At 41.9% G+C, this 72089-nt stretch overlaps 1 protein-coding gene and 1 long non-coding RNA gene across 2 annotated transcripts; one reads left to right on the forward strand and one right to left on the reverse strand.

The window, feature by feature from the left end:
- Nucleotides 1–4371: 4371 nt before the first annotated feature.
- Nucleotides 4372–40591, reverse strand: tshz3b (teashirt zinc finger homeobox 3b). The gene is made up of 2 exons (XM_070856456.1): nt 40335–40591; nt 4372–9685 (listed from the first exon to the last, which is right to left on the reverse strand). Exons 1-2 carry the CDS (start codon nt 40372–40374, stop codon nt 6027–6029), a joined length of 3699 nt encoding a protein of 1232 aa, XP_070712557.1. The 5' UTR covers nt 40375–40591; the 3' UTR covers nt 4372–6026.
- Nucleotides 40592–42295: 1704 nt separating this feature from the next.
- Nucleotides 42296–59997, forward strand: LOC139205692 (uncharacterized). Its single transcript, XR_011584466.1, has 3 exons — nt 42296–42379; nt 58692–58768; nt 59418–59997. It is a non-coding gene; the product is annotated as an uncharacterized lncRNA (long non-coding RNA).
- Nucleotides 59998–72089: the final 12092 nt, after the last annotated feature.

Genomic DNA, 72089 nt, shown 5'->3' on the forward strand with positions numbered 1-72089 from the left:
AATCTGAATCGTTTCAGGTCAGTAAGTAGACTGGTTGAATCTGATGACGCTGAAGCAAGGCAGACTACCCTTTTACAGGCTCTTGGCAGATATTTGTTAGGAGGCCCTCTTTGAGTAGAAACCCCAGTCAATCAATATCAACTGAGTAAACAGGGTAGTTGAAGCTTTGCATTTTCTGTACTCCTATACAGCATAAAGGCTCAATAAAGTAAGTGGGGCTGTCAGAATAGTATGTTTTTGCCCTACAAGTATTGGGACAAGGCATTAGGTTAGTGACTGCAGCATTGACTTGTGAGGTTAGTAGTGTTTACTTCTTAACATCACTGTATTTTCTTGATGTGTATGCATGTATGTGTCTCTTGTTTAGGTCCCGTCCTGCCTGTGCATGTGTATATGTAACTGTTGTGATCTGGGCCTTAACATATGTAATGTGCACACAGAATTTGTATGTTTCTTCTAAGATACACAGCAATCGCACTTATATTCAATACCTGGTTTGTGAGAAGTACTGCGAAAACTATATAAAAACAAGACTGAGACTGATGGTCCCAAAGCAAAGGACAAAGGAACATTTAAAATTTAAGATGGTTATAGTGGAAAAGTCAGGATATATCAGGTGGACTGACCTGCCAATGGACCGTCAGTGCCATCCCTAGAGGCAAGCGGCCAGCTGTTTCAACTTAATTAAGGATACTGGTGTCTTTGAGAAGAGGATGAGGACTGCTCTGAAAAAGCTAAGTGGCATAAAGTTTTAGCAATAAAAACAATATTATTGTTAATAGAAAAACAAATAATACGATATATGAGGCAGCTGCCATGTCAGTCTATAGATAGCAATGTATCTGTGTGACTGTCTGTGTGCAAGGGAAAGAAAGAACAGGAGATAGAAGAAATGGGAACAGAAAAAGAAATCAAGAGAAAGTAAGACAGACAGGGCGCTTTCCCCGTGTGTCTTTGTGTAAGGAGTGTGCTTGCTCGTACCCTGGCTTTATTTGTGTTATGCCGTGTGATTCCATTGTGTGGAGTAGATCCAGTGAGCTTGTATCCCCACCCTCCTACCAGCCCCCTGCTTTAGATAAAGCTATCTGGATCTGCAGCACACCTTCCTCAAATGCATGTGAGCAGCTTACTGTTGTGGAGGCTCACTCTATGTTCCTGGGGGATTCTGACGGTTGCATTGTCTGGGCTACAATGAGGATGTGATATGTTGGCACGTAGCACCATCTCCAAAACAACTATTAAGATGTTAATGTTCACTGACGTAGCTGGTTCAGGCAGCAAAGTCCTTTAATGTCTCAGAAAGTCAACTCCACATTGAAAACTTTACATAGTTCAAAGAATAGGCCAATCATGATTAATTGCAGACAGTTAAGAAAGCAGCATGTGCATAGTATGCCTTGTGATGGAAGTAGTGCTGCAAGTAATAATTATCTTGATTATCCATCGAGTTACAGGTTATTTTTGCTTTATCCTTTATCCTCTAAACATAGTGAAACTCTACAGCCGTGCTAGTAGTTATGTGGCTGCAGTCGGGCGCTGCAGTTCTTTGAGCAAAATGCTAATCTCAGCATGTTAAAATGCTGACAGTGACAATGCTAACATCATGATGTTTAGAAGTTTTAATGTTCAGCATGCAAACAATTGTAGTTTAGAATGATAGCCTGCTGACACTTGCTAATTAGCACTAAACACAAAGTACAGCTGATGGCAAAGTCATTAGTTTCGCAGTTACTTGCTATTTGGTGACCTGATGATGGTGTTAGAGGAAAAGTTAGGAGATAACTTAAGTGAATGCATTTCTTGTTATGGGTGACATAAGTAACTGTACTATGATAGCAATCCATCCAACAGTTGTCAAGGCATTTGTCTCAATGCCAGAAATGTTGACCTCTTGGGTCAAGTCAGTAGGATTCATCCTCTGGGAACTGTGGATATCAATACAAACCTTTCATGGCAATCTTTCCAAAAGTTCTTGAGACATTTCAGTCTGGATAAAAGTGGTGGACCAACAGACCCTACAGCCATGACATTAGCATGGCTAAAAAATCTTTCGACAAAGGTATAAAAAAGATATACAAATGCAGCAGATCATTGCATTTGAAAAGCTAAAAACAGCCAACATTTGCATTTTTAGCTACCATGGCTGTATACTTTTCTTCTTGTTGCATGAGACATCACTTTGCTGATTGAAAGGTTAACAGAACTGTTGTTTATTAATTGATTTATCGACTAATTGTTTCCGCATGAGACAAAAGCTTGTAGCTGTGGGTGATGTGTATCGGTCAACAGTTGAGTTTAAGTTGTAATAATCATGATTTTCATTACATCAGACCTAATTTTTTGACCAACAAATTTTGCCAACAAAATTGAAGATTGTCCTTCTAAGGTTTATTAAAACAATGCAACTGTATTGAAAGTCCTAGCCCACTGTTTGTGCTGTAAACAGGTATACAGTTTGATTATCAAGGTGTGTCAATCATTTCAAATGGAACTCTCAGACCTGCATTGTTAAAGTGCCCTTACATTACCATCCATTACCACAAGTGTTGTCAAATCACCTTTTCCCCTTTGGAAGAAATTAGGTGCAAATCATTATGAGCTACAGTACATACATGGTGCATAAAATGAACAAACTGACGAGTGCTTTTCAAGAGAAAGAAAAAAACATAAATGTTGGTGTCTTCCTCTGGATTGTAAGTGTTTGCAGGTCAACATATATTCATCATTTTACTTAACAATTAGGGTTTAATGCATGTTCTGATTACACTGAGATACATAATAAGTGTGTGAATGTGAAAATGCTTCAATGTATGTGTGCCTGCATACATATATGTGTGTGTGTGTGTGTGTATATATACACATCCCAGTGCTGGTACCCATTGTCTCCTGCATGCTAGTTTTGAACCTTAATAAGCCCTTGCCTCTGCTCTCCGGATGTGAAGGCAGGGAGAGAGAAAATGGCTTTCTTACACTTCAATTTCACGCATATTTTCTTTGAGGCTAATGAGAGCCTTAAATACGGTGCCAGACTTAAGGCTGTTCCATTGAAGGCTGACATTTTCACACACAGTGGCACCTTGTCACTGCGGATGAAGTCCTTATACCTGGCTGTTGAGAGGTGTGTGTGTGTGTATTGGCCTTTTGTGCGTCTATGTGTGTATGTGTGAAGAAAAGAAGATAATTTGGTATACTGGTCTGTACAATTCAGAGTTGTTGTGTGTTTGTGTTGCATGCAGGTGTGTGTACTTGCCCATGCATGCAGTTATGTATTTATTTTTCTTTCTGCACGGTATAATAAGTGGCAGAATGGAACAAAAAAAGTAATGTATTTTAGGAACAGACAGCACTCTCACTTTATTATGTGTCCAACATGTATGTTTATGTAGTGCACTTGTGCTTGTGTGAGCAGATTCGCCTGTTGATATACATGTGCTATATCTTCAACATTTTTCTGTCCAGTTAATACCTACCTCTGTATTTTCATTCCCATATCTGTACCGAACATATACTGATTCTCATGTAGATCTTTGAACAGAAAGCAGCGCCCATAGATCTCTTCCTCCAGTCAGCTAAAACTCTTCCTTCCATCTGCTTTGTCTATATCGCACTGTTGTGCAGCACATATCATCAAATTGATAGTGATACAATTCCTATTTAATCACAGCTCAAGATAGAGAAAATTATGAATAAATAAACACTTGAAAGGATCTGCTCATCTTGTCAGCATTGTTGTCATCTCCCATGAAGCTTAAACAAATATGTCTGCCAGGTTTCTTACCTCACAGAAAGTAGTCACAAAATGGACGTCAGAAGTAATTATCGAACTTGGGTTATGGAAGGGAAGTGTATGTGTGTGTCTTTATACTGTACTTTAGTATTACATGTGGAAAGAGAAAGAGGGTGTGTATGTGTATGCTCATTGGGTGTTATATTGCTCCAGTGACCACTTACAATGATTAAACAACTTTTGTCATTTGATTCTTTAATATTTCTAAGGCCTTTGTTGCAGGTACATTCTTATATATGCAGTATATGCCTTAGTCTAAGCCACCAGGACAGCAGAAGAGGCTACTTGGAAAGCCCAACAATAATGGTGTCTGTTTGCATGTCTGTGTTTGTGTGTATGTATGTGTGTGTGTGTGTGTGAGTGTGTGTTTGTCTCCCACACGGCCCCGCTGCTGCCACTCACTGTAAACTAGTCTGCAGCTCGTCACAGACAGACGTTGACACACTCCCAGTCTAATGTGCTCATTAGGGACTGCACAGCACACACATAATTGATAGCCATGACACAAGATGCACACACACATTATTGCAAAAAACAGTTTCCTTTTTTAATGCTGCAGTAGAAAACAAGGTTATATGAAGTCATATAATGGGGGTTCATTGTCAAGAACAACAACAACAGAAAACGAAAGAACGAAATGAAAAAGACTAACGGCACAGAATGCATTACAGTATCTGTGCTGTTTACATGCCGATATTTTACACATAAGGATTTTTTTTTTATTTCTCTACACTGGCAGCTGTCAGTTACTTCAGCAAATTAACTGCCAAAAATGTAGCAGAACTTGTCACTCAAGAGGTTAGTGTAACCATGGTTACCTTTCATATCCCAAAAAGATAAAGCTGCAGTGTGGAATCATGGCAGAGTAATTAGACAGAACAAAAAAATAGGACCAATCGAAAAAGGCATTCAACGATATGAAACAACCAAGAGTGCTTATAAATAACAGTTTACATGTGAAATATTTTCATAAAGTAACATCTTTTTTGTACAACCTTTATATCTTTTAAGTGTTCATACAGCGGCACATGTAGTGTCTGGTAAAAAGAGTCATTAACCCTTTGAGCACGAGTTGGGAATAAAAAGATTCACCTGTTGTCATCCTTTTGCTACCTATCTTTTTTCGTATCCTTTGATTAAATAACACATTTATAAAACTATTGTGCAAAACAATTTTATTTATGTCTTCATATAATGTGCACCAGCAGATAGTCATAATCCATTTAAATTAAAAATATAGAAATGATGCATAATTTAGACAGGAATTAGTTAATATGTTTTTATATACATATTTTACACAGACCTGAATTAATATAGGTCCCTGATCGACCAAAGTAAAAGACTTAAAATACTTTTTTTTTCCTTTTTTGCCACATAGCTACAATGCATGTGTCAAGTCCTGCAAGCATCTTTCACGCAATTATTAAGCCCAAGATGGAAACCTTGCAGTGAATAGAGAATCTGCGTTTAAAAAAATGCTTTCATGTCTAGGATTGGACTCAACATACTCTATGTCAGGGAAACACGCATTGCAGACACAATGCACGCATTGTCTACCTAATTCTCAGAATAGCTTCAGAAATTCCCAATCTCAAATCTTGAGTCATTCATGTTTGGATCTTAGGTGTAGAAGTGCTTAGACGTACTCAGAGGGTTAAATTTAAAATGCTGACTCCAGCACAAAACGGAAAAAAAACAGATAGAATGAGTGGCAGAGTAAAACAAAAATAATGGAAAGTGCACCAGATTTAGTTATAAAATGTTTAACTAAACTTTCATTTATGCATGCAGCTTATCACAACCCAGTGATGCCAAAATATAAAGGACCTTAATTCCATTTACACACGTTTCAAAATACACACCACTTCATTTTAGAATCTCTTTTTCTAAACCTTCATATCTCTTCATATCTCATACCATCTTCTCCATGAAAACAGCCCCATCTGCACATTATGAAAAAAGTCACTTTTCCTGTCAAAGGAGATCACTAAAATCAAGTGTCTTGGGCCAGCGTGAGTCTACCTCACACAGAAACAAAAGATAAAAACAACTGCTACAACGCAAAATTTAAAACCATGTGCCAAAACTCAAAGCAGTAGTTGTATGGCATCTTTGTGCAGTTCCATCACGTTAATAATCCTTTCTTTTCTTTGAAAGAAATGTCAGAGAAACATTTGAGAGAGACGACCAAGAAAGAGTGAACCATTACAAAAGAATACAGCATTGTCCCTAGCCAGTGCTACTGTTTCTCCAGCTCACACACATACATGAGGTGGTCCTCAGGGGACTTCCCATGAGTCTTGCTCAGGTGAAGCTTGACTGCATGCTTGCTTGCAAAAGTCCGGTTGCAGAGCTTGCACTGGTACATGGCAACACTGTCGTCTTCATTATCGGGGGAGGGTGATGGTGATTGTGTTGAGGGCAGGGAGGTGGTTAAGGATGAGGACAGGGAGATGGGTAAGGATGAGGATAGGGATGTGGGTATAGAAGAGGCTAAAGGGTGGCTGGATGGATGAAGATTAGAGAGCAGTTTTTCAGATAGTCCTTTGGTGTGGCGTTGTTGATGATGTTGCTGTGATATCTGGCTGAGCAGCTGCTCCCCAGAAAGCTTGGCCAGATCTCGTAGACGGAAGCCCAAGTGGGATTCCAAGTGGCTGACGTAGGTGGATGGTGAGCGGATCTGAGAGGCGCAGTCGCTGCAGAAGAACACTGGGTGACCTGAATCCAAGTTTTTCAAGAACTTGGTGCCACCAGTTCTTCTCAGTTGGTACTTGACATTAGCCAACCAGTGGGATATTGTAGTCATTGAGAGGCCAGTGAAACGGGAGATGTGCATTCTCTCCTGTGGGCTCAGGTCTGACATCATGTACTTGCCATCACTTGTTTGTCTCAGACTGGAAGCAAACTGAGCTTGTAGGATGAGGAGGTGTTGAGGGTTCCAGTTGGACTGGCGGCCTTTACGTTTTTGGGCTGGTGAAAAATCTTCTGTCTCCTCCTGTGTGACGCCTTCAATGTCAGAACGCTCAGACAAGCTGGTAGGTGTGGAGGACTTGGAGACAGTCTGACTCTCTGTCAGGTTCCTTAACATGTCAGAGATGTCTGACAGTGCATTTTCTCTCAAAGGGGAGGTTGACATAAAGGAAGCTACTGCAGCTGAGGCTTTGGTCATGGTGACAGTGCAGGAAGGAGAAATTGAAGATGGGGTGGAGGTGGTAGAAGAGAGAGCTGCTGAGCCCAAAGAACCACTACTGCTGATTTTGTCAGCATTTTTGCCCTTGGTGAGATCCATGGGTTGGTCGTTGTTTAGATGTTGCTGGTAGAAGTAGCGGTCTAAGTGGTCATTACTTGGCTTTTTGGTCTGTGCTGGTGGGGTGGAAGCAGCCACTGCTGCTTTTTCTGCCAGGCTGTTGCTCATCTTGAACAGCATGCTCATGGGGTCAAGGGAGGGCAGGGCAGGCTTAGCAGCCTTCCCCAGATGGACGTTCATTACTGACTGCAGTGCGCTGAGAGGGTTGACGAATGGCTGTTCTGGGGGTGGATGGTCTGTTATGATAGCTGTACTGCCACACAGGGAGGCAGGCAAGGGGGATGTCACAGCATTGGACTCCACTCCATTCTCCACAGTCTCCTTTTTGGAAATATCTCCATTTGAATCTCTGTGATTGGCTCCACTTCCATCACCTGCTGCCTTTTCCACTCCACTTGTATTCTCAGGGGTTTTACAGCCTCCTGCTCTATTTTCTTTGGGGGACTCTCCTCGGGCTGAGTCACCTGCCTCGCTGTTGCAGGGTGAAGGCGTGGTACGTCTCAAAGGAGATCCCCTCACAACACCACTGGGCTCTCTCATTTTCTCCTCTACCTTGGCCACTTTCTCTGTCACTTTCTTGACCAGTTCCTCCATAGCATGGAAGTTGTTTTTGGGCAGCGGGGAGGTCTGGCGGCTTGAAGGGGAGATCAGAGGCTGGTTTTTTCCAGTGGGAGAGAGGAGTTCCCCTCCAGGGAACATGTATTTAAGGGGAGAACTCTTCCCGGAGTTGCCTAGAGAGAGCTTCATTATGTTTGGGAGCTGATAGGCAGCATGGATACTGGGATATCCACCCCAGCTTGGAGCTCCATTCTGGGCTTTGTTGATAGCTGTGGTCACTGTGTTCTCCAAGGACTTAAGGATATCAAGACCCCCTTTTGGACTTTCATCAAGATCCTCCTCAGTCAGATAAGAGTATTTTGAAGAAATATCAAACTTCTCCTCTGCCTCCTCCTCACCTCCTGTCTTCTTCTCTTTGTTGATATTGTTAACATTGTTGATAAGGGACTCTTTAGTGCATTCCTCCTCTTTCTCCTCCTTTTTAATCTCCACAGCAATGGCAGTGGGGGAGATGCTGGTTGGAGGTGGCACTGGGGCAGGTGGAGGAGAGAAGGTCGTGGCAGCCAGGGGAACAGACTGCACCTTTTCTTCAGCTGTTGAATTGGATATTTGGACTGGGGCTGGTGACTCTATAATGGGTTTACCTTTCTTAATAGCAGAGTTGGTGACTTTAATAAAGTGTCCTGTCACCATCATGTGAGCTGTAAGTTCTTGCAATGTGTCATGAGAGCTGCCACACTCCATGCATTTGAGGATTTGTGACTTCCTGGATTCAAACTGCCAGGCGTAGCTGGCACCATTCTGATGTCCATAACGATTGTTGGGTGTGATGTAAGGATTGGTGACCTTCTGAAGTATATCATTAGAGTCATTGAGGGAGGTGGGCTTAGGTGTGGTGCCTCCGTTAGAGTCGGGTGAGCTAGGGATATCTAGGTCAATAGGGGCCCTCTTTCGAGCTGAGGAGATAATCTTAGCTGCCACCGGTGTAACAGGCTCTTTCAGAGGCACTTTCTGGTAGTGTTTCGTCTTAATCATATGGACACTTAAATCTTGAAGGGATTCAAAGGAGTGCCCACAGTACATGCACTTCAGAACTTTCTGTGCATCCTCCTTCCCCTCCATCTCTAGCAAGGAACGCTTTCTTGGTTTTGACCACCGTTTAGCACCCTCACCATCTGTCTCGTGGTTATCATCACGGTAGTGGCCTGTCTCGTTCATGTGCACTGTGAGCCCCACCAGTGTGTCATAGGCCGCACTGCAGTCCTTACAGCGGAACTTGCTGGCACCAGTAAATATAGAGCCATACAGCTTGGAGCTCTGACGGTACAGCTGGACGGTGCTAAAGAGGTTGGGTTCTGTACATGCTGTGGACACAGCCACTGTGGGGTGTTGAACCAGGCCGAGTCTGTGTTGGTGATTCTGTGAGGCCTGCTGGAGGGTTTTTGCCATAGCTGTCTGGTGCCAGTCATAGCCTCCACTCCCACAGCTACTGCTACTGCTGCTGCTACTGTTGCTGCTGTGACTGCGAGGGGGTTTTTCTGCAGGGGGCTGGCTCAGATTCAGATTCAGTGTAGACCAATAGGAGTTGGTCAGGAAAGAGGTGTAAATGGCCTTCATCTTCTCCAGGCTGTCAGCCACAGATCCTGTTGTGGTTATTATGGCCTCATCTCCGCTTACTGGGGCAATGGCATTGGCAGCAACCATCATGGCCGAAGAGGAAGACAGGGACAGAGCATTTGAAGGGTCTTTAGAGAGGAGAACATCATCCTCATTTTTAACTGAGGAGCTCTCAAAATCAGACATTCTGTCACTGGATTCACTCAGGTGAGATTCACTGTCCAGCTCCTGACCAGAAAAGTCAGCAGCATTAGGGGAGTCATGGAAACCAGTAGATCCTGGTCTGTCCTTGAGAAGGAAGTCCTTGTCCTGACATAGGAACTTGGTGGCAGGCTCTTCCCCTTCCTGAGCTGAGTCGTCTCCATCCAGGTCCTCATCCAACAGGGCTGCTTCTTTCTCATCCTCAGGGACGTATGCTGCTCAAGTAGAGAGAAGAAAAAACAAAGAGAGAGAGATTTGTTAGAGCCACACTGACAGCATATCTAATGATGGACATTCTCAAACTCTGCATTCCTGTTTCTTCACCAAGTAGAGAACTGATAGAAACAAAAGATAATGGCCTTCACACTTTCTCCACAGGAAATAGAGCAATCATCCAATGACATTCAGAGACAAAGCATTTCCAATCATAAACTGTTGCAGTAAACCTGTTCAAACTTCCACCTTCTACATTGATATTATTTTCAAATTTGAATCAAGTCACCACCCCCTCCCATTTTCTCTCCACCCCCAGGTCTTTGTTCTGTACTGCAGAAAATCAGCGACAGCCAGAGAGAGAGAGAGAGATGGAGGATGGTAAGAGAAAGATGGAGGGAGGGAGAGGGAAAATATGTCTCTTCAAACAGAACTTGCCACCTTATTCTTCTCAAGGGGCAACAGCTTGAAATTAAAACTAAATTTGAAATTAATGAAGCACATTCTGGCGGTGGCATTCGTTTCTGAAGTAATAAATTACTTGTATCAACCTCGGAGACAGCGGTTCCTGTCTGTCAATTAATATGTCTTACGCTTCTTCTGCAGACTCTAATGCATTCCCTAACAGACACACTCACCATTTAAATTAAGCATGCATTTTCACTCATTACACTGCTCAGCCCTCGCCTCCTCGTAAATAAAAATGAATGTATGTACGTTTGCCTGCAACAAATCTCTCCCCGCAAAACCCATTTGCTTCAATTACCAAAGATTAGAAAAAGTTTAGAGTTATTATTTACAGTTTAGCTTCGGGGAGTGGGCTTGAGGCTTTCAATTTATATTCAAATCCCTCTAGTTTAAGTATAATACAATGGAAATCATACAGAGAAAATATGTATCAAGACAAATCACAGTTTTGCCTCTCTGTACATCTATGAATGTTTTCTTTAGTTAATAAGTCTATCAAAAGGATAAAACAACATAAGATGAGAAACGCTGCATGCTCACACTTTGTGATTAAGGCTGGATTTCTGAATAACAACTGAAACACACACACACACACATACACACAGGCACATGGATACACAAACCTCTTGTTTTAGCAACTACACTGGCAGAGAAGATGAGCGTGTGTGAACGTCAATGGCCTTGTGCCTAGCATTCCTTTCTGTAACAGGCCATCACTCATCTAAGCTGGTATGTAAACACAGACTAAGCCGGTCAGTGGAATGGGTGCGGCACGGAAGCACATAATCATAATCCAAAGATGCAAATAGGTTAAATGAATGTAAAATTGTGTCACATTTATGATGGACATGCGCAGCTAAATTACTTGTAAACAACAGAAAGAAAAAAAATGATGTGCAAGGATACTAATTTAAAAACACAACTCCAAATCATGCCTGCAGTTTTGTGAAAATAAGGGCATAAAAACATAAGGACGTATGGACTACCACAAGTAATACCTAAATAACCTGCCAGACATATCATACAATGCACTTCAGTTGTTGCCAACTCTTATCTCTACTACTGCAAGATGTGTGTGTATTTGTGCATGTGCTAGAACTGCATCAGCAGCAACACAGAGAGGAATCTCTGTCATTGTCAGGCCACTGGTTGCCATCGGCAATGATACAACACTGCCGTGGGACAAACATATGCACAGAGACACAGATATCCCAGAGCCCATCACATATCACACACACACACACACACACTCACTCACACACACAGACACACATGCACACACCAGTTGTACTGTAACTGCTGTAGTCTAACAACTCTTTGCCTTCAGGCAATCTCAGGAGCTTCTCTGTTGAACATGCAGTCTGCTCCAGCGTTCACTCTAACAAAAAGGATCCATTTGAAACACTTCAAACATGTTATCTTATATTATGTGCTGTTGTGTGCAATTCAAAAACTGCATGGCCTCCTGACCCCCACCCACAGTTGCTGTGGTTTGTTTGTCTTTTATTTCATTGAAGTACAAGAATTTTAAAACCTTGATGGCCCATTTTAGCTGCACATTTTAACATTTAGGGATATCAAACATACACACAAACACATACCTACACTCCTGTCTCTCTCTCTCCCCCACTCTGTCTCGGAGACACATCTACCAGCCCGCACATACGTGCAGCCGAGCAAACCCACATGTACATGCCATCTGTTCTGAATCAGCCAAAACGACAGCTGTTTAAGAGAACAATGCTCTGGCTGAGGAAACAGCAGAGCACAGCAGCCCGGCGCTCTCATCAAGGCCAAACATCAATGTGAAATCTCCTTTAAAACACAACATATAAACTCCGCTTCAAATTAGCTGCCTTTGTGTGATACGAACACGGTGTTTCTATGTGTGTGTGTGTGTGTGTGCTCATCTGTGATAGTGTGTAATATGTATAGAGGCACATGCAGAAGATCAAGGAGAAAATTGTTTGCCAGCAAGACCGGCATATGCTGAAAGAAACCTTGGTGTGTAGGCTACATCCACCTACATGGATCACGAAGTGCATGACTTCTGGATTTCTGGACTACTTTAAGACGGAGAATGTTGAAATATGGAAGCATTTTGATATGTAATGGGTGGTATGTTACAATAAAATGATACAATGGCTTGCATTGGATTGGCTGAAATGACTGTTTGAGTTCATCTACAACTGCCTGCATTGTTTTGGGCATCATAAAATAACAGTATCAACCATGCTAACCAATGTTTTTTTTTGTGAACATGTTCCAAATGAACATTTTCATGAATCCTTTTCATACAAGACAGTGATACTGCATTTGCTGATGTCTTTTTTAGTAGGTTCAATCAAGTTTACATGCAAGAAGGGGGATGATGGGGAAAAGGTCACAATATACCTGATGCATTATTATTTATTGTTGAAGCTAACGCAGTCAAGTAAAGCTGTGACAGAGTTTATAGCGCAAACCAAAAAAGAAGAAGAAAGGAGACATGAATAAATGTGGTAGAAGGAGAAGAGACTGAGGGGAGAAAAGGAGGAAGAGGAAGCAGGGAGGGCTTGGAAGTATGTCAAGACTGGGTCCACACACACACACACACACACACACACACACACACACACAAACACAAACATGAGCATGCAGAGATGATCCCCAAGGCCACTGGCTTAGGTCCAGACTGCAAGGTTCACAACACTATGACCCAGGATACTGAGATAAATATGGAGAAACACATCCACACTCACACACATGTGCACACACACAAAACTGCTGGAATAGAGGAAGCTTGGGCCAAACACTCCAGGTATACTGGTGCTCTATTAATTAGTAGGGAGAGAGAGAGAGAGAGAGAGATGAATTGTGAGCAAGGTGGAAGAGGTGGTTTGATCTCATTTTCAGAGGAACAGCCTGGGAGAGATTGGCAACACCACAGTAGTTTCTGGGAGAGCTAGACTGGCCTTTAACTTATTCTTGACATTTGAAAAAAAAAAATCCCAGTCATTATACAAGCTAATTCTAATAAATAGTCAAATGAAAGTAAAAGGAACATTTTACAGTCATGTTAAATTATTGAAAGATTATGATGCTGTCATTGTGAACTATGAATTCCTGTCTGTGTGTGAAGTGAGGAAATGCTGATGCTCTCTGCAGATGTTATGATGTTAGGAAACAGTTTATCATGCTTATATAACCACTTAACAGCCCTATCAGGCACATAGGCACGTCAGCGCTGTCTGTTTACACTTCTGCTTGGACCTGTGTGTGTGTGCCTGTGTGTGTGTGTGTGTGTGTGTGTGTGAAACAGCGAGGGACAGACTGTCCACATCAGTCTCATGTGCGGCAACATTTTGGTTGCGACAAAGCTGAAGATTTTCCCTCTCATGTACTCTATGCATGAGTGTGTCCTGACATATTTGTGTTACATGCAGCCTCCCCCAGCCATTTCCCACTTGATGAGATCCTATAATCTCCATCCTCACCTCCCTCCTCAATCACCAGTGCAACCCACGTTAATGAAGTTAATTGAATCTGAGATCGATAATGCTTAATTATTGTGATTTGACATACACATACAAATTGCTAGAATGGCTTATCTGTGTGTGTGTGTGTGTGCGTGTCTGTGCGTGTGTGTGTGCAGCGAGGGTGGTTAAAGGGGCATGGCTGTCTGCAGTGAGTGCCTTGGGATTGGTGAGGCGTGCCATCGATCCCAAGGGGTGTTCGATCGACCCAGGTGCCTGAGGAATGGAGCTCTTCCTTCAACCAGCTACATGACTTTCCAGGCTTGTAACATATTTCCAGTATCATTGGAATATGACGCACTAATTACTTCTCCAATGGCAGGCCATGCTGCTAGCACATACTGTCTAATGAGTCATGCACAAATAACCATGATAGTCCTATAAAAAACAATAGAATGTGTGTGTGGTAATCAAAACTAACATTACAGTTGGTTTACTGTGCAGCTTTTATGTCTTTATCTCCTAAATTTTTCAATAGTTTTTGTAATATTACTCAATGCATTTAAAACAGACTTTACAGTGTACTTAGAAGTATTTTATACTTTGTTACTGGTTGTCACACAGCGTTTCTAGTGACAGTATTGTACTAATACTAAGATACTAAGATTTATGGGCCAAAATTGGGAATTAATGTAATTCCACTGCTGTGCTGTTATTACTATGATTAAGAATAAGACTAAAAGACCATTCTAATTAAAATTCTACCACAACACATGGCTCTCAGACATTTCTGGTTTCTGTTGGTATCCATCTGAAATGCATTTTATTTTCTTCAGGCCCATATGTGTATGAAGTGTATATGAATTATTTTTAGGTGGAACTAGCTCCATGCAGATAACCAATAACGAACCGCGTGATAGTCTGAAATATGCAAAATGCCTTTCAAAAAAGATGAGATAATATTAGCATATACAGCACATACTGGCAGCGTTGTTAGTGAGAGAGAGAGGGAGGATGAGAGAGGGGAGATTAGATTTGGAGTGGCAACAGTTAGTGTGTCTGTCTGTGGCTGCAGCAGCATCGCAGCACACTGAAATACTGCGATTATTCAGAAACACAGATGCTGTTGTAGCATGCTTGTGTATGTCTGTAAATGTTTGTGTGCATGTGTGCATGTGTGTGTGTGCGTATGTGTGTGTGTGTGTGTGAATGGTGTTAGTCTGGCTAATCATCTCCCCATGCCACTCAGCTGGGGAGCTGCTGACAGTGTATTTACATGCTGCTGTTACAGTGCCAATACTAGAGTGTATGCCTGGGCTAGAGAGCTACTGACACAGTCACTGATGTGTGTCGTGTGTGTGTGTGTGTGTGTGTGTGTGTGTATGTGCTGTATTTATACATGTCCAGTATTTATTTAACAAAACAGATTAAATTTTTGTACAAATCGCATGCATTTAAAATGAGTTTGTCTGCTTGACAAAGTCAACTTGTCAATGCTGACTTTTAACTGTGGGAATTAGTGTGAGTGTGAGCACGTGTGCATGTGTGTTCGTGGTAAAAGCAGCTATATTCAGTTATTTATAAAAATGGAAACAAAAGTGTGCCAACTAATTATCAAGTCAGTATTTCCAGCTATGTCTGAGTCTTGGCATCCTAAACACACATAAGAGAGGTGAATATTTTGCACCCTCGCACACACACACACACACACACATGCACACACAAGTACTTGTCATCAGTAACGCTGAGTCTCTACGTGACCTCACTCTGACTGTAAAGCTGCAAGTTAATTATGGAGGAGCTGTAAAGGAATAAGTGAAATGTTGTAAAAACAAAGATTTCTATGTAATTCAACAGAAAAGTGGATGAGAAGTCATTGAAAAGGTGGACAGAAAACAAAAGATTGCTTGGGTGAAACCTTTATGTGACAAAAGAAAAAAAAAAAGAATGGTGCTTTTAATGGCGGCTAGTGTGACTGAGTTATTATAATGTTGTCAAATCCTGCCATGTGACGAATAACATTCTATGAAAGGCGAAATTATAACTAGGCCTGGAAACTCTGTCACAGTATGTCGTAATTCCAGTCAAACATAATTCTTAATTACTCTTTAACTAAATGATATAAACACTACAAGAATTTTAAGTTTACATTATAGACCAAAACGCATTTCAAATGGCACCCAGATGCTCTAACAACCACAAAGCCACACCGACAGTCACTGTTAAATGTTATGTTAAGGGAACAATACAGACAACTAGCATTAATTAGCCTTCTTTTCCTTCTTTTTGGATCATATTGTCCAACACATATGCAATATTTAGTACAAATCACACAGAAGAACTGTTCATCTGATGGCTAAGTTACTAATTCATAATACATAATACTATTGGTAATCAATGTTCACAAATGATCAAAAATGAACCCCTGGTGTCTCTGAAGGTTCCTCCGTATGAACCAGTTTTTGCTGGGATGGCAGTACTTCAGAATTCTTAGTTGTTATTGAGCAGCTTTCCATCTGAAATAGACCACATTTGTTCAGTAGCTCACATACGAACACATGAAAGCGCTGGACAACATAATGGATGTTAAATCTTAGCACAGGGCGTATTGCTGTGATGAGTGTGTGACGCAATATCTTGCTCACACTACACAAATATCATCAGTGGGCAACAGTCTGTCAGTAAATGGTCATCTGAATGTCCTTTGTTATTCAGATAGCTTGCATTTGGAGTAGTCACACTCTCAAAGCCCACAGGGCAAGCTAGGGTCATGAGCACTTTTCCCAGGGGGTGTGTGTGTGTGTGTGATTGTGTGTGTGTGTGTGTGTGTGTGTGTGTGTGTGTGTGTGTGTGTGTGTGTGTGCGGGATGTGCAGAGTTAGCCAGGCAGGGCTGAGCAAGATCCATCATTTCCCATTTGTTTCTCCTTTCTGAACTCTCTCTATCCTCACCTCCTACTCCTCCTCTGTTCTTCCTCTCTCCTACTGCCATTCCTCGTCCCTCTCCTGCCTCTTTCTCTCTCTCTCTCTCTCTCTCCTTCGGCGTCCGTCATCTCCAGATTCCCTCACGCACATAGGGGCTGCTCTTTTGTCTCTTCACTTTCGCTAATTAGTTCCTTTGTTTTTCTGTATGTTTTCCCTCACTTCCTCCATCTTTGTTGCATATCTTTGTCAGTCTCCATGAGAACAGTTGTAATTGTCAAGAGGGCAAGAGTGCACACGCAACAACATGAGAAAATACTATGATGCACAATATAAGGAATAATATAACACATTTCAGACACATACAGCCGTTACAGAAGGGAAAACACAGCAGAATGCCAGTAATAATTAGACAGTATATGCTTTGGTGCTTTGAGTGAGATTTGCTAAAATAGAGTGCATAAATGTCTGTGTTTCAATTCCCCCAAACACAAGCACACAGGCACACCGTCAGAAATACACACACTAACACACTCTTTGCAGTGCAGTCTGGTTAGTTGTTGGGTATCTATTACCTGCCAGTCTGCTCTGATCTCTTTGGACAGCTCTGATCAAAAGATGTCATCCGACCTACTCGACTGGGCTCGCTAGGGAAGTTAGCAAAGGGGAACGTTTGTGTACGTGTGTGTGCATGTGTGTGTGTTTTGGAGTAAATCACACAGTGGTCTGGGTGTAAATAAAATGACAGGATCACTTTAAGGTCCTGTCAAGTAGGCAGGAGGCGATTATGATAACGCCCGCTCTGTTCCAACGCAAGCGGACACACTTAAATTCACTGGCCGGAGCATAATATACATGATATAGCTCTTTTTCTTTCTCCTCCTCCCTGCCTCTGTGTGCCGTCTACCTTTTTCTTTTCTTTTTTCCTCATCTCTTGTGCAATAATGCCTTTTTTTCTCCTTATTTTTTTGGGGGGCTTTTTTTTTCCGCCAGTACAGGCCTGAGAAGTGTTTGGAAGCAAATGTCACTCAAAGGCAGATTCCAGCCTTAAAATCCACATAAAACAACAGGGTGCATCCATTCCAAGTACACACACACACACAAACACTTACACATACATGCTGATACACATATTCTCATTAAAAACATCCTGCATGTGGAAATTAAATGTGTGACCTCCAAGAAATAAAGAGTATTCCCAAAAATGAATTTGTACAACAAACAAAACACAGATGTAAAAGAGCAGTGGCAAAGCTCTGTCTAAGCAATAAAAGGTGTAAAATGTGAGGGGTTTTAGAGGAAAGAAAAACGGCTGGCAATAAAGCTGGAAAACAGCACTGCTCCGAGGCAATTTAGACTGCAAAACACAAACCATTAAGTTTGTGCATTATCTTTTAATTTAATCTTGAATGATTTATAATCCATCACGCAAGGCTTCAACCATATCCAATTATTCTTTGCTGCTTGATTGACAACAAAGGTGATTTATTAAGCTAATAAAAACTGATGTGCTCTCCGCTTGCTCTGAAAATAACCAGCCGGACCGAGAGCTTAAAGACACACTCGCCCACAAACACACCTACACACACCTCCTTCCTAAGGGGTACAAAATCAATACTTTGTGTGTGCATGCATGTTTATTTTAAAGTGTGTGCTTTCGTGTGTGAGGTTAAAGTGTGTGTGGGAACCCTTTGAACAATTGCTTAAGTATCTCTTTACTTAAAAGAGATATCAGTCTCCATCTGTCCCTGCCACTCTCTTGTTGTGCTCGAAACATCAGAAATCAAAATGTCAGGCTTAGGAACGAGCGGTGGTTTTTCCCTATGCAAGGCCGAGTGATTATATTAGGCTTTAATTCCTACATCCACTGCATATATGTCATCTTAGTCCCCGCTTTATCTGCTAATGTTACGCTCAATCACTTGATATTAATGGAAAAACAGAGAGCCAGGGGGCCCCGTAATGGTGGCGAGTCCATGTGCATGTGTGTGTGCGGGTCTTTGTTGATGAGCAGCAGGGGTGGGGTGGGGTGGAGGGGGTTAACGGTCTAGAGTTCACATGCATATCAATGTAGGAGAGTGCCATTAAGAAATATTAGCATGTTTACAGCGCCAAGCCATGTATGTGGCTCATTTAATGAGGCTTAGAGTCACAGTCACACATGTTGTGCACACACACTCCGTGGTCTGTTTTCACTCACTTCCAATTATATTTTTTTAGAGGAATTCAGGTATTGTTGCCATTTATGCTGACATGTTTGAAAATGTGGATTTTATGAAGTTGGGTTTCAGGGCGACTGTCCGAATTAGAGAAGTAATTCTATATCTATTAGAAACAAATGTTTTAAACAGCAGAGGAGGATGAGAATAATCATATAAAGAGATGGCAGTTTGCCTCTACTTCACTGTAAAGAAGCATTTTTTTTGGTAAACATAAGCTTAGAATATGAATAGTATGTACAAAAGTATCTTATTGTGAAGGTAATATCCCAACCTAACCCAAGTACAGTATGAACGATTACTTGGCCAATGTGACAACAACCCTGACAAGACGCAGACACAGACAACAGTTTCTGTTCACGCTGCCCTAAAAAGAGCCACAGCTTCTTTTCTCTCTACACTGCACACATCACCGAAGGATTTCAAAATAAACCTGATCGGAATGTAAAACTATATGATGACCAGCAGAGACAGAGAGGACTACCGATACTATGGACACAGAGAAAACACCAAATACTGTATGTGTTCCCCCACATCGTCATTCAATAACATCAACTGTTAAATGAAGTCATTTTACTCTGATTGGCTGATATGTTCTCACATATTAGTATTAGTGTTGTGTTAGTACGATTTCTTGTTACAGTGTCTGTTCTTGTGTTTTGCATTGGGAACAAACACTGCTGTGTGTCATGTTCACCAGCAAGACCTGACGCCACAAAGACACTGAAGTAAGCACAGAGTGTAATTTGGACTAAACTCTGTTCTACGGTGGCATTTCAGCCTTTTTTCAGACTGGATTTCAAAACGTCATTTACGTTACAACATCAGAGGAGATTTCACACAATGCAATCCCACAAAAGTCTACAGTCTTCTCTGTGTTGTTCTACAGTTTTAAGTGTTATAAGTTTTTCATTAGATGTTGATACTACAGCTTGGAGACTTTATTCATGTCGCTCTCCACTGATTTCTTTGTTTTCATTTGACTTCTAAAACACTTTAACTTTCATCATCTTTGTGCTAACAGGAAATTAAAATGCAACCTGAGAGTTAAAAACGTTGCTTGCTGCTGTTGCTTGGCTTTGATTTTAGTTAGCATGTTGTTAGCATGTTGTTGATTGCAGACATGATGGACCTGCACTTTTTCTCTTGTCCATGGGGCACAGCGTGTTTCTGAGTGTGTGATTTTGTCAAGGGGAAAACATAGGTTTTTAGTTTCAAAGCACGGGATTTGTGTGTCTGTGTGTGTGTGTGTGTGTGTGTGTGTGTGTGTGTGTGTGTGTGTGTGTGTGTGTGTGTGTGTTTCCAGCAGGGCGGTAAATACACAGACAGCAATGAATTATGTCAGGAAGGAGACTGCCATCTTAAATCATGTAATTAGGTCTGAGGACCAGCAAAAAAGAGAAGAAAGGTCTTTTCTGTCATGCAGCCAATGTCAAAATTGTGTGAGTGTGTGTGTGTGTGTGTGTGTGTGTGTGTGTGTGTGTGTGTGTGTTAGTCCACGAATGTGTTTCTTTGCAAAAACGCCTCAGTATGTGAAAGAGCCCACAAGACATGTCACCCTGGCTACAGGTAGCAATAAGTCAAACACGTCCCTGTCTAACTATACCACCTCAGAGTGCTGTTATGGCAACCAAGCATTAAGGGAATACATAGAACACAAACACACAGATACATACAAGAAGAGATGAAAGAGCTCATGGATGCAAAGAAAAATAAGAAGGTGGGATAGTAATGTGCCCGTCTTGTCTTTAAAATATCATTCTTTTCCTGTTACATTGTGTATTTTCTTTTTGTTTATCCATTTTACAGTAACACTGACCTATTTAGCTTATGAGGGCTGCAATCTTAAAAACTGTATTATATATTATTATAAATAATGAAGGTAATAAGTAATACAAAGGTTATAGTGGAATATTTGATGTTTTTTTTTTTTTAAATCTGTTTCTTACACACTTCTATTAGGTGCTACTGATCAAATTTAAATCTTTGAATATTTGCCATCTAATCCAAAATAAATGTACTAAAATCCTCTCAAAATTTTACAGCACATTTAAGTGTGCATGTTTTTCTAGACTTTTTTTTTTTTAATTGTAGTTGTCGTCCACCTGCAAGAGACAGCACTGTGAATGTGTGTGTGTGTGTGTGTGTGTGTGCTTGCCTTAGAATAAAATAGTAACTTAAATGGAAGCTACTTGGAGACTGTGGTCACTATTCATACGTTTGACTGCCCCTTGAGCAAGTCATTAAATCCTTACTATGTGTGATGTACAGATGGTGATTGGATGTTCATTTTAAAACATAAAAAAACTTCAAAACATTTCTGTCACGTTCTCCAGATTGTATGTGCGCATGTGTGATGTGTGTGAGCCCCTTATATCAAACCACCACATCATGCCATGAAGATTCTCTATGTTACTGCCTTGTACAACTTGCACACACACACACCAACACGATACATAAAGTAACTGTGGTCTTGGAGACACATAACTGTGATTTGTGACAGCTGTGTGCAGGGCATCATGTGACAGCTGCACACATACACGTATGCACACATACACACACACACACACACGTTCCACCAATGTAAAACAGACCGCTATGTCTGGCATGCCTTGACACAGGCCACAATTGATTAGTGTGATTTACAACATAACCCACACACACAGACACAAAGTACACGCACATGCAGACACTCTTGTCAGTATGTGTGTGTTTGCATGTGTGTGTGCGTGTGTTTGTCTGTGCTGGTCTGCATTTGTATTGGCCTGTGGAATCCATAAACACTGAGTCTTGTCAGGACTATGTCTAATGTTGTTTCCTTCATGACAGGAAGTGACGAACTTCTCTTTCTCTCTCTCACACACACACACACACACACAGTCACTGTCACACTTACAGCCGAACAAAGCTTGTAAAAAGTCTGCTTGTAGAAAGTTCATATCCAGGTTCATTTAAAAGGTACATTGGAGCCCTCTTGTATGTGTTTTTAATTACAGACACCAGAGGCCTGTGGCAAGGTTGCTCCTTTAACAAAAGCCCCCAGTCACGTGGCGCTTAACTAAAAATGCCTCGAGTATTGGAGGTTTTTCCAGACTTGATCACATTATCTGTGTGAGAGAGAGAAAAAAAAAAATCACACACCACACAAAACTACATTTATACCCCACCACCCTGGGCACTCGGAATAAGACAATGGGTCACATTTATCTAGCGAGATGCTGACAAATCTGACCAGACAGATTTTTTTTAAAACGCACAAGTACCAAAGGGAGACAGTTTTGTGTCTTTGAATAAGCTCGAGTTGAAGGGATGTGATGTTGCAGATGATGATGAATGAGACGATTCATTCCAAAGCTGAACTTCATTTGGTGGAAACAAAGAAATAGCTTGACATAGCTTCTATCTTTCACACAGTCCTAGAAGGATTTCTAATTGTATGCTCTCATAGTCAGTGCTCATTAATTTTAAAATACAAATATTTACAGTCACCTCTATTAAGTTAACAGCTCGTGCGTTGGAGCCTCGAGAGTCTCTGTGTTTTCAGTAACATTTCACAGGGAGCTCAACATTGAGTCCAGTGATCTTTTTTGTTGAGATTTTCAAATAACCGATATCTCATTTCGCTTCCCTTCCAGAGTGACACGGCTTCAGTTTCCCATGACGGAAGTAAAAGGAGATGAATCCATCCGTCATAATAGCTGAAATTCTTGGCTGAGATATGTAATGGTTGCTTTGGCTTAAGCCATGTGGTGACAATTCATAAGCATGGCCGAGTGAAATGAAGCCCATATGCCATAAGGGAGTTATTCAACACACATCTTAAAGATTTCTCTTATTTCTTTTAATCGTGACTGATAAGAGTGATACAACCCGCACTTAATGCGCTTTCAAGAACGGTTAGACCACACTAGAGGTAGATTTTGCAGAGGATAGGAGAGAAAACAAAAAGTCAGACCGAAAGCAAATGCACTCTGTTTTAAAGCCTTCACATGGGAGTGTCAAGTGCTTCAGAGTTAATTCCACCCATACAGTAGCATTTGTAGTTGTGTATGGGGAGGTGTTTAATACCCGAGCTTATAATGATCAATGAATCAATAGCTACATGTTAACCAATCAAGTATCTATTGACTGGGTTATAAGAGCTCATGAAAGGCAAACACACACACATACACACACACACACACACACACACACAAACACACTCCCCTTCATCTTCCCCAACTGTGGATTGCACGTGATTCTGTATGCCTTTAAATAGCCCGTTCTCTCATTTAGTTAAATCAAAACAGAGACTTTCTTTTTCTGTGTCGCGGGTTTTTTGTGATGTTTACAAGATAGAATGTGGGTATGTGTGTGTGTGTGTGTGTGTGTGTGTGTGTGTGAGAGAGAGAGAGAGAGTGAAAAGGAAGGGAAGACAGCGAGAAAGGGAGAGAGCAGTGCGACTGGATATAACCTGGGGCAAGGCTTGAGGCTAAATCATTCCTAGAAGAGTGGCAGAAAAGGTAGAGAGCAAAATGTTAAATGCTGACTGATGCTCTGTCTGCTGCTTCTCTCGGTCTGTGTATTTCTATAGCTACATGTCTTCCTTCCTCTCTATCCGTCTCTATCCTTTCCTACTACCTGAGTAAATATAACATCTGTTTAGTCGTCATCTGTCGCCATATCGTCATACCTACCCCCCCTGTCTTTATCTACCCTGCAAAATATGTTAGAACAACCCTTTGTATTGCAGAAGTCAGCCTAACCACCTTTACTCGACACAAGTTGTGTCATTTATTTCCGCACTTGTAGACAAAGTGATAACTATTTTTAAGAAAGCCGAGTTTAACAACAGCTAAAATGTAAAACCATAAAAAAGAACAGCCCTTGATGTGACATATGTCCTGGCCACTGAACAAGCTAGCTTAGCAATCATGACTGAGTAAGTATAAGTACTGTCCTTCATGTAAAACGACCCTTATTATAAGCCACCTTCCCCCCATTTTGAAAAACTTGTTTCTGGATAAGTAAAATATGAGACACTTTAAATCTAAGGAGGAATATACAGGCATATACATCATTTGAACAACGTGTGAATGTGATGCTGAGCTTAAATACAGAAAATTAAAAACAAATTAACCCAGAAAAATAAAAAAAAACAATAAAAAAGTTTAAATCTAATTATTCATCAGACATAGTACATACTGTACGTAAGCATTAGCCTACTGGTCTTTTTAAATCCAGTTTACCATCTTCAAGAGAACGATGGCAGTTTCTGAAACTTTCAGCTCATTTGCAGCTCTGCCAATACGCTGTCCTTCGCTCTGTTTTTTACTCAAACTCTTTCCTGTCAGGTTCTTGTAACTGGTCCTTTTTCGGACCACAGAAGACTTCCTCGGTCTTTTAGGGCTCACCCTCTTGTAACATGACATTTTATGACAGCACATTTCTTGGCCACTTGACAGCTGATTCTGTTCCTGGTCCACTGCTACCGTAAACATGTCTGAAGGAACATTCTGCTTTTCATTGTTAAGGGATTTATTTCTTTCATGCTAACACAACCAGTTACATTCCCCAGAAAAACACTGCTGTAAATTCAAGTGGACAGAACAGGTTGGACAGTTAGCCTAGCAACATTACGACTACAAACAACCCTCAACACAACATTCTTTTAAAGTAACAAGCTCGCTGTAACACACAAAACTCATGGAAAGAGAACATCTGCTGCTGCGACAACAAAAATCTCAGTACTCAAATTTAATAAGACATAATAACATAATTCCCAGAAATTAAAATGTTATTTTTATCAGAGATTCAAAGTAAAACACTGCTTAAAAAAAATGCTAACATCTTTAATCTGTAAATAAATTATTATTACATGTAAAAGAAGAAAATAAAGGTGAAGGAATGAACGTCGGAAAATGTTTTCACAGAGCCGTTCGTCATATGTTACCCATTCTACACATATTTCATGCTGTAACGTCACAAACTGATTTAGAGCTGATCTCCGGGAAGTGTGCTCAAGGTACTTGATTTAAGACACCATCTCCGGTCAAGTAACAACTCTCAAGCTAATAATGTCTTTTGGATTAAAAACCAAAGAAAATCTAAAGTACTTGTGCAGTGCAGCAAAACCATTTCAGACAACCAAAAACTAACCTGACGTACGAAAGATCATTCCTTTGTGTCTGTCTACTAGTCTGTCTGTCTGTTCCTCTCCCATGCTGTTGTTATGTCTCAAACCTTGGCTGGTTGTGTGCGCAGAACGCTTGGTTCCAACGGTGTGCTAGCTCTGTATAAACCCTAGATAATAAATGGTGGTGAGGGACGTCAAAACACATGGGGACCCAGCTTGGAAGATCAAAGATGTGACACAGAGGAGAAGGCTAGAGATCCTGTCTGATAATTCACCGCTGATGTAAACGCGCACGAGAGAGCTAAGAAGAGCATGCAAGCAAATACACACAAGCACGCACTCATGTACACCAGATGCCCTCAGCGTAGGCCATATAGGCGGTCACCTGGGGTGCCAGCATGAGGAAGGGGCGCCACGCCTTCAAGAAGGAAAAGAGAATCCTTTTTTTTTTATGTTTAAAGAAAGATGTGATTTTTGGGCATCATACGCATGCATAAACAGATGAAAGACGGTCGTGCAAAACAGGTGAAGAAGTGACAGCTTAAAAGTTCTGAGCTGTCTGGTGCACAGGGAAGAAATTGGAAGGACGATGATGAAAAGAAAATACAGTGGTATGCACAATGATGCTATTATTATTATTATTATTATCAAGCAAAGCTAGCTATTTAGGCCTAGCTAGCCTATAATGGATACAACTTTTTGCATATATATATATATATATATATATATATATATATGTATATGCAAAAAGTGTTTCTGGGATTGACTTGGATTTCACACAAATCTATTGAATGCATTTCTGCTTACTTTCCTAACATCTATAACTTATTTTTCAGACACTGCACAACCTGGCGACTCTGCTACAGGGGAAAGGAGTACACACCCTTCATCCTCCGCTACTCCACTGCCTGCAGCAGAGGAGTTTAGTCGAGCTGGTTTGTTTCTTTGTATTTTTTTTTTTTTTACTAAAAATGTGTTATATTTCTGAGCTACAGCCACAATGGGTATAAATATGCACGCGCATGTCTGTCTTTGCCTGCAGGTACACAGATTTATACAACCAGCCCCACGTTCATCCACTACAGCTCCCAATGGAGAGACTTCCACCACTGCATCATGCACAGCTAGAGCACAGCCTGCAAGAAGAGTGCCCACTAAGGCGGCACATATTGACCCTGCTGATTGGCCGGCACTGTAAGATCAGGTGAGAGCAGAGTTTGTCAGCAGAGGTCCCTATGAGTTAAAAAAAAAAAAATGATTTCACTTTATCCAAAAGACAGGACAGGAGAAGTTTCCACCACCGCAACATTCATAGGAAACTAATAAATGGGGAGAGATGAAGAGAAGCTGGCTAATGCACTCTGGGAAAACAATAGCTTTTACTGGTCACGCTGCAAGCTCTTCTCCCAGAAACATTACAAACTGAACGGATTTTCGCCTAAGGCTCCAAAAATGCGAGGGGCGGCCCTGCAAGACATGCAAGAATAAAAGAGGAATTTCATCCAGAATCTTCGGTGTTCTAGAAAATTGTTCCATTTATCTTCATAGGCACGCTAGAGCGTTATTAAGGAAATGTGCCGAAGAATATTTTTGAATTCGTTTTGGAAGTTTTCATAGTGCCAACAACAGTAATAGTCAAGTCCAAGAACACACGAGACAGTTTCAGAAAGACTTATCAAAGACACAGGCAATGAGAGATTACGCTAATGCCTCGCTAGCTTGATGTGACATCAGAACTCTCTCTGTCTCTGGCATCTTACAGTGATTCTCAGTGTAAAAGGGATACGTGGACCATATGGTGCTTAATGGATTAATATAGAACTTTTCGAAGACGAGTAACAGAAAATAACTTCAGCTCTGTTTGACAAGCACTTCAACTCTGTTTGACAATCGTGTGGGTTGAGGCATACTGATGCATTAGTTTATCCAGCTAAATCAGATATCAAACCTCTGTCACGTCGTTCTCGCCACACTTTTCATCTCCCATTTCTCTCCCTCATCGTAAAACTATCCAAAAAATTAAAATGCCAAAAATAACCAATCTTTGAAACACTAACAGAGCAGGTGGTTATCACTTACAGTCTGGTGTCTGCGTATAGCCGTGCAACTGGAATTGATGGATGAATCCACACCAGTTTGAAGAGCTTTTTCATTCTCTCTGCCAGGCCTTTTTAAAAACCCTCTCTCTCCCTTTTCCAGCCCATCTCCTCCTAATTAAATGGAGCAGTGCCACTGACTAACAGGAGAGCCTGTTTTATCAGCACTCACTCATTCCACTCCTCCATGTCCCTCTAAGTGTTTGAGGGAGGGAGAGGAGGGGTCTAAAGCAACGGCGAAGTCTGCAGTCATCAAATTCAAGATTTGTTAGAAGCCAGGTAGAATGTTAAAAGACACTAGAACCATTTGAGCATGATACTGCAAAGAAGCAGCGACAAAGAAAGAGTCCTCCTCATTTCACCTTTTCTGTTTTTCCCTCCTCTCCTCCCTTCCTGGGCAAGCCCAGGACCAAGTACCAACAAGGGTCATATCTTTTTAATTATCTTTCCCGCCTTTGATTAATTATTCGGCGTGACAACGGCGCGTTTGTAATGCTTTTCACCTGCCGCCGCTGACTGACGGCCCCTCTGTTGAACTCAAAAGCAAACAGCTGCTGCCATGATCGCCTAGCAACCGGCCGGTGATGGATGAGTATGAGAGATGGATGGCCACAATAAATCACCACGTCTGCCTTGGTGCTATAGAAACCTGGGAAGAGTGAGAGAGATGGAGGAGAGGGACGGAAGGAAGGAAAAGGAGGGGGCATACCAAAAAAACTGTCTTATTTAAAATGTTTACCGGCATGCGGAAGGAGTTTGAGAATGAGCCATAGAGTTTGTTGTTATCTTCTCTTCCATCACTTTCTTTTTTTGTCTTTTTCTTTTACAACTTGCATCGTTTTTAGCATGGATTCCACCAAGAACGGTTACATAAGATGTTCAATATAGTGTTCAGTTGTTTTGATAATCAGTCAGGAACCAACAAAAAGCAGCTTTAGGGATGGCACTGCCAAAGCTGTCCAGTTTAACATTTACAGACATAATTAATCAGACTACTGCTGTATTTTGACTGTATAAATTGCCATTAAATACATTTTCTTAATTGACCACAATCAGAGCAATCAGACAGTAATGAAATGAACACACACACACAAACAAACATAGAGGAAATAGCAGTGATTGCAGGAGGACATTCCTGTCATTTAAGTCACACCAACGTTTAGGATGATTACGTATTTAGAGAAGTTTCTCCATTGCCTTTCTTAGACCTTTAAACTAACAATGAAATGAATGCAAAAAAAAAAAAAAAAAAAAAGTCCCCTGGAACAACACTGGGCTGTGTGACGTGATTTTGACATTGCGGTCACAGTCTGAACTGCCGATCATGTGACACCGACGGGCCAAGAATGAATCACAGCAAAAGACTGTGCTTTAAAATGAGCAGTGATATCACTTGAGGCTCTGTACAGCTCCCTCTGGAGCCACAAAAAACTTTTCATAACTTCACATATACAGTACTACTCCCCGAGACCTGTAAAACACATTTGATGTGTAAAATTGGTATTTCTCTTTAATATATAAAAAATGGAAATATATTTAAAGATTATTTATTTAAAAAGTGATACTGCTTAGGACCTTGTAAAGGCTTCCAAAGTATTCCTTAACATTGCTGTGCATATAAAAGCAGAGAGGTGTCTTTACACCATCCATCATCCTCTCCGACCTTTGACCTTTCAGGACCCTTAACACTCTTTTGTGTTTCATATGCTGCACAATTACGGTCACTTCTTCTCCACACTTTACTGTTATTCTTCTTTCCCTCCCTTTGTTGAGATGCTGACTGTCTCCTCTTCCTCCCTCCTACACCCCCCCCCCTCCCACTCCTTCACCTGCCGTGTCCTCGCACACAAACACACTCGTGGCTGTAGCTCAGGTTACAGCTCTGTAGCGATCCAGTCTAAATAATACAGCAGTGATGAATGGCAGGGCCAGATTCATATCCATCAACGGGCTCTTTTTTTAAGGAGCATCCATCTTCTATAAGGCCTCCCTTTGAATCAGGGAAAACTCAAGAGAGAGAGAGAGAGAGAGAGAGACTGTGCTGCCTGAACCCATGGGAGAGACTCACGCACGGTTGTGAGTTTATGCGTGTGTGTGTGTTAGATAAGACATCATGACTGATACACGCCTGCAAGCAACCCCCAAGACACATGAGCATGAGAGAGAGACATACAGAGATTGTTATTGACACACAAACACAACTGCGTGCCTGCACCTGCATCAGGGAGATTAATGGAGGTGTGATTTACAATCTATACTTTTTTTATGGTGTGAAATGTGAGTAATTGTGTGTAAAATACTATTTAAATTTGCTGTATCAATATCACATACTGACATTGTTTTTCTCCCGATCACCCAGAGGGGATATGGAAAGTAGCCGGGCCAAAACATTAGTGAAACTAGTCCGGCCGATTTCCTCCTCTGCTCCCCCTGCTTCTAACACACTCTCTCATTCAACACCAATAATCCCCCTCTTTCTTTCTGTTCCTCCTCTCTGCTTCTCACTCTTCATTCCTCACTCCCTTCCTCCGTCCCTGGAGGAGTGGACCTCAGAGGCAGAGAGAAGGACTGCCCCGCACACCGAAACACACGTATGTGCTTGTATACATGCACACACACACACACACACACACACAAACCACTATGTGCTCCCACACACACACACACACACACACACACACATGTGAGGCCCTGGCAAGGCCCTATTTGATAAATGACACACGTCATTGTGTCAGGAGAGAAGGGTGGGTCTGTGATGTATGGTGCGGACGATGAGAGGGGGAAATCGACTGTTTGGCAGTGAGACGGCGCTCGTCTACTCGCTGCTCTCCTCCGGTTTCTGGAAACCTCCAAACGCACACGCACCCACATACACACGTTAACTCGCAGACACGCCACATCAGTGCAGAGTCTAATGTAGAAGCTCATGCATACATGCGCTCAGACCCACACCACATATTCTGTCTGAATGCGTGAATGTTTGGGGCAAAGAAAAGGTTGCCCTGCTTTTCCTTTACGATCTCCTCGTTTTTTGGAGGGCTCTCTCTTTCTTCGTGTGCCACTTTCTTTCTTTTTTTTTCAAGCTCTTTGCATTCCCTGGCTGAGTTACAGAGAGAAAGAGTTCATCAAGGAAAGAGAGAAGAAAAGGAGAGAGAGAAGCGACTGCTGGATCTGGGCTGGCGAGCAGCGAGGGGGGCGCAGCGATATCAATCACAGTCCCGTTTGGCAACAGAGATACTAGTATTTCAAATAAAACAGCCAAACCCAGACAAATAGCCTTAACATGGGGCTGTAACCTGAGCACCCCCCCCAGCACCACCCTGAAACTTCTCATAAAGTGGAGAAACAGAGGGCTAAGGCTTCTGCTTTGTATATCTCTTTTTTCCCTTTTTCCTTGTCGACTATCTCTCTCCTGCCTCTTTTCTCTCTTTGTCGCTAGCAGGCGAGGTGGCTGACATCTGCAGAGTGCATTTAAAGAGAAAAAAAATGTGTCAGAGGAGTGTGATGCACTCTTTTGCACGCATGCACATACACACACACACACACACACAGGCGGCCCCCCTTGCTCAGTTTCATTAGCTCACTGGCAGGGTGGCACTTCTCAAGCTCATTACTGAGGAAGGATTTATGGTGCGGCAGCCAGTGGCGGAGAAAAGGCATCTGTCAATAATTGCAGGGAGCAGCAACTCCCATCTCCACCAGCTTTGAAATCTCATTAGGTATGCAGTTATCAGGCATAAAGATCAAAAACATTACTCAGCTCCGACAGAAACCGACCAAGAAACATTAATTAGCAACAGGCCCTCGCAGTATAAAATAAAACAGCCTTCCTCCCCACTCCTCTCATCTCTCTCTCTCTCTCACTTTTCTCCTCTTTCACCATGGTTGACTCTCCCACTCTCTCTCTCTCTCTCTCTCTTTCTGTGTGTGCGCACGCGTGTGTGTGTGTGTGTGTGTGTATCTTTCACCTGCCTCCTTGCTCTTTTAACCCTCTTTGAGAACACACACAAAATAAGCAGAAACACACAGGCAGAGGTGAGTATGCTGGTTCACACACCCATTACCTACAACAAGACCAGACCATATCAAACCATGTATTCCCCTGTTGACTCATAGACCCTCAGATTACACACACACACACACACACACACACACACACGGCTGAATGGTCACTACACGTTCACCGCCACAAAACATGCCTTGTCCCTCCCATTTTCTCTGTTTCATGTTCTGATCAGTTTCAGATGCTGGGAATTATCCTCACCCTTTACACACAGAGCCATCAGTCTCGTGCATGTGTGTGTGTGCATGTGTGTGTGCGTGTGTGTGTGTGTGTGTGTGTGAGGAGAGAAGAGGAAGGCACTGTCAGCTTGAGAAGGATGTCAGCTCAGGCTGGCCCTGATTACCAGGGCCTCAGACAGGTCCTCACTGGCTCCCCTGCCTTTCATCACAGCCACCGTCATGCACATACCCACACACACACACACACACACACACATACACACACACATGCACGAGAGTGATGGCTGCCAGTCTCATCTCAGTTCAGCCAAAGCCTCTGTGGGAAAAGGAAGCGAAGGGCTCTGATTGTACAACCACGCACAAAAACACACAGATACACACTTTGTAGACATAAAGGCAACCCCCACAGAGGGTAAGAAGAAACCCAGACCTGGAACCAAGCCCAGATGACACTCAAAAAATGCGCACAGACACACACACACACACACACACATACACACACACCTTGTCCTGACACTGTCTCATCGTCCTACTGGGCCTGCAGGTCCTTAAACTTCATGAGAGTCTTCTATTCCCACACACACGACTTATCCCATGTCTCCTGAACATGACAGGAAGTAGAACAAGCTGTACATGCCATAAGAATATAGCTAACCATAAACAGAAGCCACTCGTCTAGTTGGAAACAGTACTGAAAACTAAAGCATCTTGTTTTAAAGTTTCTTTACCTTTCAGAAGACTTTGATGTCATTCATAATTTAGGCCCAGTATTTGATGAAGGATATGACCTGTCTGATTTTACAGACCACCCTAGTACTTTTTTTTTTATATATATAATTCAACAGGTCTGGTCTATAGCCTGCTATATGTCCATAGCAGCAAATACGCATATATCTGCTTTGTGTCAGCACAGGAAGTGTGTGTGTGTGTGTGTGTGTTTGTGCAGAGATCTCCACTCACTCCATTTCCTGTTTCAGCCATTTTCCCAGAGGTAGCCTTTGAGTCAGACCGCACAGAGAGGGGCAGCTGATCGGATTAGAATGTAATCTTTGATCTCTGTTATTACAGGTATGTGTAAAGTCATGTTCAAAGGTATGTTTTAACACTTTAACACTCTTAATCTGTCTTACATACTGTAACATTTTGCAGCCCACATCTACACTGGACCAACATACACTCTATGTCTATATGAAACACATCTATTTGAAATATTTTACAAATCATTACAAATTATTTTCCAATATTTTTTTTTACTATACTTATATTCTAGTTATTATTCTGTATTGCACATCGGCCTTTTTTTCTCTTCTCCTTCTTGTTATCAGAAAAATAATCAAAAAATATCATATAGAAATTATTATACATAAATATATCTCACATATATGTTTAGTTCAGTCTGATTATTATTTGGTGTACCTAACTTCATGCCACAATTAAAGAAAAAAATTTTTTTTAAAAAAAGAGATGCAATCCACTGCTCTTTCCTCACAAAATAATCTTTGGGGAGGAAAAGGAAAAGGAGAACAGGGAGGAGACAGAGAGGGGAGAGAGGGAGAGGAATTGGGGGGGGGGGATGAGGAAAGGATGCAGCCTTGTGAGCCAATTTAAGAAATAACTGCTGATGCATCAGCTATTGACTGTTTGAGCGCTCGTGATAACGCTCAAGGCGAAACTGGAAGCAAAATGACAGCATCAACTGCCTGCAATAAAGTGCAGTGCGCCAGACCAAGGGAGCTCTAATTGACAGCTGTCAACCTAATGGGAGCCATGACGGAAGATTCTCGGAGAGGGTGGGAAAGAAACACTGTTTATAAACCATCAGCCACTTATCCTCAAGGAAGTGGAGGGGGGAGGAAGAGATGAGGGAGCTCTAGTTCCCCTCCCTCCCTCTTCCTCCCTCTTCCTCTGTCTCTCTCTTTGTGATTGTCGTTTGTCTACTTGCTTGCTTTTTCATTCGCTCCTACTTTCTCTTGCCTGTGCACATAATCTTTTTTACAATCTCATTACCTTTCTGTCTTTCTCTATGATAGAATATTTAACTATGCAACAGTTCTCCCACTTTATATCTTCCCTCTCTCCCTCTCTTGGTTCATTGTGGCAGAGTGTAGTGGGGCAGGAACACTGAGAAAAGCAGAAGAAGGCATAACTAATCACAATGTCATTTAGCTGCCTGGGAAAGACTCACTCTGCACAAAGTAATGCAGGAAGCAGGACTGAGACTGGGACGCAGAGACTGAGTGGGACTGAGAGTGTTTTCAGCTCAGCATACATGCAAAAGTTAGGAATCATGGTCGGTTTTAGTCAGCGACAGGCCAGTGAGGGCAGATTTGGGATTTAGTTGTACATTTATTGGAGCTCCTGGGGAGGCACAAGCAATCTTTTCGGCTGAGTTAAAACTAAGTTGGTGAAAGGAACTACCGACAACTTTTACCGGCCAAAATAGCTTGCTGGTAACGTCATAAAACCCCAGTTGCTAACATCTTTTTCTCGTGAGCACATAATATGAAGTATCTTCCTCTGACCCCTCATCACAGGTTGCATATCTGTGAGTGGTGAGCAGTTCAGTCATATCAATTTGCATGAACATTTTTTCTTTTAATTGTTTTTTTTTTTTTAATTATTTTTCTTTCCAGTAGAATTGTCTGACAAACCCATATATTAATCTTGTGACCCCTTAGGGGGCCTCGATTCCAAATTTGGGAACCGTTGACATAGAAGAAACTTGTACAAATGCGAAAAAAAAAAAGATAAAATCTGTTTCAACTGTGATCTGATCAACTTCACAAAATGTCTAAAGACAAACAGCTCTGCTTAAAAAAGACTTCAAAGGAACATTTGGTGAATACGACGACTGGACAACAATATAAGCCTGATTACTGAGCTTGCGATCATGGAAAGCCTGCAGCAAGTTCACATCTCCATGCGAGCATCAGACCATTCAGGACAATAAAATCAAACATATTGTGTATTTTTACAACTAGATTCTGGAAAAATGTGAACCTCATCCTGTACTTTGAACAAGTTAGTGCTGTAAACTAGTACGAAACTGCCAGTTGTTAACTATTTGAACATAATACGACTAAAGTTTAAGTCAGTGTTACTTCTACCATCTTGCTTTAGATAAACATTTAATGACTAAATACTATCCCATACATGTCAATGTAAAGGGAACAAAAACACATGCTTTTTATTCAGTTAATTCAATAAATACTGTTAAGGTTTAGGGAACCATACACTTTTATTAAATTCCATTTTACAGAAAACTCCCCTCATTTTTATTCTTCCTAAATGTGATCTGTCAGCAGGTACTAGTTACATTTGAGAATAATCGGACGAATGATCAGTGCCGCGAAAAAAAGAATTAATATGTATTAGTTTGAGTCAGTTGAGAAGCAGCCGGAGCATAAGCATAAAAGGACCACCACCTCTAAGATGAATGGACCGCAGATGGAAAACTTTGAAGCGCTGTTATTCAAATACATCCACTTCATTAGAAATTGGAGTGTATGACTTTCACTTCAAGGATGAGTAACTGCTGAATTTCATCTTTTCAGTGAAGGACTTGAGTAATTTCTCTGCCATGTCTTATACAGGTCATATCCAGGCGACAAGCATTGAAATGTTGAATAGGGATACTGGAGTGCAAAAGGCAAAAATCAAAGGTGGTAAAAGTTTTGGGAATGAAAAGCATGTAATGAATAAGATAGTGTTTTTCAACCAAAAGTCACAAATGTTTCAAAAGCATAGAAAGTTAAATTTAGCTCAGCCACAATAAGTGAACAAACCATGGCTAAATATATATATATATATATATATATAGCTAAAGGTACTCGACTAATTGTGGGTAATCCTGCCAGTTTATTGCAGGATGTAATAATAAACAATATTATTTTACCTTTTCCCTACACTATCTGCCTGTCGTGCTAAAAAAAAAGGCATTTTTGTTACATTACAACTAAAAATGGGCTGAATGGAAAAGCTGTGTTGAGGGTGCTCATTTTCTGTCTCTTAATCAGTAACAGAATAACCAGGACCTTTTTAAACAAGGTTAATTAGCTTAATTATATTGACATGTTTCATTAGATTAATTCTTACTGCCATGCCTTGCACAGGACTATATGCTTTCATGTTGCATTTTCAACAAACAAGATCATTTTCACAGAGATCACCTCTCACATCCAGTATACTGTAAGATAGCAAATGCCCTGCACTTTTTTAACCTCAAAATCCCTGTTAAAAATGTGTGCTATTCACGGCCAAACAACGTGAACGTGTGTGCATCCGTACTGTGAGTATGCGCGAGTGTACCCGCTCCCTCCTGTGAGTGTGTGTGTGTGTGTGTGTGTGTGTGTGTGTGAGTGAGTATATATAAGTGGGCCACTGCATCTCGACTTAGATCCACCACGAGTGCAATGTTAACACACATCAAGCATGATTAATCTCTTGCTCTCATCTACAATCAATCACACACACACACTCGCAGGCATACACACACGCACAGGCAGAGAAATCACAGAAATCAGCTGCTTTTCCTCCTCGGCTGCCATCTATCTCCTGTTGGACAGAACCAGATCTGTCTTGATGTTAATATTTACATAAATCATGCTTAGCCTCTTTGGACACCGTGCTGATGATAGGTGTTTCTGAAAAATCAACGGCAGTGAAAAATCCTCCCACTCTGGGAAAGTGTCATTGAGTAGCTAATAATGACCAGTGTCAATGTCATCAATCTGCAGTGGGCTCATAGGAGGGAAGTACACTTTCACACACACGATGCAATATTAAGACCGTGCAGCTGCTACTTAATGCTAAACATACACTCACATGGCCGAGAAAAAAAAAAAAAACAGGTAAAAAAATATACAGGGGGTTTTGATGTTCTAGCTTCCTCTCCCATAACAATGATCTGTTTGGTCTAGTCTGGCTTTGAAGCCCACAGACAAAAGCCCGCCGCTCGCCTGAGCTTTGTCCTTTCCTAAAGTCAGGAACACTGAAAAAATAAATACCCTTGCTCAGAAAATGGTGGATGTGCGCACGTATACATGTGTACATGAATAAGCCAGCGGGACATATATAGACCCACGTTTTTTTAAGACAAATACGCGCACAGCGTGACCTGCTTATCGAACGCGCGGTTTATGTAGTCCATGTAAAATCACACTACTAATTTTAGGAATGATCTGGATTAGTTATATACACAAGTAGTGCTGTACATACCACGCCACCTGTGTTGTGGTTGAAAAACAGCAATGGGGTGGGGGGCACTGATGGTGGGGGGGGTCCAAATGAGGACAGTGTAAGATCAAGTTGATTACATCCAACTATGCCGCAGACCTAATTGGCGAGCGTGACAGTGTGTGGAGCTTGTCATCTCCAATCATTAGGCCTGTCAGAGATCCATCAGATGCTCGGCTAATTAGGAGAACGCTAATGAAGCTGGCAAAACAACTCCTCTTTTTAGACAGCTGAGTGTGCCCCGTCGCTGGGTTGGAAAGAGTGTGCAGCAGCGGTGGCAGAGAGGTTTTGCTGGGAAAGGAAGAGGAAGAGTGTGTGTGGGATCACGGTAAGGATAGGGATGGTTGTGGACTTGCGGAAGGCAAAGAAAAGGGTGATGTCTTTATGCTTTGTACCCATGAAGAGCTGACTGTGGCGAACGCGCAGCTCCAAATAAGCAGATTCAAGCGAACTTAATAATAAACACACTGACCTTTAAACAGATTTACAAGTTTAAGTCATTTTAACAGATTTGATGGTTGAATGAACCGCTGACCCTCAGTATGATATACCTGCTGTCTCCAACCACAAACCCTTCAAGACTGCTTGATTTTGCAGAGTAGAAAGACCAAATCAGTGACTTAAAAGAGAGGAAAAAGAGAGAGAAAGGAAGAGATGTTGCTGTGAAAAAAAACCTCAAGGTTGAAGCCCCCCCTCCCCAAGTTCCTAATCAAGGCCTATCATTTGCCATCCTCCCATAACTCTTGCCATCACTACGGTGCAATCAATTTGTCATCACTCTTTGTGTGCCATGCAGTTCTCCTCAACCTTATAACTTGCAGCTGTGAGGGAAGGAGGGAGGGAGGAAGGGAGGGAGGGAGGAGGACACGGGGGGAGGAGGAGGAGGAACGAGGGGTAAAAAAAAAAAAAAAAATAGGAAGCTGCCAATAGTCTAAAATGAAACTCCTCCTTCGCCTGCCTCGTGTTTGTTCTCATCCGCTCATCAAAGAAATAAATGCCTCATTTTCTCTCCTGCTCTCACTGCCGGCACACTCGATCGCTCATTTCAGCTTGAATAAAAGGCTTTCACTCATCCCACTATGCATCTATCCATCCATCCATCCATCTATCCGTCCGTCCATCCATTCCTTTGCCCCCACCCATTGTGTCCATTAGGGCTAAAACATTTTGATCAAGTAAGGCCCTGGGCTGAGAATACATAAGACTCTCTCTCTCTCTCTCTCTCTCTCTCTCTGTGCCAGCCTCTGATTGACCATTAGGGCCATTGATGAATGTGGCTGTCAGAGGGCAGACAATTAAATCAAATATGAAACAAAGTCTCTCTGACGGACCCTTCTGATGGAGCAAACCAGTCTTCCGCCTCACGATTAGGCTAATAGTTACATTTTTCATACCACTCTGTGTGTACGCGTGTGTGTGTGTGCGTGTGTGTGTGTGTGTGTGTGTGCACGTGCGTACGCGCATATGTGTGTGTGCATGAAAAGTATTGCATACTGGTTTATATGCACTATAAAGTCAGTGCAGCATGTCTTCTGTGCATGCACCACTGCACACATGTAATTATATGTGCTAGAAAGTGTGTTTGTGTACTGATAGGCTGTAAGTAAGTTTTGAGATTACACTTTCTTGAGAGTTGAACAAAGTTGCAAACAAGAGAGCGCTAAGGTAAAATGGCTTACAATAAAATACTAAAGGTCATGCATAAATCATTACGAACTCACTAGAATAAATACAAATGGTAATTAGATCTCAAAGCCACATTTACCACAAGATAAAAGCTCCAAAAATGCAGGATTGTATTTGATTAACTGATTCAAAATTTGAAATTGAGCGCAAATTATCAGTCCTGTACATGATGTGATGAGAACATCCATCCACAGCGGGGGAACGTCACATAAAAGCTGAGTTCAGATCTTTATCCACGTCAAGTCTGAGGCGAAGGGGAAAAAGTGGGAAATGGTGAAAGAGATACAATGATGCAATTAAATGATGGTGTTAATAGCTAGAAGTTTGTGAGGCCAGACGTGACTTCAGCAGGCCCTTCTCTGCTCCCAGAGAGAGCGAGGGAGGGAGGGAAGGCGGGAGGGGGGGGGGGTGATTTATTGACACTTATCGGGAATGAACAGATCAAAGGCTCAGCCAGATGACAGGTGATCAATCAGGCGTCAAATCAAAGATGGCAATTGTCCATTAAAGCTCTCTTCCAGTATACACTCCCTCCCCGGGCTGTGAAATAATCTTTAGACTAGAAGAAAAGTCTTTCCCAGAAACTGAAGGGAAGAGGAGAACGAAAACAGACCAAACCCTGATGGAAACGAGGAAGGCAAATCTCGAAGAAATTTTCAAGGAAGTTACCATATTAAAAGTCCCAAAGGGACAGACAGTAATGACGAAGATTAAGCTATACAAATTGTTCTTATTTGAATATTGTAGGAGTATAATGATATTATAAGGGATAAAATATACCAGGAAATAGAATAAGGTCACTAAATTCCAACATTTCGTATCAAAACGTGTTCCAAATTCCAGCAGAATATAGTGCAGCAACAACATTTGACAGTGTCATTGCTGGGCAATCAAACACACTCTATGTTCCGGATATTATAACAGTGTTTGAATGAGAGCAGAAACAAAAATAGAGCGATGGATACTGATCATATATCCACAATGGTTTACTCATTAGAAGGGGTGTTTTAGAGCTAATCTGACTTCCCCAACAGAAATCAGCAAGCACCAAAGGCCTCTGTGACAGTCAGCTGACCCTGGGGCTCTACCGAAAACCCTCCAGAAGAGATTCTTAATTCCACAGTCGATATCTACGAGCAGAGCAGGAGGAAGAGGAGGAGGCGCCGTAAAGGAGTAAAAAGGGGTAGAGGGAGACCTACGGAGGATCAAGTTCTCTGAGGTGAGGAGAGAAAAAATAAAGAAGGGAAGGAGGAGAACGAAGAAGTCTTGTTACTTTGAGCACTCGGACACTGGCTTTCTGCAGCAGGACACATGCTCTGGTACGCGGAGGCTGACCTATGACCTTTAGGAGTGACAATAGGTTTATTGCTCTAACTGCCAGGTCGCACGTGGAAACGGCCAAACCGGCCTTTCATGACATACGTGCATTCGAAATTCTAATTGTAATTTTCAAACAATGTCAGAATCATTTTCTTTATGAGTCGTTTTTGTCTCTGAAACATCAGAAAAATGTGAAACATGCACATCACAGTTTCCCAAAGCCCCAGGTGACAAATGTCTTGTTTTGACAGCCCCGGGGGACAAATGTTCAGCCAGCAGTTCAAAACAACAAGAGGTTCAATTCAGATATACTTGTATTTGCACAAGTGGCTGCAATGCAACTGTTTGACATTATTGTTAGAAAAGTGACTCGAAAAATTATATTTGTGTCCATCCCCTAATTGACTAATCACTTTAGGTCTGCTAAAGACCACGAGGAGAATGATCTTCGTGGTGTTGAATGTGTGTATTAAAGAGGAAAGAAAAAGCAAAATGATGTTGTTGGGGGTCTTTGAAATTCTAAAAACCACAGATAAGGTGAAGTGACAGAGGTTTAGTGGTTGAGATTGCACATCAGTTGATGATGAGAGGAACTATTATGACATTATAAATATTGGGGACCTCTACTCTGTGGAGGCAAAAGTTGTGTTGAGGGCTGTGGAGCAGTGAGAGGTCCACACACTGTGCTCCATCCGAGCCCTTTCATTGTTAGTTTAGAGAACACAGCAGAGGATGTTGTTGCAGTTACATAAATGTTACTATGTGGCAGAGGGAAATATCAATGAAAAGTAACTGAATGAGCGAGGGGGGGCACAAATAGAGAGGGGGGGAGAGAGAGAGAGAGAGGAGGGGAGAGGTAGAGGTAAATTGCATGCAAACCAAAGCCAGTGCGTACCTGCGGCGCGCCGAGGCGCTTGCTGCTTCCTCCGCGGCATGTCGGCTGCGGGGGCCCGACAGGGAGTTCTTCTCTGGCCCCGGTGATCCGAGGTTGCCTGGGGGATCCTCGGAGCTTTGATACACAGTTTTCCCCCCTGGGTGCGCTCTCAGGGCTCCCACATAGATCGGGTGGGTGTGTGTAAGGAGGGGAGGGTGTGCAGTTTTCGAACACAAAAAGAAATCAGAGGAGAAAGAGCCAGTAGATGCGATGATAGTAAAAAACAAAAAATAAAAAGAAGAAGAAGGGGGGGGGGGGAAATCAACCCCCGGTTTGCTGCTCTCTCTGTCGGTCGCTCGGTCGCTGTCTCGCCCGCTCCGACTTGGATGGACGCGGTGGGAGCAGGAACAGACGGAGCTCCGCGGTAGAAAAACAGAGGAGGGAGGTTTAAAAAGCGCCTTGTGTCTCCGTGTGATCCTCTTTACTTGGCGTCGGTGGCTGCAACAGGCAAGCTTGAAGGGATAAAACCAAATGATCGCGTCAGTCAAAAGTCCGCAAACAAGGGGACAACACATCAAGAGCTGACACAACTGAAGCCCTGCGCCTCCTCTACGGTTCAACCTCTCCGCCGCTGATAGGCGTCACGTAGCTCCCTGTCTCTCTCTCTCTCTCTATCTCTCTCTCTCTCTACCCCCCTTCTCTCTCTCTATCTCCCCCTCTCCCTCTGCCTCTCTTACCCCTCTCACTCTCGTTCTGTCATTCACTGCCTCATTCCAGCCCCGTTTATATCCCAAAACGAGCGGGGCTAATCACAAGCTTTTTTGGCCGCGGTTTGAAATGTGCGTAATGCCAATCATATTGCAGATGGATCTGAAGAGAGGAGCAGCCGTGCGTGCACATGGCAGCGTAACAAAAACACACACACACACACACACACACATTCTGTATCATTCACAAGCACACACGGGCTGACAGCGTGATCTGAACGGAAACGCATACTTACTTTACGGGCTGATCCTCCGCCGCGCTATCCATGAGGTTTTCGCTTTTCCCTCCCGGTAATCACGCGCAATTCAAAGCCAAGAGGTGGACCAGCTGAAACGTGCCTAAGACCATCTCATAAAAATCCATTCGCCTTCTGGCAAGTCCTGTTGGTGGTGATCAAAAAAAGCCACATGCAGCTTTTTCAGTTTGTTATTCTCAGGACCGACAGCGGAGGAGAAAAGAGGTGGAGGAGGAGGAGGAGGAGGAGGAGGAAGAGGAGGAGGTGACGACCGGGACTGGTCGCCCACACGCTGCCCTGCCTGGCGCGGCTACGATATTTTGTCCGAGAGCGCTTTGAAAAATCCGCTGAGGGCAAGTCACACAGTTTGCATGCGTGTGCGTGGGGGCGCGTGCGCGCGCGCGCGTCCGTGTAACTGCGCACGTGTGTCTGTGTGTGCGTGAATCGATGAGATACGTGCTTGATTGGGTCTCCCTTGTTGTAATAATGTACAGGAGGAGGAGGAGGGGACGGGCTCAGGCTGCTCCCATGCATGCAGGCTGGCTGGAGCGCACGGATCAGCCGAGCTCTAGCGCCTACTGCCAAACACTTTGTTGGCCGCTGATGGTACTTTTCTCCCCCTTTTTTTTTTCTTTACGTGGCCTGATAGGAGCTATTTAAATCAGCCACGCAGCGAATCAGACGTGTCTCCCAACACTGCGCTCCGCTCTCCTTCCTGCGCCTCAAGTGACCGGAGAGGCGCAAAACCCTCACCAAGCGCTGTCCCTTTTATTGGCAATGAAAGGAATAAAGTACTTTTTTTCTCTACAGGTAAGCTCAAAATCCTCCTCAGTTGAGATGTAGATTCAAGTGTTTTCTGGAAAGATCGTTGCTCCCTTTTCTCGCAGTGTTTCACCTTACAGTGAGGGATAAAAGTTTTTGGGTTGTTGGTGAAGTGGATAAAAAATATTCTCCTGTGTTTTTCAGGCAATCCTCAGGGCGCAACGCGTGGCCTCACGGCGGCGAAAACAAAGGATAAAGGATTCTTGAGGAGGGGATGGAAGAACAAGGGAGGGCAATAGGGGTGAGTTTCCAAAGGCTGCCTTTCCCTCTCCTCCTGTCTTCCTTTGCGCCAGATGTGGTGCTGCTGCGCCTCGTCTCTCACGCTCGTCAATAGCCGGAGAAACAGCTTTCTTCGTCTGATCCGCCGAGGGAATCAGATCTTCTCAGCCTTTCCCCCCGTGTCGCTCCTCGGGTAAACCGGGGAGTCTGTCCGTTCCTCTCTCGTTCACCGGGCTCGGTGGAAGGATTGGTGATTGGTGACTCTCCGCCGATCGAGGATGTTTTCGCCCTAATCTCGCCGCGACTATGTGCGCCGCTCCACCACTGCATGCCGTTAGATCCGCCCAAGCATCTGTCCGTCTTTCCATTGGCGCATCCATCAGTGTCACACACACACACACACACACACACACACACAGCTGCCGTGCGCACATTCCTTGCGATACTACAATACCCCCTCCCACCCCACAGTGTACACTCAAACATAACACTCATTCACACTCACACAAACACACGCATCGTGCGCGCGCTCGCGGGCGACGGAGAGCTCTCCTCCACTGATTGACACAGTCCACTTTCCTAAAAGCCCGTCACACAGCGCGCTGCGTTTTTGTTGCCATTTTCACTCCCAAATAGAGCTCCGGTCGTTCTTTGCTTATTACGGCGCCAGCATTTTATTCGCCTTCCCAAATATCTACAAGAACAGAAAAAAAAAAAAAAAAAAACTCGTGCCAAGTCGCTGAATTTTGAGACATGGAAATACTTTTACTTCCTCAGCACAAGATTTTTCAAAAATATTTCTTGCTTCAGACTCAGCGGAGTTTTCGGTGCTTTGAGCTCGGATGAAAAAAAAACAAAAAAACAACATTTTAAATTTGCTCTGTAATCATGTTTATGAGTAAAACAGATATGGAATGTGTCCACTAATAACCAGGATGTCTCGGGTCAGGCGGATTCTGTGTTGTGGTCAGCAGCGAATCTCATTGCATGTATGTCACCAACTGAAACCGAGGATGTCGCTTTCCAACTTCTACAAGTCAAGAAAAAATAAAAGACTGTTTAAAATGTTTATTATTTCATAAGCATACAATCTAAAACCTGTCAAACGCACCCCACGGTGTTTCTTTGAAACATTTTAACCAGTTTAATTATTCGATAGGCCTTTCTTTCTTTCTTTCTTTCTTTCTTTTTCGTGGCACACCAGGAGAGATATCTGGTTATCTTTGTTCTTTTAAAAAAAATAAATTTGGCAAAAGTGTCCTGAACCGGGCACTCAGGACTCAGTAAAGGGGATGCAGACATACAGACATGACCCCACTATACGGTACACTATAGTAGGACGGTGTGTGGACAGAGAGAGAGAGAGAGAGAGGGAGAGAGGGAGGGGGGGGAGAAAGAGAGAGAGAGGGGGGAGACTTTGATATGTACTTTTTCCAAACGCAGGAATACAAAAATATTACCACAAAATAATTCTTCCTCGGCTTTGAAGTCGAATGACCGTTCAATTTAACGCGCCGCACAGGCTCCTGATGCGCACTGAGAGGTCCTGGGGATAAATACCTGTCTGCGGTGAACTGGCTTTAGGTTGGTAAACTTAACAGTTCGTTGTGTGCCAGGTGTGTTTGGTTAGAGCGCATTCAGTTTGATGGGAAATGTTAAACTGCGTCCTAGTTCTAGTTCTGAAGTTTTAAGAATTGTGTCCCTTTCAGTTGTCGATGTGTGAAATAAAAACACGTCGCCAAAGCACCGGTGAGACTGTGGGCATGTGTGATCCGTGGAAACAGCGCCGTGGATATTATATATATAAAGTAACACAAAGCCTGTGAGTGGGTTTTGTCAACGCCACGTGGTTAAATCAGTGCGCTTTATTTACGTGGCTATTACTTTTTCCCCTTTTGCATCAGCATTTCACGCGGACGTTTTCCCCACAGCCAGTGTTCATAGGAGGCAGAAAAAAATAAAGTCACGAGATTCGTTTGAAATGTAATATTTCTCCGTTTGACATATTGTCAGTTATTTCCAAAATGTTACGTTAAGTTATGAAGTCAGAGACGAGCAGTGTGTGTGTGTGTGTGTGTGTGTGTGTGTGTGTGGTGACAGAGAGAGAGAGAGAGAGAGAGAGAGAGATAGTTCACAACATACGTTGAGCCCACATAAAACTTTCCAAAACACTGAAATGTTGATGTAAAGCTGGACTGCACTGAGTCTTGGTACAAAAAAAGTATTTCACCATGTTTGAGAGCAGGTAGACACGTGCGTCATTTCAGAAAACAGTGCCAACATTCCAGGAACACACCGATGCATCAACCTATTTGGAATCGAAGTTGATAGTTTATGATACTTGCGGTGTGATTCTGAGTCAGGCTACCAAGTTTATTGTAAATCTGGTAACCCAGAAATATTTTCTCGTGGGTAAACAATTATTTTGAACTTTAAAATTATTGTGTGAGAGAATAAAACTCCATCTCTTCCTGATTTATTTTTATTGTATTTTTTTTTGCGAATGATGCAGAGGTGCGTTTCCTTTTTTTCAGTGGTTAAAGACAATGGTGATGTTTTTTTTTTCTTACACATACTACACGAGCAAGTCACCAATATTTAATTTGTGTTCTGCTTGTATCACACAAGAAAATTCTCCGTGACGAACTGAATAAGGTATCAAATCAGATATTGTTCATTCTTGCCAATAGGCCCATAGGATAAATCTCACAGTGTCGCTGAGTGCGTTTTCATGTTTTCCCTGAAATTCAAACTTAGTTAACTGAACTCTCTCGCCTTTGGTCTCTGACATCAGTGAGACTGATATGAACAGATTTACTTCTTCCCTCTAATATGCATCATACAGCGAAATGAATCTGTGGTGACATAATTAGAGTTCGCTGGTATTATAGGACGCGGACTCTTGCAAAGGAATATTGTGACAGCCACGTGGGTGACTCATTTTTGAGTGTTTGAGCCAAAGACTCTATTAAGGATGTGGGGGGGGGAATTGGTATGTACGTGATGAACTTCATCATAAACAATTATACTACAGATTCCACCTGGAATTAAAGAGAGAAACTGAGCTTCAGTGTGAGGACGCGCGCACACTAATGTCCAGACTCCTGTAGGCTTTACTGCCATCTATTTTGTGAAACCTCTGTTTTACGCATAAAGGTCATGTGCCGGTGTTCCCTCAGTGGGATGGAAGGTGTGTGTGTGAGTGTGTGTGTGTGTATATGTGCGCGCGTCTGTGTGTGATGAAGGACTACTGTAGTGTAGTAAAATCGGGAACTTGCCTCTGCCTTCTGCCGCTGCTGCCTTTACGCACCAGACGGACTCCAAAGCCTCTCCACGGACGCACGGCGTGATACGGTTGTGGCTCTCGCTGGAGTGACTGAGTCCAAATTCGATCCTGTCGTTTTATTATTGTTGTTATTTAGAAACGAGCAGCCAAGATAAAGTTGGGCTTGAGTGAAGTTACGAAGAGACCCCATCGACATAACGCGCGGAAAACACACACCCACAAGAATATTAAATGTTTTCTTAAGATGGAATTTTGGCGACCTTCAAGATGTAATTAATCACATGGGTGTATCATGAGAAAAACAGCTTTTTAGGTTTCATTCACACACTTTCTTCCCAGATATACAACCAGTGAAAGCGACTTTTAAAGTTCCAGTGCAATATTCTTTTAGCTGCAGGGGCTTTGCCACAGTCCAGATTAGGCTTTAGTGAATTTCCGCCCCCTCCTCATAACGCAAATAGATGCGTTCGGTTGAGTTGAAACTGGGGGAGGTTTAGAGCACAACTACTGTGATTTATCTCAGAGCTCCACCACTCTACACCCGCCGTGATTTACTCTTTTTCTCTTCCCTCTTCTTCCTCTTCATCTACGATGATCACGTTGGCTTGGAGAGGCGGCGTGGCGCACCGGCTTCATGGCACGCTGGTTTCTAGTAGACTGGATAAAGAGCCAGGGGGAGGGACAGTCAGCAGAGCAGCATGGAAAAGGCGCAGGAAAGAAAAAAAAAAAAGACAGAAACAATATGATATATTGTGTGTCTTCTAAACCCCAAACTACGGCACAGCCCCTGAATCCTTTTATACGTTCTCAGCATGACCGAACACTCAGGACAAAAAGTGGGACAGCGACTAATAAATATATGAAAGCTGATAAAACAGTGTGTAGGTGACCAAATTAGATTGCACATACAGATTCAGTGGAATATATTGCTTGAATAATATTCTTCTTAACAAATAATTTACTCTGATATTGAGTCTAAATAATTTTTCCCCAAAAAACGTTTTAAAACAGTATAAACATTTAGCCATGAATTGTCTGAGGGAAAATGCATAAAGCAGAAAAAACGTGCCAACTCTTTCTTGTACTGAGTGGTTTGTTGTTGGGAAAGATATTATTTCTCTATTAAGTTGGGCAGGCTGAAAGGAGCAGTCCAAAAGCCCCCTTTAAACCCCTCCTTTAGTTTTATATGTAGTTTTCTTTTCCTCCCAGAAATTAGTTTTTTGTCACCCTGTTTTTGATTTTCTTCCTCTCAGCCTTAGGCCGTGCCTGTGGCTGTTGGCCAAACCCTCCTGCCTCTCCCTCCTCAATTCGAGACAGACTCTTTTATTATGTAGTGTTAAGGTTTCGTCAATATCTGAATGACCTCCAAAATTTGTCTTCCCTAACAAAGACCGCTGGTGGTGGTATTCACTAAAAAAAAAACACAAAAAAACAGCCACCTATTTGCATGGAGAGAAAGAAAAAAAAGGAGGCCAGGGTTATACTCTCCTCAAATAACCTTAAAAGTTACAAACTCCCACCAAAAACAAGACAAGGCATTGACAAGAGGAGCTGAAAAAGATTGAGTAGATGCCCCCCCCTCTCTCTCTCTCTCTTTCCCTCCCCAGTGTCCTCCCCCCTCCTGCCTCTTTGGGTGTGCTGCGGAGCTAGCAGGGTTGAGAGGGCAAGTGCTGACCAGCCCTCTTTCTTTCTCTGTCTGCTGTTACTAGGTCACCACACACACACACACACACACACGCACAAACAGCCAACACAGACACACACGTACACATGCATGCACACACACCTCTCCTTGCGGTCAGTGTTGCCACCAGGGAGAGGGGTAATTTAAGCCCTGCTTGATGTAGCCTATTCATCACTGTCCCGTGGTCTGCGCTTCAAAATTAAAGTCTGATCTACAAAGTTAGAGTGAAATGAGATAAAAAAAATTGGCAGAGGTCACCGAGGGCCCGGCCAGCCAAAACACAAAGCCACGGCTCAGCTGGGCTGCCATGAGGTGCTGCTTTAATTATTTTCACTATAGTTTGTGGCTTACTTGTGATTTTTGTTTCCAGTGAACAAAGTCAAATTAGTAGAATAACTTGTTGGGAAGCCTGGCAGGTCAGCGCCAAGAAACCTGACGGGAGGACAGGTAGCTCTGACTGATGCTTCAGTAGCTATACATTTGTGTGTATTCTCTATTACAACACATTACAGACAACAAGACACAACTGCAATTAAGTAGTTTATATGATATTAGAAACTGACATGTACGCTAATATTCTGGTTAAAATGTGATAACAACAGAAATTAAATGATCACTACACTTATGTACAAACAAGCAGCTTGATCATGCAGAGTAAAAACATATGGTGGCCTATGATTGGTCTCATGGTAATTACAAATAATCACCCAGTCCTGCTTGCATCATTGTCCTAATATACAATCCTGCAAACAACATTACAAAAAAACAAAAATAGAAATAAAAAAAATTAGAAAAAGCTTGTGTGTGGTGCTGCATGTAAAGTAGTGCGGACACTAATCGTAGGTGTACAGCACAGGACAATCTACTGTGTGTAACCACATTTTACAGCTGGGGTGTCTGAGACCCAAACAGAGGTGATTTCATCTTGCAGACCTCCTGAAACATGTCATCTTTTTAAAATCGTGTTTAAAAGCAATTATTTTAAAATCGGCAGAAGTCATCGAGCATGTAGCTGATAAAACGACATTAAATGTATTTCTGAGCTGCTTGAGCTTTTTGCCCAGGGTTATGTTTTTGAGCCATTTGAGCTTTTTGCCCAGGGTGAGGACCCCAAACTGAACATTAGGATTAAAGATGCAGTGAAATGGCAATTAGAGCACCTTTAGCTTCCTTCATTTGCATTGTTGCTGGGGAGAAGGAGGACACGGGAGAAATCAGTAAATTAGACTGCAACCAAGCATAATCTTGCTGATATCTCCACATCTAAGACCGGTGATATTGCTTCTCCGGCCTCTACAGCTCACAAGCTAACGAGGCCAAGGGTTGTCTCGTGGTGCGATTTGATTGGACGAACTGAGTCATTTTTAAATAGAGATGAAATTTGAATTTTGCTTTTTTGACATATATTTTACACAAACCAAAAGATAACAGGGTAACAGAACATGGATTTTTTTTTTTTTCATTTCACCGTATCTTAAAATCAGAACCTCAAATAGGGTGTGTTAGTTATACAATAAGTCATAAACTGTAATTAGTTTCACAGGCTCAGATATTTTTAGAGGGGCTAGGTATTTCTAAGGAAATGTTTATGTCTAATATCTGATGCAAGTCTGATGAGTTACACTGTTTATCAGCATACAGTGTGACGGCACACTGCTGAGTGAGTCACTGCTTCCTCCTTACTGTGTACATGTGTGTGTTTTGTGTGCATGTGTGTGCGGAAACCACTCTGACAGCTGCAGCTCATTACAGGCACTATTACTGATGGGGACTGCTGGGGGAAATTCCTTCTTCCACAGAGCAAACCACCCTGTTTACCACACACACACACACACACACACACACACACACACACACACACACACACACAGGTCTCGTTTATTCATAAACCAGAGCTGCAACATCTGTAACTGAAACAAAAATGAAACAGAAACATTTACCAAACATTTACTCCTGAGTGAAAAATGAGGAAAAAGGAAGCCACTTTCTGTAAAGGGAGGTGACACATGTTACATCCTTCCAGTTGCTGGAGAATGAAAGACATCCCTCACCTGTGCATGAAGTATACTCCTCTACATGTAGTACACAGTAAGTTGAGTCGGTGGGTGTGCACATGAACACACACACACACACACACACACAGCCACAGGGTGAGCAAACTTAAGAGGAGATGAGATCACCGGAGCACTCTAAGCTTTGCTATATTGGCAAACAGCAGCGTCTCTCTCTCTCTTTCTCTCTCTCTCTCTCTCTCTCTCACACACACACACACATACACACACACACACACACACACACACACACACACACACACACACACACAGCCACAGAGTATACAGTGTCCAGTGACGTTAATGAGAGGGCTGAAAGCCAGACACACATGTGCTAGAGTCATTAGGGAGGACTTCATAGCTACACTTCAGGCCACTACACTCCATTACTGTACTTCATTGGTTACGCTGCTCGAAAATAGTGGTTTCTCAAAGTCAGGTTTTGGGACCACCAGGACTTCTTCCAGAGCCCCAGGGAGCTCCTCTTTAAATAAAAAAAGACCAGTTACCTGTTTTTCTTTATCTAATTTATTTGAAGCACTGTGTTTTAAGAATACAGGGATCACAATATTCTACCTTTCACAGTGCCTGCTCCTACAGAGAAACACTCAAAATTCAAACACAGCAGTGTTCATTTCAAGTCCATTGGTTATTTGTCCGCTTATTGTTTGTGGTGCAGAAGTAATGGTTGGAACAGCAGTTTAAATTGTTGTTATACTTGTAGTAATGGGTGTAGATGAGCTCTATTATGTGCCTATTTAGCATTTTGGGTAGTAAACTGAGTTCTATCTAAAGCTAGGTGCTATCATGAAAGAACATAGAGGAAGCAGGCACACAAACAGATGTTACATATTCTCTATAAACTCTACACGACTCAACCCACAAGCTAAAACTGAAAAAATTGTATACAAAATTGTATACACACATCCATGGCTTATATGGTTTATTTAATTGTAATTACATTATCAAAAATGAAATTCACATGATCAGATATCACAAAGAAACAAAAAATGTTACAATACTTCAAGATTGAAGGATAAAGCTGCCATTATTCTATATTTTCCTTATTGTAAGAGTCCACCTTTGAACGGTTTCATTTAGTTTAGAATTGGCTGAGAAATGGTCTTAATACAGCTGTAGTTTCTTTACTCAAACAGAGGTAATTAGAGGATTTGTTTGGGACTATTTTCAGCCATGGATTAATTAAGGATGCCAGGATGGTGTAAGTGGGACCAACTAACAAAAAAATACAGCAACCATGTTTGTTGTAACACAGGAAGTTGTCACCCAGTACAACGATGTAATTCATTAATGAGTTTAGATAGTTTTTAGTCAATAATGGGGCTCTATGGCATAGAAGAATAGACTAAATCATGCTTTGGCTACACAGGCAACACTTGATAGGAGGATCAGTTCACTGAGTGGTTTTGGTCTTTTCATGGGACAGTAAGAAAAAAAGAATCACACAAACCTTATCATTTATAAAAAAAACCCAAAAAACAGCTATTTCAAGTATAAAATCAGTTTAAACAGAGTCTTTCACTGATGAAGCAAAATACAAGGAACTTTTTCACACGTTGATAAGAATAAACATTATTTATACAAAAACATACAATGCAAAACCCGTCCATGAGTCAAGCTCATGCACATGAGCTGCAGAGACGAATGAGGATCTGTCACAATTTCAGTCACACTTGTTTGGATGACCAAGTTCAGACATACAGTTACATTGACGTTGGTCCCTGGGGATTCAGGTTCAGTAAAATATTCTGGTTAAAAATGAGCAGATTTGAGATTCCTCATTGGCTTTTACAGCTTGTGCAGCATGGCAGTAAATGGGAGCATCAGCAGTGTAAAGACAAGAACTAGTGGCTATCCTGTGTAATTGTAAGTGTGAGGCTTAGGCCATGAAAATCAAAAAAAATAATTCTGTCTACAAAGATTTATTATGAGCATATTCTGCCATAACCCAATAATGCCATGCTCTGTCTCTATCCTGTCATGAGCAGAGAGAGCGATAGAGAGATGGTCCACTCCATGCTGTGATGTATCTGTTGCATTAATCAGCCTCTTAAATTGGAATGGGCTGCTTTTATTAATTATGGTAGGGCCTCTCCCAGCCATCCCTCCCTCCTCATTTTGACACACCAATCACTTCTAGGAAGAAATAAAGACAGGAGAGAGAGAGAGGGAGCTTCATTACAAGCAAATTAAAAGAGAAATTGGGATGATGCAAAGGGGAAAGCAGTGAAGGAATGAAGAGGAGCATTTAAAAATCAAATCTGGAGTGACACAAGGGTGTGTAAAGGGTGGTGGATTCTTATTTACATGTCTGGCTTTAAAACATTTTTACCTACAGGCAAAATTAGTGGAAAAGTACATCTGGTGCTACTCCTGCCTGCAGATATTACATTGATAGTGTAACACCATTTCATTTCAAAATTTCCTCTTGGTAAATAGAGCGCTTCATTTTGTTTTTGCTTTTATTCCTCAACTAAACTTCCACTTAAGGCTTTGGCAAGATGTTTGTGTGCACAAATTTAATAATTTAGCATTCTTTTAATCTTTAAAACAGTTTAGGTTTTCTTGTAGATTTCCATTTCCCAAAAAAAAAGTGAGGGATGGAGATGTATGAGGAGATGTATCTGTGCCTGTACTCGTATGATCTGAGATATCCTGCCACCGTGCCACAACAGCATCAGCAGGTCAGCTTGCCTCGGCATGCCCCTTCTCATTCCCATGTCGTCAAATAGTGATGCTATGTCACGTCCCTTTGGTGTCTGATACCGATGCACAAGGCACCCTTTAGCATCTGTGTCTGCACAGTAAGATATTTGTCCTAGGCGTCATAGAGGAGAGTCAGCGGGTCACCCATTAGTGATCTTAAACACACTGGCTGCAGTATACAGGACCTTCGTTGTCAGGATAACAATAATAAACGTGTGGTTAACGCTCTGAAACACATTTTCATTAGGTTTAGATGTCACAACCACTTGGTTAAATTGAGTTGGGCTAAATGTCAACACTGACTTTTGGTTTCACATGGGACACGTACAACAGCCTTTGACCCACTCCTGCCATGTAGGCCTCATCCCTACATGGACTTTTTATTCTAGGTTGCATTTTAGTCTCATACAGATGCTAAAGTCATTATCACGTCACAAAGGGGGTGATAAAGTGTCAGTATTTAATGGACTGGGAATCAGAGCAATCTGGAAGTAACCTATTGTCTCACCAGCCTGTTTGTACTCAAACATGCACACAGCTAGAGCTGTCTGTAGGAGTTTTACAAAAACAAAAAAACACTATGTATTTTTCTTTAACCAGCAGCTACATGTTGGAACTCCATTGAAGTACAGAACAACAACAGAGACAGAAGTGTCACATGCATGATTCAGAGTCGTTATTTGCAAGCGTATGCGTGGTTTGACCGAAAACACAATGATTCATGGCAAAACAGTTTAGTAACAAATTAACTACAGACCCGTTTTGAAAAGTCAAGTGAGTGCATTGCCTGTGACATTGAAAAACACCCAGTCCAGATGTGTCCTAGCATGTACATCAGTGATGGTCAGATACAAGCACACTGTGATTTACTTGTGCAGACATGCGTGACCAGCTCGTGTATCAGACACCTGTGCATGGCACACAGAGGATACAGAACGAGCAAAAACTTTGGCCCACACTCCTGATCCGTGCACGCAGTTGATGTGTTACTGTTGCTGGTTGGCACTGACATGAGGCTAGAGGAATTCAGTGAATGCAACACATCCTGTGTATTTTTGGGCTGGATGAACGCTGAATATTGTGGGGAAATCTAACTTTCTTTCAACTTTTAGAGGATCAGATGATGTGTCTGGTCATTGCAGACATTGCAGGGGACAAATTATGGTTAGATTTTATTGGTCTTTACTAATCTCACTCATATTTGAGTGATGTATTTTTTTCATATAAATCACTACGTAACCAAATAACCTTTTGAAAAGAGAAAGGAATCTTTTGGCTCATAAAAGCACACCTCTGTTAGAAAGGCATAATCACCTGGTTCTGGACCTTTTTTGTGAATTATTTAAAGATGGTATTGGATCTTTAATGAATCACCATGATGTTCATTTTGGAACATTAACAGAGAACATTCTGCTGGCAGTTATTTGAACATCCAGTCTGAGCGAACATTGTCATTAAACTAAAACTACTGTTCATGCTGACAAAGAAAAGATGGCCCTCTGCTTTTAGACCTCTGAATTATTGAACTTCAACATTTTTTGTTTTTTTGTGTATTAAAAAACAAAAATTATTTGGGTGAATTGAGTCCATGGGTTCGTAGAGCACATACAGCTAAGGTAAACCTTCTGAGGAATGTCTCACCACCCGCATTGCCTAAAGCAAGTGAAACTTTGAAACACATTATTTAAATGAGTTTGTAACCCTGTTTAAGGTTGTAATGCTTCATTTTGATTGTAGGCAATTAGCTCTGTGATTTTTACAAACTGAGTATATGGGGACAATGAAAGCCTTTATCAGTGCAAAACTCTGCCATTGCATAGTTCAGTACACAGGACAGCTGTGAATGTTAACAACTACGGGTCAAAGGTTTGCAAGTGTGGTGTGAAACAGCAGTGGCTGTGGCTTTAACCAATATGCCTTCATTTCCTCTTCAAAACAGATATTATAGTCATTGTTGGAGCACTCATAGCAGTGACTCTGTGACTGCATTCGAAGATCTGTATAATGTTATCACGACTAATAGAACCTGTGTCTTAAGCAATAGAAATACGTTTAAAATGTAATAATCCATAGTTTTCCTTTTAGATCCAACCCACTTTGGTCTCTGGTACTTCCAAAGTGAAGACCCATAACAAACCCAGGGCCCAAGACTTGCTGGTGAAAAAGGTTTTATTTTTGAGAGGTTTTGATGGATTGGAAATATTAACATTCCCATATTATCTCTTCTAAGTTGCTGCCATTAGCAGCTTCACTATGATACAGTATATTATGATATTGCTAGCTATGCAAACATAGCACTAGATTACAGAAACACTCAGGAGACAAATGCTGTGTATTTCAGGATGTGTGTGTGGGAGCCACTCCACACTGGGGGCTTCTGTGGATACAAATCATGGGCCGATACTCTTGTCACGTCAGCCTGAGCTGAGCCCAAAGCCACTTCAACGGCACCCGGTATTTATCTTACTGTGACATTCTCCCTGCTGTTCCGCCAAAGCCTCCTCCCTCCACCCACTTTCACCCCATCGCTACCCCGCATAAGACACCTGCTAAATGGAAAGAGAGACAGATTAATTTAATGGTGATAGAGAAAGTGAAGTAGAGGAAGAGGGAGAGAAAATCAGCACACATTTGTCGGCTGTGACAATGCTGATGCTGTCTCACACACGAGGGGCCCTGACGTGACGCAAAGGGCATTTGACTCTGTTTCCAGTTTCAGGAGAACAAGCTGAGTATGTGTATCGTGGGGGGTCTGTGTCTTTTTATATTCGTGACATTTAGGTTAGAGTGTTGAATTAGCATTAGTCATAGGTTATAATAGGGTTTAAGGTTAGGATTAAGGAATGTAGAAATCAATCTGGGGAATTTTGCAAGTAGTTAGGGTTTAGGATTTGGCCTAAGATGTGTATGTGCATGTCTGTACCCTCCAAAAATGAAAAGAAAGATTGAAAGAAACATTTATTGGGATACAATTTATTATCAACATAATGAAGAATGATGAATAATGAGGAAAAACTCAGTGTTAATCCAAAAACGAACTAAAGAAGCAAAACCACAGAGACAGACAAATGGTGAGCAGTCCTTTAAGCTGGGTTTAACACGGCCTAACTCATGTGGCAGTTGTCTCGAAACATCTGTCAGTTAAAATAAGCTGTAGCATTTCATGCACTCAAACTATGTGTGTGTCTATGTGTGCGCATGCCTCATCCGCTGTCCATACCTCCCCCCCCCTCCCCTAAAATAAACTCACATTGACCTCAGGTTGAACCAACATCCATATGCTTGTCCATGCCTCTGCATGAACAGTAGACAGGATACTGTGTTAAACGCGGGCACCCTGGGGTGCAGTGGCCACAGTTTCTCCCTCTCACAAACCAGCGGTCAGGTGCCCTTGGGCCCTGCAAAGATGCTAGCTGATTTGACATCCACGTCGGGGCCACGTCTGCCTCACGCCTGCTCCACGCCTGTCTGAATTAGTGCTTCAGTGCTGGCTGAAACGGCTGACGATCTGCCCTACCTCGGGGGAGAGGTCAATACGCTCAAATGATTTTCCCTTTCTGCAGACAGTGAGTCGTCCTAGCTTTAGGATATTTAGTGACATGGAGGATTGTTGATTTTCTCGATGTGTCCCTCGCACCTCAAACGCCGGAATGTGGATTTTAATCGGTGCAAGAGATGACTGATGGTCGCAGCAATAGGAAACAGCATCCTAGACAGTAAACAGATGCTGACCAGCAGATCACCATGAAAAGGCCTCCAAGGTTTTGGACTCTCACTCTGCTGTACGTTCTGCGAAGGTCTGAGTGTGGGTCTGTGTGTGTGTGTGTGTGTGTGTGTTTGTGTGTGTGTGTGTGTGTAGTCCAAAAGAGTTTGTGAAGGCTTTCCCTCTGAAGTGTCAACCTCCCAGAGAGAGGATCAAGTGCTAAGCTGGGGACTCAGGAGCTCAGTGCCTGGTGTGTACGTGTGTGTATTTATGTGTGTGTGGGTGTGTGTTTGTGTGTGTGTCCAGCAGCCCACACTTGTGGTTTTAGGGACTGAGGAAGTGATATATCCTTTTATCTGTTACTGTGGATGAGCACAAGCCTGACCGGAGTTGGCCTCGCAAGGATAAATCCACACACTCAAAGGAGGGATCAGTGTATGTGTGTGTGTGTGTGTGTGTGTGTTTGTGTGTGTGTGTGTTTGGATGTACAAAGGTGCAGGGCCTTTTTCCTGAGGGGAGAGCGCGAGAGTTGAAAGGTCAAACACACATGTGGGGGGTGAGTGAGCAGCCTGGCAAGCGGAACAGAAACGTCATGCACACAGAAACACAGGGGTCAGTTATTGTGTGTGTGAGTGTGTGTGTGTGTGGGGGGGGGGGGACAAATGAAAAGAGACCTAAAAGATGAAAAACATTAAGACATAGAATGACTGTTTGCATAGGGCAACTATATGGTTATGTGCTGTTTCTAACACTCACTTTCAATATAAAATTCATTTTCTTTGATTTACTCACATATAACCTGGAAACATGTCAGATCACACCTGTTTAGTTTTCACTGTATTTCACACCGACCCTCATGTAAAGCATCACCGTGACCGGGTGACCTGTAACGCCCGTAACCATAAAACTTGTTTCTCTTTGGTTCTGGTTTTCATCAAGAAAAAAAACGATAATGAAAGGGAAACCAAAAATGGACCCAAAGTATTTGATCATTTTTATGTACTTTGTTCTAACATATTCACATGTTTATGAATGTTGATAATTACCTATTATGATTCTATTATTATACAGATTATCATTTCACACAATTCTGTTGTCGAAATGATTGTGAGCACGCTGTACTTTAAAACTAAATGATGGACTTAAAGAATCCTAACATGAGTGCTGCTGCTGTCTGATGCGCCCAGAGGGATTTTTCAGAGGGACTGCTTCATTTGAAAACTTTTTTGAGGACTTAAGGGATAAAACTAGTTTGAATTCCACAAGAAAATAGCAACAGACAGAAAAAAGCCTGAAGATAGATTTTTTTTTAGCTTCGTAATGATCTAATGATCCATTTGATTAATCTTATGACTAATTCTATGGCTCCTGATCCCTAGGTTGGGAACCGTTGGCTAATATATTATAAAAATACACAGATGTGTATACCTTCCTCTGGGTGTTGTGACAAACCAAAACAATGGTTGGTTTGACTAAATCTCAATTTCTCACTTTTATTTTCTGCAAAAAACAATTTTGAAATTACACATGCTGTATAGCCCCTACAATTTGAAGTTCCATTTAAGTTCTTTTCAGAACCACACAATTGGTTGTGCTGGACATGATGCAGGCCCTCAGTGGGAACAACCTCACCTCTGATCATTTATATTTTACATTAACAGCCTATGACAACAACTCCTCAAGCTGACAATAGCAGGAGCAAAAATATGGCGCACTTAAGCATGCTACCCAGAGGTGCAGAGATCAGTGAGCAGGAGCACTGTAAACCAGATCACCCTGAATCATAACGACACAAAGAGAGGTGTGGACACTTTAGACAAGCTGATTTCCTGCTACAGCTGCCAAAGAAAAACTCGACAGTGGCCACCTCTGCACTTCTTTCTGCAAGATACTGAATGTGATGACTTACACCGCTGTGGTGATCTAGAACCCAAACCCAGAGCGGCAACATGGAGATGTCCAGAGAAGAGGGGTCTTTGTATAGAGGCCAGGGCAGAAAACAAGAACCATTGACACCTTAATTATTACGTGTGTTCCAGAGATTTTAAATCTAAAAAAAAAAAAAACAGTTATGCTGTGTATAATACTTGCTGCCAATATAAAGAAAAAAATAAGTATTTAAATTTACATTTTATTTACGTTTTGAATTAAAATGCCACCAATTATGTCCTAGCTCATCTTGACCTGATGGGATACCCTTACTGGGCGTAAAATGTGAATCCTACATCAGGCTCATCATCATGCCTGATGATTGCTCAGGATGTCCTATTTTTAGCTGCATAAGTGTCATTTTAATTGTGTTTTTGCTGCCCTGATAAAATAATTTGACAAAGCAGAAAGGCAACAGTCAGCTCTGTGTTACAGACCTGTGAAAAGAAATGTTGCATGTCGTACTACTTTACACTGCTAATATTGATCATAGAAACATATAGTAACTGTGACCAAGTGGACACCATTGCTATGCACTGTATAATTATTCTATTTGACCTCTCACATCCTTTTTCTCTATTTATAAAACATTGCGAGCTCAGCCCGTCAACCTGCGCAGTGGCGATAGAAGCGTGACTTTCATTTACACTTGGGATGAGGCGATCCCCTCTGCGGGAAATAAAGATGTATGATGGACGTGATTTTACCCCCTCCTAACGTATTATACCAGGGTTTTATGTGGTTGTAGTGAGAGCCGGTGCATGTCAAGGGGCTGAGCTACCTGACAACACAGGGGAAAATGTGTTAAAAGGCAAACCGTGTTTGTCGTCGTGTTTTCACAGCTAGGATCTAAACTACAACAAGAGTCGGTGTTACCGCGAGGACAAAAGGGCGACACAGATTGGTCACAATCTCATCTCTCGCTCTCTCTGCTTCTTCTCCTTTGTTTTGCAGGTTGGTGCCGAGATTTGCAAGACCATCCATTATGATCCAGTGCATCTGACCAGAGCCGGAACCAGCAGTCTACCTGGGTATGAGAGACCACATACACACACACACACACACACACACACACACAAAACACTTAGGTGCAACGACACACACTTATCTTAAACACATCACACATCACTCATCGCTAAGTAGAAGTTTCACTCATCTCTCTTCCCTCATTCTCCTAACTGTCCATGTCATCCTTCAGTACTCCACTTTCACATCAAACATCAGGTATTCTCTCACACACACACACACGCACACACACACACACGCAGACACACACCTCTACATCAGCCATCAGTTTGTCCGAAAGACACATAAATGTACATCTTCACATTCTCACACAGACCAACTGCTTCACATCACATGTCAGATCACCCCAGATTCACACACACACACACACACAACACACACGCAATGCATCACACATCAGTTATATCTTTTATGCTGAAGGAAAGGGGGGTGTTGGCAGCAGGAGGGGCTGACAGGCGAGAAGGGGAAGTACACAGGAAGTACATTAGTTATCACTCCCATGTCTTATCCACCTTTTCACTTCTTATCACCACCCGATGTCTCAGACCCCAGCCGAACTGCTTCTCCTTCTCATCCCGACCCTTTTCCTTTTCTCTTTCTGTCTCTCTCTTTCTCACACACGCCTCTAAAAATGACTTCCATGCTCCACTTTAGTGTCGGCCCTGGGATCTAGATGACACTTGGCAAGCCGCAGAAGCCGCAAGACAACTGGATGAAATATTTAAATGAAAGACGGCAGGGGAAGAAGAGGTGAAGAAAGAAAGAGGAAAAAGAGGGAGAGAAAGGAGTACAGGACAGAGGACGAGGGAAGGAAAGAGTGACGATATTCAGATGGTGGGCAGAATGTGAAGGATTTCTTATCTTGGCAAAGAGAAGGCCGTGTGACAAGAAGTGCAGATGAATTGGCTTTCACCTTCAAAGTAGCCTGTAGAGAACTAAACCAATATAGAATTTGATCACATCGCTTTGTCTTGGAATCATCAGTAAGATTCAGTGTGTGTCAAAATGCTCTCAGCACTGTGCCAGCAGCAGCTATGAGGGCAATGAATCTAAAGCATAACCAAATGAAATGTAACTTTGTTACAGTGATTTTGTGACCTTAGAATCATAAGTTTTATGACTTTTATCTGACTAAGTACTAATTGCTAACGCTAGCACGGCAACAAGCTCAATGACAATGATAACATGCTGATTTTTAGCAGGTATAATGGTTGCTATATTCGTCGTCTTAGTTTAATGTGCTTGCATGTTAACACTTAACAGCACTAAACGCAAAGTTATTACAATCAGAAATAGAGGAAAACATGAAAGTCTGTACCAAATGTAATGGCAGTCCATATTGTCATAACAACACTACAAGAAGAGTCAGTGGGTCATCGAAGTCGTGATGAATGCCTGAGAACCGCTGGATAACTTTGACTTTGCCTAGACTAGAAGTCATCTCAGATTATATTTGAAAGCATTTTGTGACATGAAAAGTACTATGCAATTATTATTATTATTGTAATTATTATACCAAATCACAGCAATCCATCCAGTTGGAAAAGAGAAAAGGTTCCATCTCCGAAGTCATTCTGTAGCTCGGCTCTATAAGGTCCAACAGCCAATCAGTGCTCAGATAGCACAGTTGAGGACTAATGAAGTTCTCCCTCTTTACCGTGTTGCCACGTTGCTCTGTGATGGAAGTTAAAGAAGCAAAAAAAAACAAAACATAAAAGATGACTATATATTTAGAGTCCCCTTTAGGTTGCCTGCTTGTTCGACCAATAAAATAAAACATTACTTCACGGCATTTTTGCTATCTTAGAAGTGAACCTCAATACCTTAAAACCAGGATAGAAGATAGAACGCAATAATTCAATTTATGATTCCATCTCCCATGTAAGACTAAAGATACAATAAAGAAGCAATTTTAGGTGTGTGCTGTGTGTTTTGTTTATTTCATTCATTCAACCGTCCACTTGCTGTTTAAGCTCTCTTTAATCATTTTCTTAGCCAGTTGTGTGTGCAGAGCTGCATGCTGGTTGTGCAAATGCTTATTTTTAGCTGCATGTGTGCATGTGTGTTTTTCACTGTGTATGTTGTTCTTTAGGCATATTCTGTATGTACATAATTGTACTGCACTGCACATTAATGAACATCCGTGCATGGGATTTGTTTGCGATATAATTCATGCTTCTTCATCCCGCATTACCGACGTGTGCTTTTCATCACTGTTAAGTCCTGCGTGCAAAGGGCTGTGCTTATTACAGAGCTGGACATCATGTCTTGTCTGTCAAAGAAGTGTGTGAGTTTGTCAGCTTGTACAGGCAAGCGTTAAATGTGCTGCAGAGAAGTGGATAAAAATTAACTGTATCCTGTAGTGTTTAAATAGCTGGAAACAAGTCAATAAAAAGTAAAGATTTAATATGCAGCATTGCACTGCATTTTACTTCATTTCCCTTGTGTGCAGAAATGTTATTGTCAGTGTTTGCAAAGACTGCTTCCACTTTTGTTACCGTGAAGCATCATAAATCACATCTTTATGAAGATGATGTCTTAAATAAATTGTAGGAAGAAAGAAAAAAATTACAAATCTGTAGACACATAGCGCTTTCAGCTTTCAGGTCCTTGACCAGCTTTGGGTCATATTGAGTAAAGTGAATGACATATGCAAACTAGAGGGGAAAAAAGCGGCAATATGTATGTGTTTTACATATATACCAACAGTTTCCGGTTATTGTTGCACAGAGAGAGAGAGGGAGTGAGAGGGAGAGAGAGAGAGAGAGAAAAATCATGTTCTTCATTATTCTCCACAACAGACTCCACATGCAGCAATGAAAATGCTAACGTATTGGCATTCAGTAGTTCAGAGTAAAGTATTACTTCAAATAAACATTCTGTTTCCCAGTGCTGGGCTTGGTGAATAAATGGAACAGCGAAGGAACAGAGGGGTTTTCTCCTGTGCTGATTAGGTGCAGATGTGAGCCCCAGTCTGGGTTTGGTTAAAGTCCTGCTGCCAGGAATATTCGCTACAATTCAATAAATAGAGCTGTTAGGAGCAAGGCATTTCCTTGTCACCATGTCAAGGTTTCAGAGCGGATGTTTCATATTGGGTGTTTTCACTTTGCCTACAGTGTGTCTAATGCTTGGCCTATAGACTCAATATAAAATGCTGTAACTTGAGAATGCTGCTATTGAAAAGCTGCAGGGGCCGATTGAATGATGAGTCTGAATTTGAATTCAGGTTTGGATTCACAGATATGCGTATCGGAGTTCAACTAATTTGAATGGTGATATATAATATTTTGGACCGAAACGTTTTATTGCATATATTTTTTGACACTCATAAATAGTATGGGATAAAAAAAAACTTTTCAGTGAAACCTACATCAATTCAATCATTTTAGGTTTAACCTACCTTATTTTGGTTTTGAAACAGATCACAGATCGCACAAAAGCAAATACCTAAGAAATACTGGATTTTTACTCTGACCGAAGCCAGCACCAAGAATTTATTATTTTGGATTCCATTCCATTCCATTATTATTTCAATTCCAAGAAATTTCTCAATCTGTCGGAAGACAAGGCCGACATGCTTGTATGTGGCTTTTGGCACGTCTGGCACAGTGCACAGCACAAATCATCATATTTCCTATTCAGGGGCTGCATGAAATTATTAATCATTTTAAAGTATGACCATGTCTGGTCATCTAGATGAACATCAAAATCTCAGGTTTTATAAAAGATTATTGTCTAAATCCCAAATATTTATTGATGCAATTCAAATATTTCTAGCTTGGAAATCGTTTTTCTCTCCTCTCGAAAATCAAAGATGACCTTTTACCTTGATCCAATAACAAGTCTGTGTTTTTTAAATGAAAATAAAGTGTGTAAAAAATTAAGATGCTGCACGTTTTGTGGACAGGTGGAGTGTTTTAAGGGTGAACTCATCACCCGTATCAGCCCGGTATCAGCACATATACACACTGAGCAACGCACGTCCTCACCTTCTCCATTGCTCCTTTACAGCTCCCTCTCACTAATCTGCCTTTGCTTTTCCTCTCCTCTCTCCTGCTCCCCCCCCCCCCCCCTCTTCTTTCTTGTCTCTCCTCCCTTGTGCCCATCTGCAAAGCGATCAAATCATCGTATGGAGAAATCCTGGTGATCCAAGAGGGCCAGGCAGAAAGGTCACGGAGAGAGTCCGTAAAATGGATGAAGCCTAATGATTAGCTCAACCTTTACCTAATCAATAATCATTTATCCAACAATATCACCGGCAGCCATAGCCCCATTTGCCATTAACCTCAGCGGTGAGGAGAGAGGCAGTATTGTTTCCTCTGGCAGCTTTACGGCACTCAGATGAGTGGTAGGGGCCGGGATGGAAGCTTAAGGTTGGATCTCGATGGCTCAGATCCTATTAAGGGACTGTAGGTATTTTAGCGTAGCAGTGTCATATAATTACCCTTTTGAATGATTGACTGTGACACTGGCTGTTGAAAGGGTTGAATAGGATGGCTCAGCCTACCATTTTATTAAAGGATATAATGATAAAAAAGGCGTTTTACCTACATGATATTAATTTATAGATGCACATTTGAAATTATGTTAAAACCACCACATTTTAAAAAGTGCAATTTATTACTGTCAGATCAAATTTTGAACCAGATTGTTTTTTGGATTTTTTCCCCCTCAGGAGCTCTTTTTTTTTTGTCTTTGTTGTAATGGTAAGAAGAAAAAAAAAAGAATACTATCTGCGTATGTTTAATTCAGCATTCATTGCTTTTTACAGCAAAACACTGAAAAAAAATCAACATATTCTGCGACATGGAGAACATCTCTCCACACACTCCCCTCTGCTCTCTCCCACACACACACACACACACACACACACACACACACACGCAACAGCAACAGCGCTTGTCTCCTCTGTGTCTCCATGATGCCATCTTCATCATAACCTCTCTCTCTTTATTGCCTTTAATGACTCCCCCTCTCCTTTCATTAATTCTTTATCGATTCTTCCTGACGTTGCCTGAATTATTTTCCAATTACAGCAAATAAAAGAAAAGGAAAATCCATTGCCAATACATGCCTGTATGTGTGTGTGTGTGTGTGGGGGTGTGTGTGTGTGTGGGTGTGTGTGTGTGGTTATGTACCTACACTTACATTTAACTAACTGCACACATACAGTACATACCTACACAGACTGTGTCTACAAGTGTTTATGGTTATTTCTGAGGCATTGGTACCATTTGGTGCTTGGACATGTCGAAATATCTAAGCTTTTTTTCTTCTTCTTATTTTTGCGGTCAAACACACACTTTCACACACCCACACGCACACACACGCACGCACAAGGCGGAATGTGAATGTGACGGCAGAGAAAGAGTGGTAAAAGGTCACAGGAAGCTAATGGCTCCAGCTATCTAACATGGAATAAGTTCAGACACTTTGGACAGGTTTGTGTGTGTGTCACAGAGGAGCAGCGGCCAGACGTGAGCAGAAAACAACACAGCGGCAGACTCACACTCATCCGCAGAGAAGTTTAGAGCTACACACTTCACAAGGGCAAACAGACACACACACACACACACATATACATATTACACATAGAGTGTACTTACAGAATCTTTTAATATGCTGTTTTGAGAGCATGAATGATGCTACCGATACCAGATAGATTCAGTCGCAGAATTAGCCTCGGAGGTCCATCAGATGGCTCCAGTTAATACCCACAGGTCATTAATTACAACAATTATTCACCTTCATGTCGCAGACACATATCGACTCTTGTTTTCCACCTCGGCCTGGGTTGTCTGATGATGCACCCAAAAGGGCAATGGGAGAAAAAAGTGAATGTATGTGCATGTTTCTATTAGTGCATTGAGGATGGAAATAGATTTTAACTGCGTCGGAATCTTGAGTCTTGTTTATCATATACTGCACAGCACACTGGCCCCTCTGTTGTCCAATTAGATCATATTACTCTGAGGAAGTGTTAAAGAAAGTAATTGCTAATGATGTAAGATGTGATTCAGATGAGCCTGATACAAGTGCACAGTACGTGCACCAACGGGCACGAGCAGGTTTTTTGCCATCAGTCACATTTGTCTCATGACTTAGAAATGAGCAGCGAGAGGAAATTGAATTAGCTTCGATTATGCACTTACCTGAGAAGTGTTTTGTTGTTCTGTTGTTTCCTCTGTTTTTGCAAATGAGAGCCATGTGTTATCTGCCCTGTATGTGTCTGTGTGCACGCACAGCACAATATGTTCGGACCTCTACCTCCAAAGTGCCTTTATGCTTGTATTTACGGTATGTCCTCCACCGTACACGTCTGCCTTTGCAAGTGTGTGTTAAATTTGTCCCTGAGTGTGTACTTGTGCGTGTGTGTGTCCTGACCTCTCCTGCCCTCTCTCTTCCATCCCTCCTTTGAGAGTGTGTGTGATATACAGAGCTCTAATTGTCAGGTCTGGCCCCCACATTCCTCGCCTCGGCCAGCCTACCAACACTGTGTCACTTTAACAACCGCGAATTATCGCCGCGATGGAGATCTCGGCTTCACAGTGGCTCTATGAGAATATAGATACATTTCCTTCAATAAATTGCCCCCTCCATCCACTAGCACTGCACCACCACACGCACACAACTCACTAGCTGTCCACAACCTGGCCCCTCCTCCCTCACATTCACCGCTCTTTGACTGACGTTTTTACCGCAACATTATTGCGTCTTCCTCAAGATGGGAGAGTCATCGTTGCATCAAATGTAGCTAAAGTATCCAACTAAAAGGGCCTGAGATGAATCTCGCCCCTCTGTGTCATCTGACCAGGGTTATTGATTTCGCAGAGCTGAGCAGGATCACAGTAAAGTCAGCGGCCAACGTACAGCAGAAGAGGACAGGGCATAAAGAGTGTGATAATACGTATACATGACAGGTGACTGGGGATTATTTCCTCTAATAACATCTGTTCTGACTTAATCTCTGCTCAGGCTACACATCAGATCCCTTTTTTAGTTGGAATGTATCCAAAGGGAATGTATTTCATGCACTGCATTTATTACTTTTCTGGCTGTGATATGAAATTTTCTGTTGAGACAATAAAGTTTGAGTGAAATCAAAGGAAAAATGTTATCTTTTTTTTTTTTTTTTTGTCTAAAAGCAGCCTCTGTCCCTCTCTTACAACAACTGATATCCTAAATTTCACTTTAAAAGCCCCTAAACAACAAAAGTATGTACAAATAGTGAACAAAGTGATTATCGGACTGGACCATTAGATCCCAGCCTGCCATGTGGTTCATTTTTATATCAGTGCTAAACAAAAATAATTCCAACCACCCAATCGGATGCAGCCTAAGTACTTCAGCATGGCTGCGCGAAGCAAAGCAGTCATCTTCTCCAGAGGACGGGATGCCACGTAAGTGTTTCAGTCTGTCTTTATAGAAGTCCAGGCCAGCTCTGCTACAAGCTCAGCCAGGACCGGGGGTTTGCCATAATGAAAGGCAGATTGAAAAAGGCTCTTGATTGATTTCCTACATCTTGATTTGATATCCTGAATTAATTATTTGAACTTGAATAATATATAAAGGAAAAATAAATGTAGAACACTCAAGGGAAACAAGGAGAGGGCTTCAGCGCTGCCGCTATCGTTGCTGCCGCTGCTGCACAGATACTGTATCTCTTGGTTGATCTTATCCCCTGTTGTTCTGGAGGAAAGTGTGCATGTGTGCGTGTGCGTGGTGTGCATACATGTGTATGAGTGTGCCACATGTGTGGTGGTACAGCCATCTGTGGTAAATGTGTGTGTTGCAGTGTAGTTTTTGTCTGTGCGTGTCTGGCAGGGAAAGAAAATTAAGGTTTGTGTGGTTGAGTTCTCACAGTGCCGGTCAGTTCTCGAAATATGCTTCTATATTGCTGGTGTATCGGTCTATAACACTGTAGAAATGGTATGTGTTTTGAAATTGCAAATCCTGGATGTAAAGACAAGACATTTAGTTAAAGTTGTTGATTTGGATGTAAGGCCCACACCTTCACTGTTTTGGTTCAGTCTCACAGCTCTTACAGAAGACTTCTGTGAAACTAATTGTACTAAATTGAACTAAATGGTACAAAAGTCAAAGTCAACAGCTACCTGGTGAACATAGTTCAGTACTTAGCAGCTTAACAGACACATTTCCCTCAGGAGTTTGCAGAGAAAAAAAAAACGAGAGTGAATATTTGACATGTGAACATGACTTCAAATGAATGGTAATGTAACGCTGTTAGATGTGTAAACAGGTTAATGTGTGACATTACCTTTGCAAGAACCACTTCATATGGTTTTGATTACTATGTTACAGCCTTTTTCAACCACAACAGTCCTCAGAAAATGAAATGACTGACAGAAAATGTATGCAGACAAAAGAGGAAACATACATGCAACATGGGCTCTAGGAGGTTGAGACCACACAATTAACCAATTATATGGAAAATAATAAAGATAAATTGATACAGGAAATCTTTGCTAGTTGTTGCTCTAAATCAAAAGTGAAACCATCCATTAGATTACAAAACAGGATTTCTCTATGCAGAACACTTTTCACTTCCTTAGATGTATCACACTGCGTGAGTGACACCAGATACTGGTTCTCCTATAAAAAAAAACAAGGAATCTAGTTTCTCTCCATAATAAAATATTCTAAACTACAGTATCACCCGCATATAGCTCATGTCTACAGGTGCCAGGGGCCCAGCTCATTCCTATGTAGCATCAGAGGAAACATTAAACACTCCTCCTGCTCATCTTCTCCTCGCAGCCAGGAGAAGAAGAATGAAGGGAAGGTGAGAGATGCTGAAGGAGAGTGGGAGGCTATCAGCTGGGTTCAATTGGACGACTACACTCTGCCTTCTCTCACTGCCACCTATTTCGTTCTCTCTCTTTCGCTGCCGACACCCAGATTATCATAAAAGGAGACGAGTGCCATGCAGGTGCTGATTTGCAGGGAGCTTGAACCAATCAATCTCAAAAGTTAAGATTAACAGTAAAGGCTTTAAGTTCCCTCTTCTCTGCCCTCTCCCTACCCCATTCCCACCTCTGAGTCTTACTCACGATCTGTTGTCTCAATTTCCCTCCCTCCGCCTCCTCCACCCTTTTTTCTTTATATTTTAATCTAAGCGAGAAATGAAAGGGGAGGCCTTTAAATTTCATAGCTTCCAGAAGACTCTGGCAAGTATTCATTGTCATTCTACTTTTCCCTTTAAACCTCTCAGCTGGAGGCCTCGGCTCATGACATCTTTATATATGACGCTCTGCTCTCAAATTGCCACTGACGCCTTTAGATGAGCTGCACTGTGATCTTGGAATACGAAAACACCCCTGACGGATTTTTCTTATTGACACACGCTGCAAAGATCAGCCCATGCACTACCAGTCCAAGGCCTCACTCATCCCATCACATTAAAAGCACCTAGACTGAATGTAGCCGCAACTAAAACAGCCATAATTACTCTCTGGGTATTTCAGGATAATTGTTGTAACTTATGATAAATACTTCTTTTCCTTCGACACAACCTGTTTTATGGTGAGGATCAGCAATGTCATAAAGAACGAGGCGCAGCTCTTAATCATACGGACAAATACACCATTAACTTTTGAATCCATTTCCTGAATCTGCATCAGCTATGGTAAACTCTTCCTCATTACGGAAGCAGATGCTTTAAAAGCCAGACTGGATGGGATCAAAGGCCAGCAAGGGAGAGAGCGACTGGCTCCCTCGCTCGCCGCTTTAGCTCATTTTCATTATCATCCACTGACTAAAACATCTATCGCATTATGCATTAACAGTTTAAAAGCTCTTCTTTTCTCTGTCCTCTTGAACACCTTCCCTGTATTAGAGGATGTCATCATGGCCAACGCATGACAGAAAGCCTCGCGTCAAGCCGATCAAATCATCTGCACTAATGATGACAAGGCTGGGAGTGGGTTTGATGGTAGGAAAAAAGGGGAAACACACACAGAAGCAATAGGAGTGTGTGTGTAGATCTGCACACGCATATAAAAAAAAAACACAATTGTTAACCATTTTCCTTTAGCAGCCATAAAGTCAAGCTATGCAGGAGAGTGTACAGCATATGTGTGTGTGTGTGTCTGTGTGCCGGGCAAAGGCCGAAGAGCCGAGAAGGCTGATGGTAATGTATTTTTCTCCAAACAAGAAAGATTGCTAAATCCCGTCCTCCTGGAGCAGGGGAGGCCTGGGGGGGGGAGCAGGGTGGTGTGTAGTGATGCCGGGGATTCAGGTATATGGATGGCCTAAGGAGGTTTCCATCATTCATAAAGTGCGGCCGCCGTACGCACCCTGACGCCGAATTGATCTTGCAAAAGAAGCAGGGTGGCAGAGCGACCACTTCATTAGTCTCCCTGAGCTACAAATCACCTGCTAGTGCTGCGGCACTCAGAGGGGCCGGTGTTACCCACGCTACATTACTACAGCCTCAACAGTCTAAAGTGACCAGCCATTCTGCAGCCATTATGAGTGAGTTATGTAGCAATGCAAAAATATTCTCCATACATCTGCTATTGCTGTGGGTCACAGTCAACACTCCTACGATAAATGTGCAAGCTTTAAGTGTGGCATAATCCACAAGTAAGAAACACTGCAGCTGGAGGCTCATTTTGCTTCTCTGGTATCAGTTTGCACAACTTCCTCCCCTTGTGATTTTTTATTTTTATTTTTTTGAAGTATTAAAGCAATGTTCAAAGAGGAAGTGAGATCACTTCTTTCAAACAAAATAGCGACAAGCATAATATCCTTTGATTGCATTTTCATTATACATTTTGTTGCATTTCTACCACAAAAGAACAAAAGGAAGTGACAATACAATACATGCAACACCATATTCAAATTACAGAAGCCCCTATGGAGTAAATGATCTGATTAGATTTTGGAGTGTACTGCTGCATCACTTTTGCATGTTGAGGAGAGCAAATAGTGAAGCATTAGGCAGCTCAAGTGCTTTTTGTTTTAATAAGGTTTTGGATCAAATTTCTTCGACGGAACGTGTTGCACGTGCAAACTGGACTGCAGTGGATGGTCTCACAGGACGGTTTCAAGAAATCTGACACTTGGTACACGCGTCTTAGATTTTCCAGTGGATTTAATTGTAACGAAGTGAAACAAATAGTTCTTAAATTTATGTATTTGAGCCTGCTGCACATTTTCCTACGTTGTGCGATCTCCATCATTAAGATCTTTCTCTCTCTCTCTCTCTCACACACACACATTACGATGCAAGGTAACTGCAGTGCTCAGTACATCAGAACAGTCATTAGAATTACTTAACCGTCCAAGTTATGTCAACATTCATGCAGGATTTCACTTGAATGATGGCTATTACTTTTTTGTAGCAATCACTTACTAAGCTTAATAATGGTGATACATTTGTTCTTAATTTCAGCTGTCACAAAATAATTGTCTTTGAAACAAACACTGTCTTTAATCCAAAACAGCACAAAAGCAGTGGTGGGTCAGTTGTGATGCAGAGTCACTGAATTGCATCCATGGCTCTCCATGGGTTTACCATTAACTGTACACTCTACAACAAAGGATTGGCAGAGAATGAGTTTCTTTCACTCATGGGCTTACAAAAGGGGATTATGAAAGAAGAAGTTTATAGGTTAAGCTGAGAAGGTAACACTTTGTGCCCCTTTTCTATCATGACAACATTTCAAGACCTACATTTATAAAATATTAGAAGCAATAAAACTGTCAGTCAACAGTGTTGCTCCTCTTGTTGGGGACAATAAACACAATGACTAAATATTTCACTAAGATGATTAACACCTCTACACCTGTTTGGTCAAATACACCTCCCACTTTTCAGAAGTTTTGAGAGGCAGCGAGGGCGGATGACCGGATAAACATGTGTCTTCTATCGAGACACAAATGGCATTGCGGGCCAGCAACTATACTTAGGTCATTCACACACATAGTAAGCAGCCAGACATTATCATGTTGGGGTGGCAGTTACACAGGACTCATGCATATAGATGTTTTATTTCAAGCTGACTGAAAACAAGCACTTAGGCTTTCATGGTTGGAAATCATTCCCTTGATTAGCTAATGCAGGTCATAGGTGTTGCATTAGTCTACATGAAGGTGGGAACTTATCAGACACTTTTTAAACTGTCCTGACAGAAGCCTTATCTGTTATGCTTTCTGAGGATGCCAAACTAATTTTGTTTTACCCAGACACGCAGAAAAAACTGCAGAACTGTTCAAATTACTGATGTATTTAATAAGCGACTATAAAATTGTCACTACAAATATTGTAACTCCACTGACAAAAGTAGACTTTCAGCAGTATCCAATTACTGAAACATTATAGACAGAGGTAAACCTGATATCACATATACTTAACAGTATTTTTGCTTCATGTGTTTCTTTCATATTTGTGTGTATATACCGTCTCGGTATGTGCTCCATTGACTAAGGGATGGCTGCAGCCATGTGTTACTTCTGTATATGTCATATCATGTTTCATTGGTGGGACATAGTGTTGGAGTCCCAACAGTTCCAAGAACAACAGCCCTCACCAGCGTTATCTGATGGTGGATAAGAAATTTAAACCTATGTAAGACATTACATCCAAACCTTTAACACAAATCCTAATGTATAAGTTGCAGAAGCAGTACATTTTTACTAAATTCATCAGATGACAAGCATCACACCAAAATCATCTTCCAGTAACTTGCAGTGTTTTTTTTCTCTAATTTGCACTTTTTTTCCACTATTCTTCAGCTGTTTTGGTTTGACTACTCGTGTAGTCATTTAGAAAAAGTCTATAAACATCAGTGGCATTGAACAAAATGTTCATCCCTAATTCAAATCTGATCTGTAAACAATAAGACATCATTTTGAAAGCTAATATTTCAGCACCTGGCTTGTATCTCGTTTGGTTACTATGGGCAACAATATAAACCATCAGAGACACAGGGGCAGTTGTTGTTTTCTTTTTTTCTTACTATCTCTTTTTTGCTTTTGGTTAATCCACAAGAGTTACACATGTCTTATTTCCCCTACAAGTTGGGGCAGGCAGCTATACTTTCTGCAAATCTATTCTTTGCACTGAGCCAGAGCTGCAGGTCAAAATATCACACACAAATATGCATACCTTGTTCTCTTGTCAATGAACTACAGCAATAACAGTCAAGTACAGTCATGATATAATGCCAGCACACTATACCTAAGAGTTATGGGAGATTCCACACTTTATGATTAACATCCAATAACATATTTCAGAAAGTGAGGATGGAACTTTTATGAAATTGGCCTCACATCAATTAAAGTTTGGTTCTCCTTTTTTAA

The sequence above is a fragment of the Pempheris klunzingeri genome, chromosome 1 (assembly GCF_042242105.1).
Source record: "Pempheris klunzingeri isolate RE-2024b chromosome 1, fPemKlu1.hap1, whole genome shotgun sequence".
In the NCBI taxonomy this organism is placed as follows: Eukaryota; Metazoa; Chordata; class Actinopteri; order Acropomatiformes; family Pempheridae; genus Pempheris; species Pempheris klunzingeri.

What these genes read in the sequence shown, in the direction of transcription:
- tshz3b (XM_070856456.1), bottom strand. Translation starts at nt 40,374, where the DNA reads ATGCCGCGGAGGAAGCAGCAAGCGCCTCGGCGCGCCGCAG. An exon ending in AGCGCCTCGGCGCGCCGCAG is followed by an intron (nt 9,686 to 40,334) that starts GTACGCACTGGC and finishes CTACTTGAGCAG; the next exon opens with CATACGTCCCTGAGGATGAG.